Source organism: Podarcis pityusensis (assembly GCF_964106645.2).
Source record: "Podarcis pityusensis genome assembly, chromosome: 3".
Classification (NCBI taxonomy): domain Eukaryota; kingdom Metazoa; phylum Chordata; class Lepidosauria; order Squamata; family Lacertidae; genus Podarcis; species Podarcis pityusensis.
The window spans coordinates 39,392,679-39,464,767 of NC_138026.1; the positions used below are offsets into that span (position 1 = coordinate 39,392,679).

The 72,089-nt window shown below is 42.2% G+C and overlaps 2 long non-coding RNA genes across 2 annotated transcripts; one reads left to right on the forward strand and one right to left on the reverse strand.

Annotated features, from left to right (window-relative positions):
* The first annotated feature begins 671 nt into the window (after positions 1-671).
* On the forward strand, positions 672-49,033 carry LOC308473411. Its single transcript, XR_013984077.1, has 3 exons — positions 672-795; positions 1,505-1,559; positions 49,010-49,033. It is a non-coding gene; the product is annotated as an uncharacterized lncRNA (long non-coding RNA).
* Positions 36,447-60,243, reverse strand: LOC308473409. The gene is made up of 5 exons (XR_013984075.1): positions 60,090-60,243; positions 48,424-48,617; positions 45,253-45,311; positions 43,271-43,377; positions 36,447-36,617 (listed from the first exon to the last, which is right to left on the reverse strand). It is a non-coding gene; the product is annotated as an uncharacterized lncRNA (long non-coding RNA).
* Between the last annotated feature and the right edge of the window lie 11,846 nt (positions 60,244-72,089).

Here is a 72,089-nt window from a genome sequence, read left to right on the forward strand (position 1 = left end):
TACAGTAAATGGACAAAAGTACAAAGATTCACAAAATGTTTAGGGGTATGCATACCCCTGCGTACCCCCAGATAAAAAAAGCACTGCATACACAACCATATACTGTTGAAAGCTGTTATGATGGGACTGCAATGGACAAGCATTGTAGCAGGAGACTCATGCTTTGCTTGCTTTCACAGACTGCTGTTGTTGCTGTGCTCTTACAGCTGTGCTAGGAAGATGGGAGTGTCAAATGTAAATAGGCTGGCTCAAGTGGGTTTTGGGTTGAGAGCCGAAAGCCCCATTTATTGTAGACTGCCTCTTTCTGACCCATTAACGGCAATGACTTGTGCAGCGTTGTGTTAACAAATGGATACTGTGTGCACACATCTCAACTACCTAAAGTGGTGACTTTCCATTTGGAATTAACAGACCTCAGCCACACAATTATTTCTCTGTGTACAAAGAGGTACAGTTGCAATGTCAAGGCGGTTCATGTTTATGCTGGAGGGAATCTGAAGAAGGTTGAGAGAGAGAGAAAGGTGTGATGGTTAATCATTTTCACCCTTCATCCCAGGCACATTGGATTTTGTTTGCATGGATCGACCCCTGGTCTTTGAACTTTGGACTTAACATACAGTACTGACTTGCTGCCAGGTTCAGGCTATATAAGCAGCACCTCTCTAGTTTAGAAATCAAGGTGGCTAACATTCTAAGCTAATAAAAATATGCAAGGATATAAAGAAAGCAAGATCCCAGGATACATCACTGAGATGGAACCAAAAAGCAGATCAGTAAAGGAAAGCCTAATCAAAGGTAAGAAATGAAAGCAGGCATATTTCATTCAGAAGCACCAGCAACTGAGAAAGCCAGCAAAAGGACCAAGTGGACCTCTCTTGGGGACTATTCCAAATTCTGAGCACACCAGTAAAAAATATGTGGTTTGTGACATACAACTAATGGGAATGGCAGAGGACAGGGGCCAAGCCTCACGGGTAAATCATAACTCCTGTGCAATTTCATACGGGGGTGGAAAGCAAATCTTAATTACTCTGGCCTCTGTGTATGTAAACTTTAGAGCTTTAAAGCTTGATGCCAGTACCATGAAGTGGGTCAACAAACAAATTACATAACATGCAATATCAACATTATAAGCCTTATGATTGGATTAATTAAGAGAACAGTGGGCTCTGTGTATAACACAACAAAGCACTGCATATGTTAAATAATGCCCAAGTGCGCTCAATTTTTCAGCGATCAACAAAATGTAATACATTTAGATGAAATAAATGGCAAAACCACAAAGGCAGGAAAACAGCCTCCATCAGTAACTAATGCACACTCTGCATACCAAAGCGGTTCCTTCCCATAACTCTTAAATATCATGGTCAGCCTTGTTGACCTTTTTCAGCTCGTTCCTGTAATTGTGTGAATCCGGCACCAGGCCTAAGAGGATGACATTAATAGTGGAGCCACTCTTGTTGTTATAAGGACCCTGGAAATCACACCTTTCAATATGTTTCAGTTTCAGGTATTCTGTGCCTGGAAGAAATGCAGCCATTTTCACAGCAGCTGTACTGGTAAGAAATGATCAATAAGCAGCATGCAATGTTTATTTATTTATAGCATTTATTTCCTGCTATTTGCCCAAGGAGCTCCAGGTAGGACAAGGGCTTCCCCTTCTATTTTCACAACAGCCCTGTGAGGTAGGTTAGGCTGAGAGACAATGACAACTGGCCCAAGGTCACCCAGTGAATTGAGTGAGGACTTGAACCCCAGTTTCCCAGGCCCTAGTCTGGCACTCTAACCACTACACCACCACTGACTCCAATAATGCCCACCCACCTTTGCAACATAAATCCACCATTGCAATGGGACTTCTAGTTTCTCTTCTCCTTCCTTTAGAGGAGATTTGTGGTTGGTGGGGAGAGAAGCCCTGTTGCATAAGCAAATAGCTGCTTGGGCTACCTTGGATATTGGCCAAAGTGTTTGCTTCCTCTCCCCTGATGCTAACAACGCTTATTTGGATATAAGCACCATCTTTTTGCAGCAACAGTTATTATGGAAGTCATAAAATGAGCATCTGCTGCTGTATATATGCAGCCTGCCACTCCATGACTATAAAATAAGAAGGAAAAGATGCTGCAACAGCCAGTGACCTTTTCAGTGGGCCATGGCCCAGCCAGGCTGACCTAGGTGTGTGTTGTCACTGCCCCCATCACCTCCATCATTCTGGGAGATGCATTGGACTTCAGTCCAACTGCACCACTGAGCGGATTGAAATAATTGTTACACTACTGGGATGCAGAAGGAATTCTAAAAGTTTAAAATAATGTTATGCTGAACTGTAATTGGCATTTTAAATCATTTTGGCATTTTAGATCACTTTAAATTAAAGACAAATAATTAAAGTTCTGAAAAACCTCAGCTTAAAGGTATAGTGGGAAAAATAAACAGGGACTGATAGGTTGAGCATAACCGAGACATCTGGAAACACTGTGGGCACAATAAACAATTGAAGTCACATTGATGTCAATGAGGCTGTTAAACACACACTTAGTTTTGACTGGATTGTGTTTTTTCTCCACTGGAACTACAATGTGAATATTTTTGGACAGGCAGAAAATGGAGTCCATTTCACACAGCAAAAGAATACTTTTAAATCTCTGTGCTTTAGTCAGTGGGAGGAAAATTGTGCATATATTTTTGTGCATTTATTTCCAAGTATGCTGCCGGTAGAATCCTGCACAAGCAAAACCAAAACCAAGCAGAAGCAGCAGGATTGTTAAATATTAATAAGTCAGCATAATAAAAAAGTATATTGCACAAGGAGCTAATTAACTCCATTGCTTATTGATCTGCCTGCAAGTCATTCAGCAGGTCATATGCGGTGTTTACATTTTCTGTAAAGTGCATATGACTTAATATCAATCAAAGCTGTTTGCCAAAGCTGATGTCTCACGGTACCATATCAAGTAAATTATAAGGCAGCTGCTAACTGCAGCAAGGTAAATTTTACAATTTTGCAAGTCATACCCTGTATAGACGTGCAGAGTGTACTGTTCTTTAATTACACTAACAGCCTGATTCTGTACTCTGAAATAAAAGTTGGAAATGTTTGGGTGCAAAGGCTAGAGCAGTTGTTCAGCAATGTAAGTCCAACAACTTCTAGAAGCCAAACAGCTCTCCAATACATTTAGTGGTAATGTTGCATTGTGTACGAAATAGGCAGTATATAAACATGATCTCCACCATCAGGTGCCCATCACAAAGGGAAAGGAACAATAAAAGGACAGTGGGCCAAATATACAGTGAACAAAGGAATTCATACAATAATGAAGGTTTTTTGTGCAGATAAGCTATATTCAGTTTGCATAAGCGTAGACAGTACAATATTTTGTGATGCCTCTTTTTAGGGATGGAACAACATGCAATTCCTTGGTTTTGAAATTATTGTTTGAAATAAGAACATAATTTCCAGTAATGAGATCAATTAGCATGAAGCATGTGTGTATATAGCCCATAGTTTTGCAAATTTATGCTACTGAGTGTCTTAATTACAACCGGGAAGTGAAGCTGGTGGGGCAGGGGTTTCATTTCTGGAGTTGGAAGTTGCATGATAGATAGAGTCATTGCTGCTCATGGTGTGCACAAACTCATTTGTCTGGCCAAACAGTTTTTAAGTTGCTGTTTTTGTACTCCTCCATTCAGGCCTGCCAGCTTAGCCCAAGGACCGTGGGTCACACGTGAACGTCAGTGGGTGTGCTGACATAAGCCGTGCATGCCGACGGAAGCTCCTGTCGTGTGTGCAGCCCTGGTGCAAAAAAATGTGGGTCCTTGGCCCCTTCATAGGGAGCACCCAGGCCCCCCCCCTACCCAGAGCCTATGCCTCCTCTATTTTCTTTTCATCTTCCCCCTACCTATCTGCAGAGCTTGTCCTCTTCACATGTGAGGACTGTTTCCTCAGTCAAACATGGCTATCACTTTCCTCCCCAGAATTAGACTGTTTGCAAATGTTGTTATTCACAGTGCAACCCTACAAATGCCTAATCAGAAACAAGTCCTACTTTAGAGTTGGAGGCAAAACACATAGTCATGTGCAAATGTATTCATTCACCCGCATTCATTTGCACGCACACACACGTGCACACACACTTTCTCTGCTGAAGCATAGGTAGCTCAATTGGTAGAGCACATGATTCTTAATCTCAGGGTTGTGGGTTTGAGTCCCTCATTGGGCAAAAGTTTCCTGCATTGCAGGGGGTTGGACTATTCTGTCCTTCAGAGGGGAAATAAAAACAGAATAAAAGTTCTTTTGAATGAAAGAAACATTGAAGTATGGGTGATATCCGACATTAGTTATATGCAGAGCTGTCTCGTTGAAATCATTGGATCTCCTCTTAATGTGACTTGGCTAAAGTTCACCAAAGCATTTGTAGCAATCAAGTTCAAGAGCAGTGTAGCCATTATGGACATTTAATGTGGAAGATGTGTTGAGAACAGTGTTGGATTACCAAATAGACAGAGTAAGCACCGGCCTATAGGCCCAACGCCTCCTAGGGGCCCCGCAACAACAGATCAAAATAATATTGATTTCATCTTGAAAGAAAATTAAAAAGGGATCAGGAAATAATGTGGGGGGAGGGAAGATTTCAACTGCCTAGTGGCCTCCACAGGTTTAGAACCCATCAAAGGTTTGAAAAGGACAGTAGAGAATGTTACACAAAGAGACAACAGATCAAGGAGCCATGTTCAAACTCATCTATAGGGGCGGGGAAATAACACTACATATTAAGTAATTTATCTCTGAATGGTTTTAATGACTCTAATGTATTGCACTTTAGACAATAAGGCCACTGAGATGGACTGGCTGAGCTGAGGCAATGAATCAAGAAGTTTTGGTGAATCTCTCTTTAAAAACAGAAATATTGCATTTGCTTCTCCTGAAGTGAAGCTGTGCAGGGTAGGAAACCACTGGCCCTGCATGGGTCCAGATTTGCCCCACAAACTATGCCCACCCACTCCGCACATAGAGCAAATAGGCAAATATTCCTTTCTTCACCAGCTTCAGCTGAAATGGGTGATGAAAGGATGTTTCTCTGCAAGCATGATTCAAGCCACACCCACAAAGGCAGGTGTCAGCTGATGTCATTGTGACACCAGGCCAATAGGCAGTCCTGCCTGGCAGTCAAAATGGCCCATGTGGTGGAGGAAGCCAGGAGTTGGCCCACCAGTCAAATCCTTCCCCCCACTTCCATGCTACAGGCTCATAAATGTACTTGCTGCATTAAGGCTGAAATCCAATGTAGACTTGATGTACATAAAGATAGTGGGAATTCTGAGCAGAGATATATGAACTCAACCTGTATGTCTTTGTATATCTTTATGCCTTGCATTTGCATTCTTTTCCAGTCAGAAGCAAAATAATACTAATAATAACTCAAGGAAGCCCAGCATTACCAGACATACTGCTGCGCTGACCTTTTTGCACTATGCAGAATATGAGCCATGTCAGCTAAACTTTGTTAAGAGGAAATTGGCAAGATCTGCAGTGTGTGCATCTAGGTGGCTTATCAGTAGTTTAACAGAGATGCTGGTATCTAATTGTGTGGAATAATGGAGATTATTGTTTCAAACTCCTAAACTGCTCATTATACAAAATGATTTTCTTGGTTCCTTTGAATTCGTCTTTTATGTTCCTCGCTAAGTGAATGCAAGTAAAACTGTAGCCTTGAAATGTGACATAGCTCTTGCATCCTTGAAAGAGCAAAATGGAATGGTCCCTTAGGGTCCAATGAGCCATCAGATCAAATAATAACTGGATATGATTGTCAGAGCCTCATGCAAGTAAATGAGTATTAATAGCCAACAGAAAAGAGAAGTGTCGTTTTTTGAGGCAGATGTGCAGGAGGAGTCCAGTAGCTGTTAACAATTAGTATCCTGTCTCGTTTCTGACACATGTTATGTTTCTGAAGGGTTCTGGGGAAATGTCTGGACAGCAAAATAATTTTACTGTGAGCTCTGCTCATTCTTTGGAATTTAAAAAATGGAATAATTGACTTGGGGCTGTTTCCAGTGAGACCTTTGCACTAGAGCAAGAATGGGGAACCTGGGGCCTTCCAGATGTTGCTGGGATGCAGCTCCCTTCACTCCTAGCCAGCATGGTCAATAGCCAGGGAAAATGTGAACTGCAGTACCAGCACCTGAACGGCAATATTTTTCCAGTCTCTGAAGTTGGTTAGAGTGTGGTGCAGGTTCAATCCCTGTATGGGACAGCTACATATTCCTGCATTGCAGCAGGTTGGATTAGATGATACTTAGGGTTCCTACTGACTCTACAATTCTATGATCTACGCTTTCACAAGGTGGAAAGCCACCCACATACCATGGCAGCTGCCCCAAGACTTTGGGGGACAGTTGTGATATATGGCATGAAGTCCCGCAGTTGTCAGGGGAAACTGGTGCAAGACTGGGAGCTTCTGAATGCAGGCATGCTTTCTGCTACTATAAAGCAACAATTGGGGTGTGGGTGGGTGGGTGGGTGGGAACAAACCCTAATTCCTATAATGTGGGCTTTAAGTGGTTTGCAGAAAGTCTGGTCTGGTGTGCTGTACTATTGCTAAACATCTGGTACTACAAGCTTGGAAAGCTGGGTCCTCATCATAGACTCTTGACTAGAAGTGGATCTTACTTTTTTGTCAGCTATAGCTTTATATTGCTGTTTGTGATCTTCCCTGTTTAGGGAACTTTTTTAATGACTGATGTTTTAATGTATTTCAAATCTCCTGTTGGAAGCTGCCCAGAGTGGCTGGGGAGACGCAGCCAGATGGGTGGGGTATAAGTAATAAATTATTATTATTATTATTATTATTATTATTATTATTATTATTATCTCAACCACAGATTCCAGGGACTGAATTAGGTACGCATTCCCTTTTACAGTACCTCCACTATTGGAGTGAACCTGGGAAGTGGCGTACACATGACTTAAGCTACAATCCATATGCATCCTGTATCCATCCTGCTGTTTCTCATGAAATGCAGTGTTTTGATAGTTTTCTCCACAAACCAGCTCCGATCCAATCTGAGAAAAAGAATTACGTAGCTGCATTTCAAGCTGGTAATGTATACACAGCCCTACTTAAAGATGCAAAGTTTCAACTATCTGTTACATTCAAGCCTGGTATCTCTTGTAAAATTGGGTTGTTTTTGTTTGTTTGGAACAGTTTCTAAAGACCGCATTCCTCCTGGCCTTCGGCACCAAAGGTTAACAGAATTGCTTATGCAGTCTATTGAAACAAGTTAATAACATTTGCAGTTCATAGTGTGTCACAAGCAGTAGCTACGGTGTGATTGAAATCTCTCTCTCTCTCTCTCTCTCTCTCTCTCTCTCTCTCTTTTATCAGATTCTGTTTTCTGGCATTTATAGCTTTTTCTTCCAGAATATGCTACTTCATATATACACCATTTTCTCATTTATCATCTGCCCAGTTAAGAACGTTTTTGTGGGAGTGAGTGGAAATAAAATCTGCTCAGCTGTGAACATATATAAATACAGGTGTGGAAAGGATGTTTTTAACCAGCTAAAATATGTTTCATGTACGTTCTCTAAAAGCAAAATCCCATGTGCTTTATCTTGACATAGAACTGGTTCCTCTGGTTGTTTGCCTTTGTCTCATTTTAATAAATGTGATTTCTGTGTGAATATAAAAATTGGGGGTGGGGTAGCAGCGTTTGCCTTGTATTGCAGATATTCCCTAACAAAGTGTGAACCTGGTAAAATGTGGTGTAAGCTCCACAGCTCTCTTCTCCACATTAATAGTCTGTGGAGAAAGAGCAATTTACCAGAACTTGGGTAAATCAAGGTTCTAAAACAAGCAGCCTAGACAAGTAGAGCAACTCTGTGCTGCAGATGGCCCTGCCCCAACGCCTGGAAGATAATGGAGAGGAATGTGGGGAACAGGAAGAGAGCCTGAGCACAAACCCTTCTCTCTTTCATGCAGTGTTAATCACGTGGGGAAAGGAACATCTGAATAGGGCTCCCTCTGGCTGTACTCAGACAAGCCAGCATGGTGTAGTGGTTAAGAGCGGTAGACTCGTAATCTGGTGAACCGGGTTCGCATCTCCGCTCCTCCACATGCAGCTGCTGGGTGACCTTGTGCTAGTCACACTTCTCTGAAGTCTCTCAGCCCCACTCACCTCACAGAGTGTTTGTTGTGGGGGAGGAAGGGAAAGGAGAATGTTAGCCGCTTTGAGACTCCTTCGGGTAGTGATAAAGCAGGATATCAAATCCAAACTCTTCTTCTTCTTCTTCTTTGTGCAGGAAAAGCACACACATATTTTAATGCTGTGCACATCTAGACATTTGAAGTTCCTACAGCATGCACTTCAGGAACATAGATGGCTAATTTTCAGCAGCCCTCAGAGCTGCAGCGTGCATTTCTTGGAAGATGCAATTCATCCTGTAGGAAGTGCTGTTGTCACAGCCATCTATTGCCTGTTGAGTGCAATGTGAGCAATGGCTAGTGCAATGTTGAGTGCAATGTGAGCAATCTCTCTCTCTCTCTCTCTCTCTCTCTCTCTCTCTCTGTGTGTGTGTGTGTGTGTGTGTGTTGAAAGAGTACTCACTGTTTATAGCCCTGCGTACCACTGTCTGTATTGTAAGCTGCTGTTGTGTAGTTTCCATTAGTTGGGTGCTTTTCCTCTTCTGTATTGCGGCACACAACCCTACATACATCACTATTCTCACTCAGAAAACTTATTTATTATCTTCTGCCATAACATATAATAATTATTTATTTATTTATTTATTTATTTATTATATCCCGCCCATCTGTCCAGGCCTCCCCAGCCACTCTGGGAGGCTCCCAACAGAACATTAAAAACACGATCAAACATCAAACTTGCCTTCAGAGGTCTTCTAAAAGTCAGATAGTTGCTTATTTTCTTGACATCCGATGGGAGGGCATTCCACAGGGCGGGCACCACTACCGAGAAGGCCCTCTGCCTGGTTCCCTGTAGCCTCACTTCTTGCAGTGAGGGAACTGCCAGAAGGATCTTGCAGCTGGACTTCAGTGTCCGGGCTGAACAATGGGGATGGAGACGCTCCTTCAGGTATACAGGACTGAGGCCATCTATAGAATCATAGAATCATAGAATCATAGAGTTGGAAGAGACCACAAGGGCCATCGAGTCCAACCCCCTGCCAAGCAGGAAACACCATCAGAGCACTCCTGACATATGGTTGTCAAGCCTCTGCTTAAAGACCTCCAAAGAAGGAGACTCCACCACACTCCTTGGCAGCAAATTCCACTGTCGAACAGCTCTTACTGTCAGGAAGTTCTTCCTAATGTTTAGGTGGAATCTTCTTTCTTGTAGTTTGGATCCATTGCTCCGTGTCCGCTTCTCTGGAGCAGCAGAAAACAACCTTTCTCCCTCCTCTATGTGACATCCTTTTATATATTTGAACATGGCTATCATATCACCCCTTAACCTCCTCTTCTCCAGGCTAAACATGCCCAGCTCCCTTAGCCGTTCCTCATAAGGCATCGTTTCCAGGCCTTTGACCATTTTGGTTGCCCTCCTCTGGACACGTTCCAGTTTGTCAGTGTCCTTCTTCAACTGTGGTGCCCAGAACTGGACACAGTACTCCAGGTGAGGTCTGACCAGAGCAGAATACAGTGGCACTATTACTTCCCTTGATCTAGATGCTATACTCCTATTGATGCAGCCCAGAATTGCATTGGCTTTTCTAGCTGCCGCGTCACACTGTTGGCTCATGTCAAGTTTGTGGTCAACCAAGACTCCTAGATCCTTTTCACATGTACTGCTCTCAAGCCAGGTGTCACCCATCTTGTATTTGTGCCTCTCATTTTTTTTGCCCAAGTGCAATACTTTACATTTCTCCCTGTTAAAATTCACCTTGTTTGTTTTGGCCCAGTTCTCTAATCTGTCAAGGTCATTTTGAAGTGTGATCCTGTCCTCTGGGGTGTTAGCCACCCCTCCCAGTTTGGTGTCATCTGCAAATTTGATCAGGATGCCCTTGAGTCCATCATCCAAGTCGTTGATAAAGATGTTGAATAAGACCGGGCCCAAGACAGAACCCTGTGGCACCCCACTAGTCACTCTTCTCCAGGATGAAGAGGAACTATTGATGAGCACCCTTTGGGTTCGGTCAGTCAGCCAGTTACAAATGCACTGAGTGGTAGCATAGTCAAGACCGCATTTTACCAGCTTCTTTACAAGAATATCATGGGGCACCTTGTCAAATGCCTTGCTGAAATCAAGGTAGGCTACATCCACTGCATTCCCTTCATCTACCAGGCTTGTAATTCTGTCAAAAAACGAGATCAGGTTAGTCTGACATGACTTATTTTTCAGAAATCCATGCTGACTATTGGTGATCACAGCATTCCTTTCTAGGTGCTCACAGACTGTTTGCTTAATGATCTGCTCCAGAATCTTCCCTGGTATTGATGTCAGACTGACTGGGTGGTAATTATTTGGGTCCTCTCTTTTCCCCTTTTTGAAAATAGGGACAACATTTGCCCTCCTCCAGTCTGCCGGGACTTCGCCTGTTCTCCAGGAATTCTCAAAGATGACTGCCAGTGGTTCTGAGATCACATCTGCCAGTTCTTTTAATACTCTTGGATGCAGTTCATCTGGCCCTAGAGACTTGAATACATCTAAACTAGCCAAGTATTCTTGTACTATCTCCTTAGTTATTCTGGGCTGTGTTTCCTTTGCTGAATCATTTGCTCCAAATTCTTCAGGTCGGGCATTGTTTTCTTTATCGGAGAAGACTGAGGCAAAGAAGGCATTGAGGAGTTCAGCCCTTTCTGTGTCCCCTGTTTGCATTTCACCATCTTCTCCTCTGAGTGACCCCACTGTTTCTTTGTTCTTCATTTATATGTAAAACACACACACACACAGAGAGAGAGAGAGAGAGAGAGAGAGAGAGAGAGAGAGCAGAAGACTTGCCACGCACTAACTGATCTCTGGCTTATAGTGTAATTGAATTGTATTACTGTTTATAAATATTTTAAGACTGCAACCCAATGTACAAATACTGAGGAGTAAGCTTCCTTGAATACAGTGGGACTTACTTTCAAGTAGAGTGGCATAAGATTATACTGATGCCATCTGGGCAGAGAGGCAACTTCTATAAATGAATACCACTTCCATATATGGAAGTGGTATTCATTTATAGAAGTTGCCTCTCTGCCCAGATGGCATCAGCATAATCTTATGCCACTCTACTTGAAAGTATGTGTGTGTGTGTGTGTGTGTGTGTGTGTGTGTATATGAGAGAAAATTATTTTTTTCAAATCTGGCTGAGTGCTTTGCTCTTAGATTAGTGGCAAGTGCTATGTCCCATATTCTCTCAGACATTTTAACTAGAATTCAACTGAGTGGAAAGCTGTAGCCTTATCTGGATAGTCTCTGAAAAGTTGCCAGAGAAACATTTCATTATTCCATGAGCATTCTAGTTCAACACATCCATTTAGAATTGCAAATTGAGATCAAAGGGGCTCGCGTGTATTTCAACTGTATTTCTGTCATCGTAATTATCAACATAACAAGGCACAGACAGTTACAAATTCATTATAATCTACTACGCAGTATGTACTGAAGAACAATTAATCAAAATGTTTATCTTTCATTAAAAAGAGAGCAGTAATTTCAGCAAGCAAAATAATATATTGGGTGAGATGGCAGCAATTCTCTCATATAAGCAGTTGTCAAGAGTTCTTTTTACATACAATCCCAGAGTAAGAGGAATGAGGAAACTTTGGCTGTCCAACTGTTGTTGGACTCCAGCTCCCATCAACCCCAGCCAGCATGGTCTATAGTCAGGGATGATGGGAGTCAGAGTTCAACAGCATCTGAAAGTCTACATGTTCACCATCCCTGATGTATAACATGCACAGAATATACCGATCACTTTTCCAGAAATACCAGCTCTTTTCTTTATTCTGCTCCAACATCACTAGGCAAATAAATAGTGCTCCCTCAGAGCATCGCTTGCCGCTAACCATGAGCGATTTTGTCGTCTCTTCTCTCAGCCAACGAATGAGAGTCCACAATCTCCCAAGAGAGACCATTCCAATGTTCAACAGCTCTCACCATTAGAAAGGTCTTCCTGATGTTTAGTCGGAATCTCCTTTTTCATAATTAGAATCCATTGGTTCAAGGCCTACAGCCAGTGTGGTGTAGTGGTTAAGAGCGGTAGACTCGTAACCTGGGGAACCGGGTTCGCGTCTCCGCTCCTCCACATGCAGCTGCTGGGTGACCTTGGGCTAGTCACACTTCTTTGAAGTCTCTCAGCCTCACTCACCTCACAGAGTGTTTGTTGTGGGGGAGGAAGGGAAAGGAGAATGTTAGCAGCTTTGAGACTCCTTCGGGTGATAAAGTGATAAAGCGGGATATCAAATCCAAACTCTTCTTCTTCAGGAGAAAACAAGCTTGTACCATCTTCCATGTGACAGCCCTTAAGATATTTGAAGACTCCAAAGCATGCTAAAATAATCAGCTATAGCAAAGACAACCAGTGACGGGAATGAAAACAACAGCTGGTGGGTTTTGGGGGAGGTGAGGGGGGAGAAGAGGAATAAACAGGGTGAAAAAAGCTCAAACTGATATACTAACATGATGTTGCTTTACCTACTTTAATAGGAATCAAGTTGGTTTGAGTATTTAGGTGGATTCTTTTATCTGTGTAAGTCCCTGGTAGTAATGATGCTTTTCTTGTTATTACTAGTTTAAAAGCTGCTGCTATTAGCAAGAGGTACTGTTGCTGTTCACTGATTCCAGATTCTTTTTAAGTTAAATATCCTTACGAGACAATGATGGAGAGACTGACTTTTCTGGTTGGCAAATGAGGACGAGGGAGGATTGGTTTAATTATTCTCAATCCCTAGTCGCATAAAACACCTCAGGTTTATGGCCTTGTTAATTACAGCCTTGTAATTGCTGAACTACAGAATAAATGTTCTTGTTTATTTCTTGCTTTGGTTACCCTTCCCTCTTTGCTTAGCCCCCACCCTCCAAATGTCTGGGACCACTGCTGCTTGCACCCTATAAAGCGAGAAAGTCCCTGGTTCCAAGGAAGCAACTCCAGTGAACTAGCTGCCTTCACTTATCTTCCTCCCCTGCAGCTGAAGCACAAAGTTCCTGCCACTATTTCTCAGGGACTTAGTAACTGAACAGAGCAGTAGTGGCTGCGACCCATTCAAAAAGGCAACAATAGCAATATATTGATATGGCAGTCCTTGCACAGCAAGGCAGCACTCATCCCCTGAGCTGCTGTGATCCTCCCTCCTGTAGACATAAAGGCCTGCAGCACCATAAAATAAATTTATTTATGGGGGTGGGGGCAAAGAAAGACAGAAGAGTGTATTTCAGGGTGTGTGTGAGAGAGAATTTTATCCCAGACACTGGATTTCAGAAAAAAGAAATAACAGTATATTTCACATTAAGACTCCCATCCTAAATGTATTTTCTCTGAAATAAGTCCTATGGATTTTTTATTATTTAAGAGCTAACTTTTAAGTAATCGTGTTTAGGATTGAAGCTTTATTTTATTTTCCCCCTTTCTGATTCAGTTATAATTGCCAGGTGTTGGCAGACGCGTATATTCTCTGAATAGGATTTGCCCATTTCCCCCTTCCCACCCTACGCTACTACTGATCATGCATGGAGCCCTGAGAACATGCTTGGAGGCCCTCTTACACTACAAATCCCGTTATATCCCAACAGATTCTCAGGGCCGAAATTCCCACTGCATAACACACATTTGCATAACACACATATTTTCTCACCCAAAATTTCTTAAAACAGCTCACAAAAATCTATAATAATAATAATATCAACACCTCCACATCCAACAGATCATTTCTTCATTTAAAAAACCCAACAACCCACAATGCAGTTTAAAACCAAATAATAATAATAATAATAAAAATAATAATAATAATAATTTATTTTATTATTTATACCCCGCCCATCTGGCTGGGTTGCCCCAGCCACCCTATCAAAAAATGCCCCCTCCTCCCCCCTGTTTTCCTGCATGCCTCAAGCACTCCACCCCTCCCGTTGCGTGGGTTCGAACCGCCAACCTTCCGATCGGCAAGCCCAAGAGGCTCAGCGGTTTCGACCACAGTGCCGTCCACATCCTCGGTTGCTGCAAGACCATGCTGAAAAGCTTTCTATCTGTGCAGAAAAGCTTTTCCCTGAGAAAACTGAGAGGAGAAGGAAAGCCAAATATGGGAAGGGGAAATGCTACAGATCCCACCCCCCTCTAAAGGAAACAATGGGGAAGAGCTGAGTGTCAGTGGAGCTTGTCATTTGATTTCCAGTTCTGAAGTTCTCTTCCCTGCCCCACTTTTCTCCCTATCAGGCACCTGTAGAGAAAGGTGCCATCTATTATATGTCTATTTATAATAAAAACCTTTGGGGTATATGGAAAGAGCCAGAGAGGTGCAACAGTGGGAAGACTGGTGGGGAGGAAGGTAATTTTGTGTTGGGGCCACTTGCCTGCCTCCTGACACCACCTTATACTAGTAGCCTTTGGAAGTGAAAAGGTGTCACCATGGCACATAGCTGTCAACTTACAGATTTGAAAATAAGGGACCAGCAGCCTTGAAAATAAGGGATCAGCAGCCAAAATAAGGGACCTGCAGCCTCACCTGTTCCAGGCACTCCAGTCTTCCTGTCCTCCTGCAGTCTGGTCAAACTCATGCGGGTAGCTTCGAGAACACTGTCCAACCAACTTTGTAACCAGAGGTTCAACTGAATAGAATCTGAATCACATGCACCACAAGGCCTATGCAGCCTCAACTATGCAGCCCCTGGCCTGGCTTTGCACTGCAGAGTTTGCAGCAGCACGTGCAACAAAATGGTGTCCAGCATTCAAAAAACCCCTCAGGTTGCATTAACTAGCCTCCCCCCCTCGCCACACACACAGCCTCCCCCCCTCGCCACGAGATCGCCAGTCACCCACCATTTTAGTCAACCAGCTCCTTTCTTTCCCCCCATAAGTCAGTCGAAGGAGCCTCCAAAACAAATTCAAAAGCCCCCCCTCCCATGAGATCTCCTTTCCTTTTCCCCCACCATGTGCCCCCACTCCAGACAGACCTTTTCACCGGCAAGGGTGAGTGGGCCGTCGATGACGTATCCATCCGATTCCGATCCGAGCACTCAGCACAGGTATGTTCAACTTCTGAGCCCCTCTGAGCCAAAGGCAGAAAGCCCAGTCAGCAGCCAAACGAAGCCTCAAGGAAAACCACCGTCACCTCTCCGCTGGGAAGCACTGAGCAAAGGCGAGTCCCCAGGCAACGCAGCTGATTTGATCACACAAGGCATGCAAGCTCTACCCCCCAGTCGTTCTTAGACTTCTTATTGGGTGAGCAACACAGCCAAGCAACACAGTTGGAGCCTCCCTCCTTCCTGGCCAGCAGGGAGAGGAGCTACATCCATTGAAATTTAAGGGACATCATTTAAGGGACATCCATCAATAAGGGACAGCAGCGGGACATGGTGCTGGAATAAGGGACTGTCCCTTCAAATAAGGGACGCTTGACAGCTATGCCATGGCACTGTGTACATTGTCATTTGCTGCAGTTACCACTCCATTCATATAGGCCTGTGGCAAATATTCAGTTTAATGTGGTGGTGTGCTCCATATCTGAAACATTTCCCGCTGCTCTGTACCAGCTCCTGCCAACCTAGCAGTTTGAAAGCATGCTAGTACAAGTAAATAAATAGGTACCTCTGTGGCAGGAAGGTAAACTGCATTTCCGTGCGCTCTGGTTTCCGTCACAGTGTTCCGTTGCACCAGAAGCGGTTTAGTCATGCTGGCCACATGACCTAGAAAGCTGTCTGTGGACAAACCAGCTCCCTTGGCCTGAAGCGAGATGAGTGCCACAACCCCATAGTCACCTTTGACTGGACTTAACCATCCAGGGGTCCTTTACCTTTTACCTAATGGAATATCTTAGCTGCTATTTTCATTGTGAGCTCTATGTTGAACTTTGATGTGGTATCATAATTGTTCCTGGTAAAATTCCTGGAAGCGCGTTTGCATAAAAAGAGGTATTAGCCAGGCAGCATTTATGCTTGTGTCTTAAATCACTGAAACAGATGTAGCGGGTAATCTGTTCATTGTAAATACATCTGTGGGGTGTAATTTGTTTCTGGGAAAAGAGGCTCTTGAATTTTCTTGGTTCTTAGATGATGCTGTGTGGTAGGAGGTGCTTAATTGGCAATGCTGGTCAGACTTTAATCCATCCTGATTGTAGAGCTGCCCCACTGATGCTGTTATTTATTATGGAGAAAAATAGTGTTGTGTTACATGCCCCAATTAAACCAATTTTATTGGAATTCTTTTTGCATTATTCTAATTGCGTCGCTCTACAGTCCCATTTGAAAAATGTGCCTATTACTGCTGCATACTGCATGCCACTTTAATTATAAATGATGGGTCAATTTCTTGGTAACTGTTGTGCAGGACAGCAAGAGAGCACAACCTGTAAGCAATTTGTCATCTTCCTGTGCTACTTTAATTGACAAGACAGTTAGGACAGAAATCATTTCACGGCTGTATCTGGAATGTTATTGGTCAAATTTTCCATTATTTGCACCGCGGGGGCGCTTCAAGTTTTCATTTGTATCCACAGAAAACGAAGGCTGAACAATGAACTAACTAAATAATCGTTATCACTTTGGCTGAAGCTAGATGATATTGGGACAGTTTGGACACTGAACTAAGTGGCATTTATGCGTCAAGTACTAAAACAACTGATGTGTTGTCACATTGGGAGCGTCTTGGCTCCTTCAAGCGGCAGCCAATGAGGATGACGAAACTCACCATCAATTCTGCTACACCACAACTTTTAGTTTACTAGCAACTACCAGAGAGAGATAGGAGCAGCTAGTTTCAGCCTCATTGTACACCACTGGTTTTAGAAGGGAAGGCATCAGTTTGTAAGGCTTGACCCACAAAAGCAACTAATAAATAACTTTGATGAATGAATGAATAAAATTATCTGTATAATCTCATCCTGATTGTTGATTTGCAGTCATAGTCTTCTGAACAGGATTTAAAAGCTTCCATTTGATTTCCCTATTTAAAGGTTAATTATTTGAGAAGGCTTTGGAATGAAATAAAAAACAAAGAGGTCTTTTATTAGAACGCTTTAAAAACCACCTGTGTTTATTCTATTTAAATGGTGCTATCCAGCTTTTTAATTCTAACCATGTATACCTAGAATTAAATCCTGCAGAATTCAGTGTATCAAGATGAAGATAATAATAATAATAATAATAATAATAATAATAATAATAATAACAACAATTAATTATAACCTGCCCTCCCCGGCCAGGACCGGTCTCAGGGCGGCTAACATCAAAATATACGATACATTAAAGTCATAAACAATTAAAATACAGCTTAAAATCAAATCTGGAGCAGAATAATGTTTGCTGTCCCAGGATATAAACCTGGGCTTCCCAAATGTCTGAGTTCATTGCCACCCTCCCATGAGCTTATAAATACGTCACTGACCCCAACCCAAATAATTAGGAATATATATGAAAAATGTCAAGAAATATCAGTATATAATTAATATTTATTAATCATCAATCACCATTACTAGGCAACACAAAGCATAAAAAAGAAATAAAAAGAAGTGAAAATAATAATGATGCTATAACAAATACATAGGTTCTTCATTGGCAAGGGAGGTGCACTCTGTATATGCCCATGTACTTAATTTCTGAGGCTCATAGTTCCTGATTATTGTACCTTGCAAACTTCTAGGCCCATTTTTGTCCTCTTTTGACAAGGTTTTTATTTACCCTCTGGCACAGTCCCATTGACCCCAGGGATTCAAAATCAATGTCTCTAGGAATCTCTGGTGTAGTCTGATGATGCAGCAAACTTGCTAAAAGTAAGTGGGGGCTGGTCAGTCCCTGGATGAGAACACTCTTGGGAACTATGTATCTACAGATGAATGGAAATTGAGACATAAATATTATTAATACCTAACCAAACAACTCCTCCAAACAATACATTGGCAAAGTAAAATGTATCTGCTTGCAGCAAGAAATCTCTAGCATTTAGGTCAGCATAGGCAAACTCGGTCCTCCATATGTTTTGGGACTACAACTCCCATCATCCCTGACCACTGGTTCTGTTAGCCAGGGATGATAGTAGTCCCAAAGCACCTGGAGGGCAAAGTTTGCCTATGCCTGATTTAGGTTGTATTCCTGTACACGCTTACCTGGGAATAAGGCTCATGGAACTCAGTGAAACCTGCTGCTGAGTAGATAAAGAATAAGAGAAATGTGCTCCAAGAAATAAACAGGCCTACCAGGAAAGGGGTGGTCAAGTCATGCAGAAATAACAGATTGATTCCCCCCACCACTGCCTCCCATGGCCAATTGAAATGAAAACTGAAAAGTCTGATTTTCACTTGCATCAGAAGTACAAAAGGGCTTTTCATACATAAGGGTTCTGAAAGGCTATGGGAATAGGAGAAAAAGTGACCTGGAAATGCACCAGTAGATCGGGAGGGAGAAAAAATCTGCCTTTGCGTGCTGCAGTGATGGCCAAACTTGGCCCTCCAGCTGTTTTTGGACTACAACTCCCATCATCCCTAGCTAACAGGACCAGTGGTCAGGAATGATGGGAATTGTAGTCCCAAAACAGCTGGAGGGCCAAGTTTGGCCATCACTGGCTTACTGCTACACAACACTTTCCATCCATTTGACTGAATGCTGGCCAATGGTGGCGCTGCCTGCCATTGGGAAAAGGAATTGTTGTTCCCCGTTCCACCTTAAAACCCAGCAAGAAGTTCATATTGCAAAGTTAGATAAAGTAATTAGAGGCAGTTAAAAGGGGAAGAATTCTGGAAAGGGGAGGAGTGGGAGGAAGTCCTGGGGTTAAGAGAACCCCATAAAGTTATTGATATGAAAATGGCTTTGTGAAAATAAGTGTAAATGTGTGTGTGTGTGTGTGTTTAAAAAAATGTTTTCTTTTTGAAAATTTGAAAAAATAAATAAAAGCAAAGTAACTTCTCTATTACACTTGCATGCACATGCACACGAATATACATTTGTAACAACATCTAAACATATAAGTAAATTAAATGAGCTAAAAAGAGTGGTATATTTTTCCTGGGTTGAGTTGCAACTACTCCAGGTGATCCCTGAAATGGCAAAAGCACACATGAATGCTGATAGCCATCTACAGGTACCATAGCAGGGAGCTGTGTTTAACTCAGGGTGGCAATACGGCTAGTCTGAATGCGTGTCTGTCTCTTTCTTTCCTAGCACTGGAGAGATGACAGATTTTAACTGGGGAGGGATGGGGGGAGAGTGCAGACAAGCACAATCCCTGTGTAATTCAGTTATTGCTTTCTGTTTAGCCCAGAATCTGGTTACTGGGGCTGTATGTGGTTTATTGAATAGTTAAAAGGCATTTAATAGCCGGGCTGGGGAAAGTGTGTCCCTTCAGCTCAACAACTTGAGTGATCTTTTCCTTCTCCGTTAGTATAGCCTGTAGCTAAGCTCAACAGTACAGAGGAGAGAAGAAGGGCAAGCAAGATGAACACCCATGATCATCTCTGTTGATTTGCCTTTGAGGTAAAGGCAGCGTTGAGCCCTGGGGACTCCACATGTATCTTGCTCAGTAAAGATCCAAAGTAAACCTTAATAATAGAAGAAAGCTGGTTATCTGGGCAGGGTTTGAGATGGGGAGCAGGGATCAAAGCCAGGAAGGAAAGTTGAGAAGGCAGAGAGTGGTGAATTGAATGGAGCAGGGGTGATGATTCCCACTAAAGGAGGAGCAATTCTTTTATGTGGCTGAACTAAAAAATATGTTTTTTGTTGCCTTGGGTAGCTCATGTGCCAGAGTTAGTCATTTGGGCTGATTAACTGCATAGCACATTTTGTCATCTCAGCACTAGAAACAAGAGGAAATGTTGAGGAAATGGGAACTCGGGAGTAATTATTACAAAGCAGCGAAAGCACTACCCCTGCCCGCGATTCTTCTTTAAATTCAGCAAGAATCAATCTGTGGGATGTGATTGAATCTGCATTTCAAATCCTAACCTTAGATGTCACCCCATTTTTCTTCAGCTTCAGAAACTCTGTCATAATACCTAGCACTGGAAGGGTTTGAGAAGTTTCCCCCCTAAGATGTGTTAATTTGAAATCTCTGAAAGTGCCTTGCATCACAAAAGCTGAGGTGGATAGTTTGAGAATTGTTCTCCTATATTTTGAAGCCGGAGCATAAGAAATGATCATCTCCTAGAAGATGCACCTTTTATGAATATATGCAGGAGGGTGCAAGTTGGAAAGATGTGTCATTCAGCTGTCATTAGGCCTGTCAAGTTTCTTGTGCTTCATTCAGTGGCCCTGTAGATTCCTCACAGCTGTTCCCGCAGCGGTAACACTGTAATGTCACCAACTTTCACAGTTAAGAGACATTGTCTGCCAGCCGAATGGCATGTACAGTGGAATCCTACATTGTTAATTTGTCTGCTCCTGAGCTCAGTGGGAGTTACTCCCACTGTGTATAGGATTGCAGCTGCCAGTCATTGCATGACTTAACATATAGTTCAGGTAATATGTAATTTTAAAAGATATATTTCTGCGCATAGTTTAATGGACAGGGCTATTCATTTTTATTTTTTATATAGTGCTATTAGTGTCCGTTGTGTTTTAAAGAGTGCTGGTCCTGAAGAGTTTTGAATCTGAAATTCAACACTGGAAATGGCAGAAGAGGAGAGCAATGTGGAGGCAGCGAGAAAGAGACTATGCAAAATTTTCCATTTCCTGTACTTAGTTAGGCTGCTTCCACACTGAGCATTTATTGTGGAATAGTTATGCTTTGTTCACTTACATTTTATGGGAGAACAGCCGAGTGTTGTGAACTAAATTTCTTCCTCTCCTATTTTCCCTGTTCTTCCTCTCCTATTTTCCCTGTTCAGCTTTAGTTTTTTTTCACAGCTCATTAAAAAAATCCAATTTCTTTTTAATAGCAGTGCAGCTTCCCCACTTGCAGATGGCCCATCATTCAGCTGTTCTGGCTAGTTATGGTCCATATTGTGTATTCTAGCCATTTCCTTCTCTAGGGTCTATCTCTCTTGTCTAGGACTCATCTTCCCTTTCTAAACAGCATTGCCCTTAATGCCATTTTTAAAAAATCCATCCCCTAAAGTGCAGGAAGGATGGGGGATCATGAATGTGAACGTTGAAATTCCTCAGGACCACATTCTGGGAGTTTCCCACTTCCACCTTCATGATCATATCCATAAGTAAGCTCAAGGAGGGAGAAATTTGGGCAGTGGGATGGGCAGAACCCCAGCAGAATCCTCACGCTGTCTCTTTGGCCCACTGCCAGGTGCAAAACCCTTGTTCCTAGTCCCTAGCCCAACTAGCAAGGAAAGTGGAATTCCTGGAAGGCTAGGAGTTGGGTGGTTAGTTGGAGTGGGAGTGAAGTGGGCTAGAGTTTGTGGGTAGGTTGAGTTAGTGTAGCGAAATAAGCTGAGTCAGGAACAGTTAGGGGCTAGGAAGACAAGTAAATGTCTGAGAGGTGGTTTAGTGAGTGAGAGCAGGTAGCGGAAGTTATAGGTCTGGATAAGCACCCCATAAATGTAATTGACAGATACCGCTTATGAAACCATACGCTTGTTAAACTGCAATAAATAAACAGAAGTTTATGTTTCAATTTAACCCTGACTGGACTCAGTATTGTCTCAGGAAGGGCCTGGGTGGTGGCAGCGAGAAATAAAGTGGTGGCACAGGGATCAATAGACAGTGAAACGTCCGGGGACCCTGCGTGATCGCCACAGAAAAGTGCTGAGAAGCCTGAAGGACAGAGGTGAGTAAACCCACCCAGCTTATCTACTGAACTCATTGTGGATTATTATGTGGACCAACAACACCATCAGATACCACTGATTCATCGAGTTCAGTGCTGTGAGTTGTGATTGGCAGCAGCTCTCCAAGACTCAGAAAAAGGCTTTTCCAGGAGCTACATGAGATCCTTATACTGAAGATGTCTGAGATGAATCCTGGGCGGGCTTTTCTTCATGCAGAGTATGTTGTCTGCCATAGACTATTTAGAACAAAATGTACTGGTATTTATTTTTTTACAATTGCATATTCCTAATTTGCTTTCAAAGCCATTTGCTTTATAAAAAGCACTTTTGTACTTTTAAAGAAAAAGCTGAGCTGATGTCCCTTTTAGCTGTCACCTGCAAACTGTCCATGAGCGGAAAATGACAATGGGGAGGGGCAATCATAGCTTTGTATGGAAACTGGGCATTCCCCATTAAATGTTACAGGGGCCTGTGCAATTAATTGTTCTAGTGTTGCAACTGAGAGCAAATACTGAAGTCCGTGTTATAGACAGCTCACTTGTCATTCATATTTTCATCTGGTTGAAGCAAATACCTCTTCTGAGATGCTTTGCTCCTTGAAATGCTATGCTTCCTGAGTTTGTTGATTTCATAAAGAAATGTCAGTGACTCTGAACTGGTGCTCCAATTTCTCTTGCTAACAAATGTTAGCAGTGGAGCTGTATATTATTTCTTTTCTCTGTATCGAATAAGCTTCCTTGGACAAACTGCATGTCATGCTTGAATCAGTTATGTGATGCTTGTGCAATATAGCCTTCCCTCCCCCCAATTCATGTGCAAGAAGGGTTTCAAGTAATTTATTTAAGTGTATTTAAGTGTATTTAAAGGAAGTGGGTGTTGTGGAGTACCATAAGGCTTTACGTTCAGCTCTGCAAGCTGTAGAGCAGTGACTTTTATCAATAAATGGCAGTACAGTCCTGAGCACTGGGATAACTCCTGAGAATATGCTTCGAATTGCAACTTTAATTGAAATTATCTAAACATGATTACACAAAAGTAAAAGCCACTAGACGGAATTCAGTGTTTCGCTATGACAAATCTGCCACCTGTGTAAGCATTTCACCTTGCCAAGCAGAACAACCCCCCTCCTCTCTCCCCCACCCCATTCTGGGGGTTCTCCTGACCCACCTCACAGCCGATTTCAGGAGGTGGGGGAGAAAGAGGGGGGAAACCCCACTGCGCAAGCAGAAGTCCTTCTGCTGGCCAGGCTCGTTAGGTGAATCCCACCAATTGACTTCAATGCAAATTTTACTCCCACAAAGGTTTCCATAAGATTGCTGCTAAAGTGTATTACTGCTGCAGTGGCATCCTTGGAACCATTTTTTAAAAAAGAGGTTCTTTGATAGGGGGCAGGGAAGCTTCTCTATTCTTTTACTATGTTTTATTTGTTTTGAGGCATGAAAGTGTTTCTGTACGAACATCTTTTGCCTGTTTTTCCTGGGGTGACGTTACGGAGCATCTCTGCTTTTCTCTTTGTATGAAATGGGTATTTTGTTGTGCCCGTAGTGGTTTCTTAAATGTTCAGTTGTGCACACAGGCCCCAGAAGGTTGGGAACCCCTATTCTAAAATATGGAGAAATAGTTTATTAAAAACAGTTTGCTGTCGCTCCACCATCATACTGTACCCATTCATTTTCTTTTCATCATTTCAGTTTACCACTATCAAAGCCTGCATAGTGTGTTCTCACTAACAGAGAGCATGTGTAGCGGTGGAGTCTAGCAGGCCACCCCACTGTTGCTGGGCTGATCTGTTGGATGGCCACAGGCTGTGATTGGGTACTTGTGTTTCTGGGGAGATTTTGATGTTGCCAATTTATGGGTTGGGCTCAAAGGTTTTAAATACTGGGCACACAGCTTTGGGCGTCCTCTTTTGCGTCACCCGCCCACCCTCCCTGAAATGGGGATTTTGCGCTTGACCTTGCTATGCCTGTCATGGGGTCGCCTGCTTTGGGGGCAGGGGCCTGGTAGGAATTTTGTCCATTTGGCTGATTGGCTGGAGCCATTTGGTTTTTGCCTACTGCGTAGCAAATCGTCACAACTTGTAAGGTTTGCGGTTAGGCATTGGTTAGAAAATTGGTTGGTGGAGGGGTAAGTGCCTACCCCTCCAATACTGGTGCTGCAAGGGAATTCTGTTAAAGGGATCTGGGGGATTGCCATGCTTTCGCCCTAGTCCCTGGCATCGGGCTTGGGCCGCGCAAGGCCTCTGGGAGCATGCGGGGAGAGGTGAGTCTGGTGCCCATCTTCATTTCTCCCCAATATTGTTTTCCCTGACTGGCTTCCGCTGTAATCTGGAAGTCAGTTCTGTTCCTGGGCAGGGGGACAGATAGTCGGAACCAATGCCTAAGCAACCACTCACAGTTATGTATTTAAATAAAGTTGTGGCAAAAATTATGCCAAAAACCTTAAACAAAAATTTTGTGTGATGTGTGAGTTGTTGGGGTGGCTTGGGGACCTCAACACGCAACTCTTATCCCCTACTCCCAGACAGTTCTCCTCTGTCAGCATGTGGTGTTAATCAAAGCCACCTCCAATATTTGCCACTGAAGTTGTGTTGTGTGAGACTTTTCAAATGATTGCCCTTTAGTGTAGCAAATGTGCAATGAGAATCAGATTCTTAAATTGTTCCAAAGGGTGAGAGGGTATTGACCAGGCAGAGCTAAAATCTGTTTGTAAATACATATTTGTAATGCATTCACTGGTCTTCTGCTGGTGTATCTCAGCTTAATTGAAGAGGATACCATGACTACCAAAGCAGATTGAACTCTAGTAACATGCATCTAAGACCACAGGACTCTGATTCCTGGAATTTCACTCTGGACTGGGAGCTAGCTCTTCTCTTAAATTAAAAGGCTATGTAGTAGCGACAGCTGGGAAGAGGATACAGAAATCCAAAAACAAAATTAGACTAGGTAAAAAATAAAGAATAAATCCCCCCCCCCCCCGTTTATTTAACTCTCTGCTGCTATGTGTAGATGTGGAGTCTCTAGCTGAAATGAAATTTTATTTTTTTATTGATATGTTAACAAGTAAAAACAGAAGAAAGTGGTCTTTAACATACAAATCCATATTTACATATATATTACTGATACTATCAACAAAAATGATAACAATATTAAAAGTTAGAGAAAAAGAAAATGTGTTCAATATATTGTGCGCACACACACACGCAAAACACACACAGCCAAGCAGGTAAGAGCGGTAAGTTTGGTTATTCTACAAATAGCTAAATTTCTTTTTTAATAATCCTAACCACAGTCCTCCTTCCCAGATGCTAGACTGGTGCTAGATGCTAGACTTCCCAGATTCCTAGACTGGATGTCACATATTTCAAGGAGGACTTGCAAAAATGCAGGTGCGGCTGTGTTTTCTGATTCTTTAGGAGCTCTGCCGGCAAAGCTCAAAAGTCCCATGCAAAGACTTGGCAAACTGCCCTGCAGTAAAGGACCTTGAGCCTGGGAATATGTGAGCAATTTTGATGCAAGGTCCCTATGCCAGATAGGCACTGGAAGATTTCGCCCTTAACTGCTTGACTGGTGCAACAATAGACTGAAATATATTGCAGGAAAGCAGTAAATGAAAACTGACAACTACTTCCATTTCCCTTCTAAAATGAATGGTAGGTGAAACGAAATATTGAACAGAAGACGACATGAATAAATCTCTTCTTGGAAAATGTAGCCTGTTTATCAATGCGTAGCACTGGATAGATCATGCTGCTCTTCGTGATAGTATTTTTAAGGGAAACAAAGCAAAAGTACAGCAGTTGATTTCCTGGACTGCAGAATTGGTGGTTTCCAAACTTTTTGTTACCATAACCCACAAGTGTAGATATAATTTTGTATTGATCCAAAGTCACTGTCTTGAGCTGTATTATGATTAGTGCCTTTGATGAGCTGGGACTTTGACTAAACTCTTTAGCCCCCTACACAACTAGTAAGTAATGCAACTCTTTGCATGCCTTGTCCCATTGAGTGGAATGGTGCTAACTCTGAGATAAGTAGACAGAAGGTTGGAGCTTTAGGATCTTCATGTACACATCTTAGTTCCCTTTTAACCCACCTTTCCATTCTATTCCTCCTCTCCCTCTTGCTTGATAGACGAAAATTGTGGGCTACCAGAGAAGCCAAGTTCTGCCCAACATTGGCAGCCTATGTGTGCTACTTATTCAGTGACCAGCCTCCCTCCCCCACTTTTCACTCTCAAACTTAATTGATGCATAAAGAGGTGATGTCCACAAGATAACTGAGACTCCAACCAGACATTCTGGGAATTGCCCTGTGAAAATGCAATTGGTGTGCATTGGAGGGGAGCAGGAACATTGGGATGTTGATGTCATGCATCATGCGACGGTTGGCACCCCTCTCCATTCTTCCTCAGACGTTGACGCCTCTGAGCACATTCTTACCACCATACATATTTCTAGTGTCACAATCCATGGACTCAGACACAACCTCAGAACTCTCTAACAACACATCCATTTAATTCAATGGATGGTATTCAACTGAGTTTTACTTATAAATTAACAAACATGACTAAGTTAGATCCATTGATTTCAAAGACTCTGTTCTGTTTAAGCTCTACTTTGTTTAAGTAAAACAAACTTACTCTTTTTTATGAACTTATAAACTTTTATTATTTTATTATTTTTAAAATAGCATCTATAGCTTCACCAAAGCAAGGCTTCCACCTGCTAGCAAATATTTATTATCCTGTGATACACACAATTGCTTTCAAACTGTCAGACTACATTTTATTTTTGACACTGTATTGATGCTACTTGTAAATGTTTCATTCCTCTTGCTGCTGGAGATTGCACTCATTGATTGATCTAAGCCTTGCCCGGGCTAGGAAAACTGATCTGCTTCTGGATTATTTCCTTTAAATGAATAAAACACAGGAAATAACTTTTTTATTAGGGTGAAGCACCCTAATATGGCTTTGCTTTTGTTGTTGTTATTACAGAAATAAAAGATAAAGATGTGATGCGGTACTTGAAAACCTCACAGTTGGTGCTGGCTTTAGAGATTATTCACTCAAAGCCAGCAGATAAAAGCAGCAGAGAATAATATGCAGAGCGCATGTCCAAAATAGCATCTGGACGGGATTCCAAGCAGAAGTCAAGAGTTGAAGCTGTAGAAGCTGAAGGAGGTATTCATTTGAGGCAGCAGCTCTTCTTAAGCAAACTTTTTTCCCCTGGATGCTCTTTGGAAAATAGTTAATTGGTAATTTCCATTTTGAATGAACTCCTGACATCAGGTCTTGCTTAACTGAATAATTTTCAAGCATAAAACATATTTTATGTTTTCATTTTCATTTTTCACCTGCAAATTTTCTCTTAAAAGAGGGATAGGTAGCTAGAGGGGTATGTTTGTGTGTGCACGTAATTGGCATTTAATGCCACTGGATGTGATACCCGAGTCCTCTTGGTACGGACATCTCTGATCTATTAAGTCAACTATAGCCTGTTTTCCCATGCTAAGCCACTAAGTAAAGGATGGAACAGCAGTCTCTCTTGCCAGGAAATTCATGGAAGATAAGCTGCTACTAATAGCTTCCCATACCTCCATATGGGAAGCAGCATGCCTCTGAATACCAGGTGCTGGGGATCACAAGGCTATTCCTTTCAAGCTTCTCATTTACTTGCACTAATCAGGACAATTTCTTCCTCAGGTGCCAAACCTTTGCCCTTCCCCCATTGCATCAAAGTGCCTACAATGTGTACGGAAGTGTCAGTGTTTAACACATTATATTCCCAGAGAACCTCTATTTTTATGCAGTTGCAATGGTTAGTGAGTTGCTTCTGAAACCACACTGTCACCGAGGCATAGCCTTGTTTGAAGTGCAATCCGGTTTTCAAAGCGTTTTTGCCACTTTTGCGTTTCATCCATTGTGCTGCATTTCTTGAGTATTCCTTTTACTTCAGAACACCTTTTAAGTTATTAATTCAGTCAGATCAAAGTGAAAAGAGAGGGACCTTTTCTTGCATGTTTGCCTTCATTACTTCTACTGCTAAGAATTGTAGCAAGCCTAATTTCTTGAAACTTTCAGCTTTTATATTGAAGTTATTTTAAATAATAATAATAATAATAATAATAATAATAATAATAATAATATGTTGCATCCTCTGTTTACCAAGTGGCAACTTCCTTCACTGTGCACATAACTTGCCAGCAATGGATTGCTTTTGCTTCCTGCCTTTTGCCTCCCAGGATCATATGTTCTTGCAAACACATGTGTTGCATGTCGAGGTCCCCAGGCCACCCCAAAACTCACACATCACACAGAATTTTTGTTTAAGGTTTTTGGCATAATTTTGGCCACAACTTTCTTAAAATACAAAAAATGTGAGTGGTTCCTTAGGCATTGGTTGCAGCTATCTGCCCCCCAGTGGGGGGCAGACTGACATTTCGCTTTTTTGTTTGGTTTGTTACTTTATTTGCATTGTTACCCTTCCTTTCCTCTAACATAGGGAGGAAAGTGTAACCCCATCAAGAGCAGGCAATCTCCCACCCATCTGGTGTAGGGAACCACCCACTAACAGTGCCTTAGTCTTATCTGGATTGAGCTTCATTTTGTTGGCTGTCATCCAGTCTGAGTATAGGGTGGTATATAAATTCAATAAATAAAAATAATTATATATATTTTTGCAAAATCTCAAAATCAGCTATTTTAAATGAAATTCACCAAAATCTACACTTCTGACATGGGCTGCCATCTGTCTGGATTTCCCTGGACATTCCAGCGAATTCCGCTCAGATGCTGTTTAAGAGGACCAAATGCCGGTTATGTCCAGGAAATTCCAGACGTATGGCAACCCTAACTCCAACTCCCATCAACCCCAGTGAGCATGGTCAAAGATCAGAGAAGAAGGCAGTTGTTTCCCAGAAACATCTCAAGGCCCACAGATTCACCACCAGGAGCCATTCTAAGGAGCTCAAAGTTGCATACAGTATATGGATTGTATTCGTCACATCAATGGCTATTTGAGCATCATAACAGCCAAAAGAGATATCCTGGGCTGAGAAAGTAACTAGCTCAATGCTCAAAGTCACCCAAATGAGCTCCATGGCTAGGCAGAGATTTGAACCTGGGTATCACCATTCTACCTTCACTGTTGGAGGCAGTATGTCTCTGTATATCAGCTGCTGGAGGTCACCAGTGGGGTGGGTGCTCTTTCACTCAGCTCCTGCTTTCAGGATTTCCATAGGCATCTGGTCAGCCATGGTGAGAACAGGAGAATGAACTGGATGGGCCTTTGGCTTGATCCAGCAGGAATCTTCTTGAGGTTTTATGTTCATTTGCAAGACTGACTCTGCTCCTACTGCAACACAGTGACTCACTGTGTTTGTGTTTCAGGGATTCCAACTTCCATAGATGATGCTCTGCTACCTACTCATATGGAGCTGTGCTTAGGCCATTTTGATGATTCTGGATACAATACCTCAAATAGGTATATAGCTGATACACTAGAAACCTTACCTACCTTCGGCAGTGGCTATGTTTCTGCATGGCCAATATTGACCTGCCATAACAAGCAAGTCCTTGGTTTCTCATGTGCAGTTCCCACAACCTTTCCTTGAACTGGCATAGGCTGGAGGTCTGAGAACAGACTTGGAAAAAAATGTGGAAGGAATTACTCCATGATATCTGACTCTATCTCTAAATTGCTCAGTGACCTGGTTGCTTCATATAGTTCTTCCAGAACTCAACTTTTCACATCTTATGACTCAGGCAGTTTGAGTCATAACAAAGTGATTAAGTGACGCAGATGTAGTTGGACAGATTTTGGGACAGTGTCTCAAGAATCTGGAAGTCTCTCTGGAAAGACTTGTAGCCACTGTTTTGAACAGCAACCATCTCAACAAAGTGAGTAAAATGCCCCCCCTTACATATTCATGGCATTACTGTTTGCGGCAAAGCAAGCATTTGGAGTGGCTGAGAACTGGGAACAAGGCATGGTGTGGTGCTTGTGTTGCAGCCCTTTGGTGAGAGAGGACTGCTAATTTGCCAGGCTGCATTCCAGGGTAGATTTTGGTTGACTGCACAAGGGACTCTAGGGCAGGTTTGGTCTTCTATCCCTTTCCCCACCTTCTCTTTCTAGCCCCAGACCCTTCAGGGAGCTCCATTAATGAGTGACCCTGTAATGGAGCTCCTGCAGGGGCAAAATGCATACCATACTGGGGATTGCCAGCAGTCATGGGGCATCATAGTGCTGTGTGACAGGAATGAAGCCAGCGTGCAGGTTTTGATCTTGTGGAGGTTAACTTGCATAATCGAGAAGTGCTAATGACATGCCTCAGAGTTCCTGGTGTGCTCATTGGTAGCTGTCTGTGAAAATTACAAGCCATCTAATGAGCACGCTGACAATCTGGGTGCTCAACAAGACTATTAGCATCAGTTATGGCATGATCTGAAAATTGCTCAAAGAGGATATTATGCATGAGTTGTAAGATTAGCTCATGCCAGATATTTTACCCCATAGGAGAGTTGAGCTTTTCCACACCAGCTCAAGGGTTAGAAATATAAATGCAGGTAGCTTCAGCTTTTGAGTTACATATGCTGAGAGTTTTAAGGAACTTCAGCATTTGAAAATACTTTTGCCCTTTTGAAATACTGTAGTGGCAGGCTATGAAACACTGTAAGAGGCTTCTTCAGGCTTTCATTATAGCGTAACAAGGAAAATTCTTTCAGAAGTCTTCATTACCCCTTTAAATTTGCGTGTGTTTCCACTGAACACCTGTTAAAAAAGATTTAAGAGTCATGGCTTAGGTAGTAGTTGCATTTTTATTTTATTAAATGGATGTCACTAAGACTGTTTTGAAACTTTGAAAGAGAATGTTGTAGTACCAAATGAGTTATACTTTGAGAATAACTGTGGGTGTCGGTTAATGTAGTAATTCTAAGTCTAGTTTCATCTTCATTTTACTGAGGCAAACAGGTGCTCTGTTCAGAGATACTGAAGATGCACAACTGGAGAGGCAACAGGAGTTGAAAAGAGATTCATCTATTTTGGTTCACTCCTGTGGCAATTTTCCATTCCTCAGGAAAATGTCCCAGTCACTTTTTTATTATTGTTTCTTTCCTTAAATCTTTGCTTGTAAAAGTATATCTCTGTTTTGTTTATCTATGTCTGGAGTGGTGATATTTAGCAGACGCATATGAGAGGTTCACCATATCGTGCCGTTGGATTAAAAGTCTGTGACAAAAAATATCTCAACCTTTTCTAGACAGTAAGTCACAGTAATAGGACAATTGCTATCTAAAGCTAGGCATATGCATTGATTTTTATTTTTATAAGGAGACACCTGATAGAACCACTCTTTCCTTCTGTTGGAAAACAATGGCGAGAGTATTCCCGGTTCACATTAAACCTCAGCATTGCTGTGATATAAGGCCTCTTAACAAAGACTTGTGGCTGCTGGTAAGACACTAATTGGAGACAATATTCTCCATGGGTTCCTGGGCTCAATTCTTCCTTTTCACTTAACCAGAGAGGCTGTCTGTCAGTTCAGCTGTTCCTACACAAAGTATAGACCTGCCTCTGACCCTCAGTGCACTTGGGTTCTGTGACTTTTGGCACTTCCCGGGGCCACCATTTTCAGGTGGAATTTATTTATTTATTTATTTATTTATTTATTTATTTATTGCATTTAGAGCCCACCTTTTTCTCCACAGAGCTTAAGGTGGCTTACATGGTTCCCCCTGCTCCTCACAACAACCCTGTGAGGTAGGGTAGGCTGAGAGTGACTGACTGGCCCAAGGTCAACCAGTGAGCTTCATGGCCAAGTGCGGATTTGAACCCTGTTCTCCTAGGTCCTAGTTCAACACACTATCCACTGCACCACATACCATCATCAATAAGTTTATTGTGCTAGCCCACACCAGTCACATAGCTGGGGGCACTGTCATACAGTGGTTCCGCTCCTTCCTCCTGGGCCGTGTTCAGAAAGTGGTGGGGGGGGGATGAGTGTTCAGACCCCTGGGTTCTCACTTGTGGGATGCCTCAGGGTTCTGTCCTCTCCCCCATGCTTTTCAACATCTACATGCAGCCGCTGGGAGAGATCATCAGGGGGTTTGGGCTGGGTGTTCATCAGTATGCGAATGATACCCAGCTCTACTTCTCTTTTAAATCAGAACCAGTGAAGGCGGTGAAGGTCCTCTGTGAGTGTCTGGAGGCAGTTGGAGGATGGATGGCGGCTAACAGATTGAGGTTGAATCCTGACAAGACAGGTGCTCGCTTCGGCAGCACATATACTGAATCCTGACAAGACAGAAGTACTGTTTTGGGGGGACAGGAGACGGGCGGGTGTGGAAGACTCCCTGGTCCTGAATGGGGTAACTGTGCCCCTGAAGGACCAGGTGCGCAGCCTGGGAGTCATTCTGGACTCACAGCTGTCCATGGAGGCACAGGTCAATTCTGTATCCAGGGCAGCTGTTTATCAGCTCCATCTGGTACGCAGGCTGAGACCCTACCTGCCCGCGGGCTGTCTTGCCAGAGTGGTGCATGCTCTGGTTATCTCTTGCTTGGACTACTGCAATGCGCTCTATGTGGGGCTACCTTTGAAGGTGACCCGGAAGCTACAACTAATCCAGAATGCGGCAGCTAGACTGGTGACTGGGAGCGGCCGCCAAGACCATATAACACAGGTCTTGAAAGACCTATACTGGCTCCCAGTACATTTCCGAGCAGAATTCAAAGTGTTGGTGCTGACCTTTAAAGCCCTAAACGGCCTCGGTCCAGTATACCTGAAGGAGCGTCTTCACCTCCATCGTTCTGCCCGGACACTGAGGTCCAGCGCTGAGGACCTTCTGGCGGTTCCCTCGCTGAAAGAAACCAAGTTACAGGGAACCAGGCTGAGGGCCTTCTTGGTAGTGACACCCGCCCTGTGGAACGCCCTCCCACCAGATGTCAAAGAGAAAAATAACTACCAAACTTTTAGAAGACATCTAAAGGCAGCCCTGTTTAGGGAAGCTTTTAATGTTTAATAGGTTAATAGGTTGTATTTTAGTGTTTTGTTGGAAGCCGCCCAGAGTGGCTGGGGAAACCCAGCCAGATGGGCGGGGTATAAATTATTATTATTATTATTATTATTATTATTATTATTATTATTAATTCTGGTTGCGCAGTTATAGTTGATTAGAAGGTCTTGCTCAACAAACCCACTTCTCCAAAAGATTGGATTTTTTATGATGAGAAATGTAACAGGGAAATGTGCTAGAAAGTATGGGATAACACTTGCTTTGACACAACCTTGTCTAATGTCACCTGCCAATCACGATGAATTTGCCGTATAAAAATTAGGTTAAACTTTAAAAGAATTGCAAAAGAAACTATTTTTGAGAGAGCAATTGGACCAACAAAAGAAACAACATGCCAACAATGCTCCCTCCCATCTTCAATTATTACTGCAAATGGCTGGAAAGTGAGAATACTGTATATAATATGTCATCTCTGCGGGGAGTCAAATGGGTTCTTTTTTGGAAAATCAGCTTTTCAAACATTAAAACGTCTAATAGGGCCATTTGTTATAACAGCAATTACGAGAGACACAACGCTAGTAGTATCCCTAAAGCTAATCATGTAAATTTCCTTTGCTGTGTCAGCATCACCACCTGTTAAACTTCAGCACCACAGCCTTCTTAGTTGTGTCTGCCACAAGACACAGCCAGGCATAGTACCTGGCCCCTGGCTAAGAATGGCCAGTGTGAAATAAGGAACCTGTGGTATACAGGGGTGCAATAAACCTTGGGGCAGTGTTTAGGCTGGACACACTTCTATGCTGCCTCAAAGGAAGGTGATCTCTTGGAGGTGTGTGTTTTGGGGCGGCCCAGAGATTATTGTGCAGGTACACACTCCCAGTTTTTCTTCTCTGAAATGGTTATTTGGTGGTGCCTGTTGCAGCTGAAATTAGCCTTAGCTGAACACTGAGTGAAATCCAAAAGTGAATCCTTAATCTTCTGCCTCCCACATGCCTCTCCCCACAAAAAAAACCCAGGCAAAACACCTTTATACACCTTAAAACAAACATTACCACACAGACAAATCCATTTGCCAAGTTTGTGACTGCATAGAGATCACACTCGTGCAGCCGAATCCAATTCACATTTACTCTGAAATTAATCCCACTGAGTTTAAATGAGATTGGAACAAAAGCAACTGTGCATAGGAATGCTACCTTTTCATGTTCCTACACCTTCCTCACTCAAACTCTTCAATATGTCTTAAGGCTAACATTATTTCATGGCTAAAAGAAGTATTCATATATTTTAAAAAATAATAGGATTTTTTTAATTACTGGATTATTTTTCAAAAATGAAACCGCTACCCACAATATAAATCACTTGGGAGTGAGTGGTGAACTGGCAATTAGTCTTCTTTCATGTATTATGCATAACTTTTATCAGATATATTAAAAACAGCACCTTGCTGACAACTGAGAATCTTTATAGTACTCTAATCTTGAATCTGTGCCTTGGATAAGCGAGAGGATCTTCCCAGGTGTTGGGCAGGTGTCATTTCAAAGGGGGTGGCATAAGCTCCGTGTTCAGTAAGTTTTCATGCTGGTTTGTTTGTTTGCCCAGCACTAATAATAAGCTGGTTTGCAGATGTGGAATCGCTCCATACAAATATAATGAATTGCCTTAGGTTGTGAATAGTCTCGGTGACTTTAGCTGCCTCTCTTGCCACTCTGCGAGCTACCCAGCACAAGGATGGATAATATTTAAAAATAGATTAATGTGTCTCTCCAGTGCCTTTTAAGTTGAAAGCCACTGAGCTTCCATTGCTTTAAATTAATTGAGTCTCAAGAGGATTTATGGGTATGACTGAGAAAGTCAAGCATATTCTGATCAGCCTTTAAGAATATCCTGTAAGATGACAGAACAGTGGCACCAACTAAAAAACATTCAAAATTTATTGGACTATTATTTGGAAACACACAGGGAGAGCTGGAAAGGGATCACAAATGCCTACAGCCTGCTAATTGTATTAAACTTAAATGAGTTTCCTACCCATCTGCCTTTTTATTAGAGACAACAGTACAATCCAAATAGCGATCATTACCTTGAAGAGCACTAGATCTAAAAACAGTCTCTGGAGTTATCGTATAATAACGAGAGAGCACATAATGGGCCTTGAGAGACCAGCAGAGTTTATTTTAATTTTTGACTTCATTTCTGTTCAAATGGTTTTCTCCATACCTGTCACTGGAATTAATAAGCCAGTTTCCCAAAGCAATGAGACCCAAGGCACACAATGTGGCTGCCTTGCTGAAGCTTCGCAGGACTGTTCAATGTCTGGAAGGAATTAGCCTGAAAACCCTTTGTATGCCATCTTGAGGTTTAAAGATGGAAGAAACGCAGGCTACAAATAAAATATATACAGCGGCAGGGCTTCAGTAGCAAAGCTGTAGGTTCAGAGACATGACATTAATTGCACAAATGTAAATTAACACCTGGGCATCAGGAGGGAAGAAAATATAACTCTCCATTCCATGGTCAGACAAAATCATCTCTTGGAAGTTGCTATTTGAGAGAGTATGTGTTAAGCTCTGCCTTCCCCATCAGGCTTCCTCGCGGCTGCTATTTGCATAACGAAAACAAAACAAAACCCCAAACCCACCTTAAATATATTCATGTAAGCAATGCCACATCTGGTTTGGCTATCAGACTAGCATAGAATGCATATGTCCCCAGGTGGAACAGTTACTTGGGGAGAGCTTTGGGGGTGTTTCTATATTTAGTGTTGACTTGTGTTAATGGGGTAAGTAGGATATATTCTCTATAGTGACATGAATTAAATGCTAGTGTTTCCCAAGGCAACTGGAACGCACATTTTAGCCATGGTTCTATTAAAAACTGAGGCACAAGAATCTTTAAATAACTGTAAAGAATTAACCTGGGGCAGGGGGAGGAATCTCCCAGTGCACCTATACGGGAAAACTTTGTGTTCATAGCTACCTCTCAAGTGATAAAGACTGTGAGTCAATGTGCAGTAAGTAATGGCATCAATAACCCAGCCTTGCTATACAGTCATACCTTGGGTTATGAACGCTGTGGGTTGCGTGTTTTCGGGTTGCGGACCGCGCCGAACCCGGAAGTACTGGAATGGGTTACTTCCGGGTTTTGGCCCTCGCGCATGTGCAGAAGCACAAAATGACATCACGCGCATGTGCTGAAGCGCCGAATTGTGTCACACACATGCGCAGATGCGGTGCTGTGGGTTGCAAACGCTGCGGGTTGCGAACGTGCCTCCCACACGGATTACGTTTGCAACCTGAGGTATGACTGTACTCACAATCACCAGCATTGAGAAGCCTTTCGCGTGCACCATTAATGTGCACACTTCTGAAAGGTAAAAATACATGTGTCATTTGAAAAACACGCAAATGGAAAAGTTGCAAACTTTCTTGCACAAGCATCATAGCCCCCAAAAGCATCATTTCAAACACAACAGCGGCATTTTAAGAATAACATCATGCAAGACGAAAACAGTCCAATGTTATATTCTTTGTTTTTTAATGTCGCTGTTTTCAGGTGGAATTCAAGGCGCACACTGGCAAATTCAGGAAGTGCAATTAAAGCTGATTTGGTGCTCTTGTGCCACAACCCTGCTTCCCCTGCTCCGCAAAGCAGGCTTTTTGCTGTGACAGTGAAATGAGCACCAAAGTGGGAGGGGGTAACAACTGCTTGATGCAACATCATATCACCTCCCTGCAAACAAAGCAGAATGAACGCTCAATGAATAGTTGATGTCGTCATACCTCCTCACAAACCTTCTGCAAATAAACTGGGGTGAATGCTCAATAAACAGGTCATCTGGAAGCCCCCGAGGTCTTTGACACTGTATGCAAGTTAGCCTGCCTTTTCAACTGCTTCATGGCAAAAGTTTCCTGAAGAAACCTGCTTGCTGTCTTTACAGGCCAAAACTTGGAATGCCTTAATCTTTGAAACTGCCAAGCCAAAGAACTAGCTTGCGAATTAATTTTCTGTTACTGGAGCGGCTAATGGTTACCTGAAAGAGATGTGACAAGCCCAGAGTTGTTAAAACTCTTTTGAGGACCAGAAAGCTGTAATTGACAATAACAAGGAGGTGCTGTGAATTGACTTGCTATTTCTAATTTTAAATTTCTTAATACATGAGAGCTGGCTCATTAGAGAGCCCTTTTTTATGAGGATCTTTCTCTACAGTCTTTCTTTCTTTTTTTCCCGAAACTGGGATTTTAAAGCTTTTAATTGTGGGTAGGTCCCAAAGGCTCAGTGTGTGTAACAATTAGTTAAAAATGCATTTCTAAAGCAGCCAATTAAAACCTGATTAAAACAGATAATGTGTGGAAAATGCTTAAAAAGCCTTCCTTTCTGACTAGCACAAAAAGCCAGACTGAAGACATGAATGAGGATGGCTAGAGACCCAGGGAGTGTGGAAACTGAGTGTTTGGGGACAGAGGAAGACCAGCAGATTCAGAGAGGAGAACAAATGCCAAAAGAGCAAACAATGTGAAAAGAAAAGTCAGACTGTGCTGTGGTGTGCAGGGAGGAAAAGGATCTTAATGCTGAATGAGTTTTAAATGTGACAAACATGGATCCCACCGCCCCCGAGGTTAAGGTACTAGTGTGGCCCCATAATCATTGACCTCAGAGGCCATCTAGTACAGGATGCTGCTAAATAAACACAGGGACTACAATGCAGGATCCAAGCATAACATTCTTGATAGATTGTGGCTGCCACATAAATATTAAAGTGTAAGTGGGTTCCCACGAGGCAAGACAAAGTGAGAACCTTTATTGAACTAACAGAACTGGACAACAGGGGAAAAGCAACTGCTTATATACATTTCTGAAGGCCTGGGCCACTCCCACTGCCAACGTGATTGGCTGTCTAAACTTTCAAGCTGTGAATCATAACTTAGAGTTTAAGGCAGAGGCCCAAATGCTGAAATGTTCTGTGATTGGGTATCATGTATCGAATCAGAACACAGGGGCTCTGAATCCTTGGTCCAGACTCAAGCTCAGGCAAACAGACCACTGAATATATAACAAATACCTCCAGCAAAGGAGAACCCTCCCATTCTTTTTCTCTCTTGCAGGGGGTGTGGGGTGTGGCCTGTTTTGGGGAAGTGAGAAAGGAAGGAAAATTCTGGGCATTGCCTGTCTGGGGCTATTAAATGGTTTCCTAATGGATCTACTTCCACAGGAACTGCAGCACCATAATTTTACTGCCCATTATCGGTTCTTAGATTTCTAAGTTTTGCCCAGAGGCCCCCAAAGGTTGGGGGACTCTATGGATGCACTTTGGATACTAGTGTTGATGCAGTTTCTGAAGTCCTTCCTTTTTTCTTTGGCTTGTTGCCTTTTCTTTTCTTTTCTTTTTTTGACACTAGTGTCACTTGATTAGTTAATATGTTAATATTTATAATTGTTATTCAAGCTTGTGGTCCCTTTTTCAGATAAAAGAAAACAACTCAATTTGCATAGCTACGAATAACATAAAGACCTGTGAACAGTAGAAACAGGATCACTATTGGCATTCATATGCCCCTGTCTTTAAAAATACTTGCTGCTTGAGTATTTTTTCAATTTCAGATCACCCTTATCAAGAGAGGCTGCTTAATGCATTGAGGGAAAGCTAATTTTTAGATGAATTATTCATAAATATCACTCTTTTCCAGTGGCAAATACAACCTGAAATATAGTAATTTGTCCTAGTAGTAGTGTTTAAAACTAAAACAAAAAACCCAACTCCCTTGAAAATAGATTTATTAAATAAGCACCATTGAATTCACCTTCATTTCCAATATGTTCTCTTTGTCCTTTTTCTACTTGAGATGATTATGTTGTGAATATTTGATATGTATTTACAATAGTGCTCTCCCCTCCTTACAACTGGGATGTGAAGCTTGCTCATTATCAAGTACTGGACAAACATCTTCAGTGTGCTGTACAGCTCATTGAATTTGTATATTATTATTATTATTTTGCAAATTATTGCCATATTTTAACCAAAAATGCACAAATAGGGACACCCACATACTTTGTACTGCATCAGACTATTCCCTGTAAAATGCTATCTTTTTATCATTCCTAGCCATCTGCCTTTCTTTCTCCAAAGCGCTAACATAAAATTCCTCCTTTGATTGTTCTCTTTCTCTGAAGTAGCCATATTTAGATTAGTAGTTGACTGATTGGAATGAAACATTGGAAATACCCTTTAGGTTTTTTCCACATGCTTTAATTTCAGCAATTTTCAACTATTTTCTTGCAAATGTGCTGTTAAAGAGGGAAGGTAATTGGAAGCTACATCACTCCAATTTTGTACCGCTTCTGCTAAGGAGATCAGTGCAGTTGGTGTTTGTTTGCCTGCTTGCATCCCTGGCAAGGGATGCCCATCAGGGACTTCCGGGTTGGCGCCTCCAGGCAATGGCGGAGTTCCTCCGATCGGGAGGAATTTGCTCCGCGGAAATTAGGGTCTGACCGCCACGGCGAAGGCGGAGACCCATTGAAATCACAGGCGGGAGAAGCCTGTGAACTTGGGATTCAGCTGGCACCCTTTGCGCCTCCCCTACTCGCGGGGAAACCCTGATTTGGGGATCCGGAGCGAAGTGGGGTGAGCGGCGCGGTGCTTCGAATTGACTGCTTCTTTCACGGAGTGAAGCCGCATCGCTGTTGCCGGAGAGCGCTGACTTTTTCCTGTGGACAATTGGATTTTAAACAACTACCTGTGAGTAGAACGGAAAATTAGATCCTTAAATTCATTAATTTGGCATCGAAACGGGAAGGTTCTAAACAGGAAGTCCACCTTCCTTTTTTGTAAACAGATTGAAGCAAAGAAGTTGCAAGTTAAAGCCTTGGAAAGTTTATTTTTGTAAAGGATTAAATCTCCATCGGTTAAAACTATTAAACCCCCCTTGGAAGCAGGAGAAGAGGGGGGAAATTTTGGACCTAGTGAGCCTGCAGGAGAGAGAGTGAAAAACCAAATTACCACTGCTCCGAACCTGGAAACGAGCTGCCAGAAAGAGTGGCGTTTTTTGACAGCTAGCTAAATAAGAGAAATATATTGTTTCCATTGTCCTCATCTGCTTTTAAAAAGTAGGGAAAGTAACTGAAAACTGAAACTAACTTTATAGTTTAAATTGTGTTTGAAAGGATTGATACAAGTGGAGACTGTTTCCCTCTAGAGGGAGCTTTTGAAACTGTTACAAGAGTGGAGCTGGGGTTTTTCCAGTTGCAAGATAAGAACTGTGTGAAATAGAGATTGACCTTGGACTTTAAGAATGTTGACAGAAGGAGCCTTAGTGACTGTATTATGTAAGATAAGCTATTCGTTGGAACAGCTCCACAAGAAGACGGACGCTATGAATACCAAACTTGAGAACTTGGGACACAAAGTGATTAATTTGGAACAAAAAGTGACCATTAATACAGAAATTGTTCAGGATTTGACACAGGAACCTACCTTGACAGGACAAACTGGGGAGAAGATGAATGAGAATGTTGGTGTTGTTGAACCTAAAATAATACAAGTGGAAGCCCCAGTCTTACAGAGGCAAACTGAGGACTATAAGTGGAGGCCTTTTATGAATGAATATAGAAAAAGTCAGAATTTGAAGATTGGAGCCCTGTTTGGATTGAAGAAGGAAGGTTGGATAGACTCTTTCATGCAAAGATTTACTGACCTTTGGGTCCTGAATTTGGGTCAGGAGGTGACTGGAGTTGTGGGGGCCTTTGGATCTGGAGGAGCCTTGAAACATGATTTGAGATATTGTATGGACACTGGTTTTAGCTGTGGAGAGTTGGTTGGTCTGTCGAGAGGGAATGGGGGCATGGTTGGGTCAGGGCCCCCCCAAGACCTGCGCTTCAGCATCTTCAGCATCAAAGAATATGAAGAAAAACTGCAGAAGGGACTTGGAAAAGATTTAAGAGCCTCGGACAGAAGATCTCCAGGTTGATGAACTATATGGAATGGACGGAAATGACTGGCAGAATCCAAGACCAGGGAGAAGAGATGGTGGTAGAAGATTGGGAAAGTTTAAAGTTTATATATAGAAATATTGTAAATTTAATGAGTGTTAGAAAATTGTTGGAATGAAACTTTACGGCTTTAGCAGAAATGTTATAAGGAGTTAGGTATAAATAAGTATTTCAGTATTAATGGAAAATAAGGTACAAAATATGTTAAGATATTCATAATGATAAAAATAGAGAAAGATGGAAAGGAATTGCTGAAACAAGTAATAGAAGTGGAACACAAAAAGGGAGGTGAGAGGAGGTCGATGAAATAAGGGAATAAAAGATAGAGTAATGAAATGGTATGGTATATGTTTTTAAATTGTTGTTGTTTTGCTTTGTTTAGTTTAGTGTGTTAAGGTTGTGTTTTGTATTGTTTATTGTATTGTTTTTTCTTTTCTCTCTCTTTTTTTTCTTGTCTACTCTATTTTGTCTTTCTCTCTCGCCTATTTTCTTCTTTTTTCTTTTTTCTTTTCTTGTAAGTTTTAAAAGCAATAAAGATTATTTTTTTTAAAAAAGGGGGATGCCCATCAGACACAGAACCTTTAAATATTTTGGCCATTTTATTAACTATTTTATTGTGGGAGCTGAAGCCCCCACTGCCCCAAGGAGTTGGCTCCTATGACCTTTACATTGTGTGAACACTTTGAGAGCTCCACTCTGTGTTTACCGTAGAGTCTGGAAATTGGGAAGAGTCACCTTGGTCTTGTCATTTAGCTACGCCCACAGGCCCATTTTAGCTAGAATCCATGAACAATATTTTCCTTTAAACCTAGGGATGATCTCTCTCTCCTCATGTTATTAGATCAGAAGGCAAATTGCCCAATTAAGAAGCCACTCATATTTTAAATATGTGGACTAGTATGGATGGCTTAATCTGGTTTGTAATGAGTTCCCACATAATTTCAATGGGTGTAACAGAATTTGTTGGTCATTGGCAGATGATGGGCAAATACTATCTCACCGGATGAGACTTCCAGGCAGTCAGCCACCTAGATAGCAGTCCTGAAATTAGTAGTCCTAAATATTAATAGTCCTAAATTAATAAATTAAATAGTCCTAAATAGTCCTAAAGGTTCAGTGCAGGTGGTGCTGTGGGTTAAACCACAGAGCCTAGGGCTTGCCGATCAGACGGTCGGCGGTTCGAATCCCCGCAACAGAGTAAGCTCCTGTTGCTCAGTTCCTGCTCCTGCCAACCCAGCAGTTCAAAAGCACGAAGTGCAAGTAGATAAATAGGTACCGCTCTGGCGGGAAGGTAAACAGCATTTCCGTGCACTGCTCTGGTTTGCCAGAAGCGGCTTAGTCATGCTGGCCACATGACCCAGAAGCTGTACGCCGGCTCCCTCGGCCAATAAAGCGAGATGAGCGCTGCAACCCCAGAGTCGGCCACGACTGGACCTAACGGTCAGGGGTCCCTTTACCTTTAAAGGTTCAGAATTGTGACTTGGTTCGCTGAAATAATGACTGAAACTTGGTAACATCACAGCGCCAGCGCTATGAGCAGGGGCGGAGGAAGAAGGTGTGGTGGGGCGGTCTGCCCCGGGTGTCACCACTGAGGGGGGTGACAAAATGCCGGACAGCACTCACCGTGGGGCCTGCAGCACACCTAAGCCACGTGTCTTTCCTGGGAGAGACGCAGTGGCTTATGCACACAGGCTCCGTGCTGCCCCAAATGGTCCACCCACCGCCTTCCCCTCAGCTGTAGGGCGGCTGAATGGGAGGAGGCAGGCAGACTCCTTGGAGGCCCCGCGGAGCGTCCCGCCCTGGCTGGAGTGTCCTGCCCCCAGGCGCCCAATCAACTTGCTCCACCACTGGCTATGAGATTTAGAAGCGTTACATATATGACACTTGTTATTCTTCTTATTATAGTTACTGTGTCACTGAATACAAAGTGGCCTGATTGACACTTAGCACTTAAGTCAAACCATCACTAAGCATAAACACACAAGCGTGCAGATCCTTGCAATAAAAACTGCAGCCTCTTCACTCCTCTCCTCTCCTGGTCCTCCTGCTGCTGTGCTGCCTGGAGCCGAGCTATGGTTTGGCTTGGCGTGATATTCAAACCCAGGATTGTGGCTTGTCTCCCTTATAGAAACTACAAGCTGTAGCCAAGGTTGGGTCTTGACTTAAGGGTCATGGTTTGTTTTCCCCATCACTTTTCAAACTGCCCAAAGTCCATATGTTGTGCTAGGATGACAGTGCATTTTAATCCGCTTCAGATACACAAACATACAATTCTAGTATGTGTTTGAATCCGTCCTGCAAAATGCTTGGTGCATCATTTGTTTAATGAAAATTGTGATCCTTGAGGTTTAAGTACAAAGAGGGTTAGGGACTGCATGTCTGATTTATTTATTGTTAACCTTGGCTCTGTCTTCTTTTTTTCCTGCACCGTGGTGCTCCTTGTCTGTCGTCTTGATCTTGTCTAGCCCATAACAATTAAAAATTTGTCTGCAGTTCATTTTCTTCTCTGTGTGAAAATAGAAGGGGAGTTAAAGCTCTTCTCATTTGATTTCATTTGACTGATAACCTTCTTCATTAATTCCGTAAGATCGTGTTTTAATATCTGTCTCAATGGAACTTTTCTGGGTAATGATGAGTGACAGCCTAAAGAACCACATTTCTGAGAAACAAAAAATGTATTCAGTGGAATGAACAGAGAATCCCATTTGTGTATAGACCCTCTAGGAAAAACATGTAAAGAGAATGGGGATTTTCTTGCTATATATTTTGAGTTTTGAAGGAATAAAACAAGTAGCTATTTTCACTGGTGACACTCTAGTTCACTCTCCCCCAACATAGTGTCCACCAGTGATTTTGAAATACAGCTACCCTCATTCCTGACCCTTGGCTGTGATGGCTAGGACTGATGGTAATTGTGTTCTACAACATCTGGAGGACAACGGGTTGGGGAAGACTGCCTAGCTTGACCTATGAACCTAAATAAGAAGGCCTGACTGTTTTTGAAATGAACCTTCTGTTCTTATATTCATTGTTCTGACAGGCTATTGCACTCCATTTGGTTAATCATATCAAATCAATCTATGTAGACCATGTGTTTTGGGAGCCAAAACTGGAAATATGATGCAAATTAGTAGACTTCATCATGCTTGAGAGCCACTGTAGTGTAGAAAAGCCAGTGTGGTTTGTATGTAGACTATCTGTATGGGGAAACCTGGATCCACATGTTTGCTCATCATGGAGCTAACGGGATGACCTTGAGCAGTCACACAATCTCATCCCCATATTGTTACTGAGATACTAAAATGGATAATTCTGCGTACACCGCATGAGCTCATTGGAAGAAAGGTGGGATAGAAATGTCATAAGCAACTATTAGAAGTTTGGATCAGCATTTGTTGTGCTTAGTGGGCCTTTATAAGAAGATGTGAGCTAATCCCAGTGTTTCTTTAGAGTAGAGCTAAGGAACCTTTGGCCCTTCAGGTGTTGCTAAATCTGCCATCACCCCTAATTTCTGGTCATGCTGTCTCAGGCTGATGGGAATGAAAGCCCAACAACATCTGGAAGGTGAAAGGTTTTCCAGCCCTGCTTTAGAGAAGAGAACATGGGCCTACCACTCCACCTCCAGTCTCTCTCAGAAGGATCACCTTGATAAGCAAGATGGAAAGGGGAATGGGAGGGTCTTGTCTCTTACACATGACGTGTACACCTGAGGTCCAGCATAACTGTGAAGCTAATGCTTCATTCCTCCTTTGCACTTCCAAGCTTGGGGAGCAATCCTGTTGCTTTCATGCTAGCTTCACAGGGGTTTAGTCTTCATAAACAATGTCTGGCTGTCCCTCCATTCATGGTGGACTTGCAGTGGCTGTAATAACTCCTTCAAAGTAGTAGTGTTCATTAGACATTTCTAAAGTAGTCTTTATGCAAGTTTATTTAAGGAAGTGACAATAAAAGTGAATATTAGAGGTATTCTGTGATTTTAAGTCAAGCAAAACTGTTGGCATGGCCTTCTCCTGCTCAAGAGACTGAGCTGGCGTTTTTCCCACCAAAGGGCATATTCTCATGACCCGTTCCATGTGTGACAGCTGCGGTTTTCAGTCAGTCAGCAGTGACTTCCAGCTGGAGTTGCTATACACTCAGTTGCTTGTAGGAATGCCAGTGGCATGTGCCAGACTTGGTGCCTTTTGACATCCCAGCAGGAGAACAGCTTTTCAACAGATTATGGTGCCATGTAAATGCTATTTTGTGTGCTTTGTCAAGCTGTCAGCATTTGCACAGCCACCCACTGAAAGCTAGTGTGGCAGGAAGTCAGCAAGCTGACCAGGGCGGCTGAAAACTCAGACCTCTTTACCACTTGTGGCCAACCAAGTGGAAAGCAACTCACCAGTCATGAATTCTGGCCTTCCAGGTCCTTGACAATATCCTGGTCCTCTTTTTAACTGCCTAGGAATGCAAAAATGGGGGAGACAAAACCTGGATGTAAGTGTTTCGGTTTTCAAACATTTTTCAGAAGCCGAACATCTGACGCGGCTTCCGCTTGAGTGCAGGATGCTCCTGCAGCCAATTGGAAGCCGCACCTTGGTTTTTGAACTTTTCAGAAGTCGAACGGACTCCTGGAACTGACTCCGTTCAAGAACCAAGATATCACTGTATTTGGTTTCAGTTGCTGTCTCTCACATTGCATGTAACATAATTTTTTGCTCTATAAGACTCACTTTTTCCCTCCTAAAAAGTAAGGGGAAATGTGTGTGCATCTTATGGAGTGAATGCAGGCTGCGCAGCTATCCCAGAAGCCAGAACAGAAAGAGGGATTGCTGCTTTCGCTGCGCAGCGATCTCTCTTGCTGTTCTGGCTTCTGAGATTCATAATATTTTTTTTCTTGCTTTCCTCCTCCGAAAACTAGGTGCATCTTATGGTCTGGTGCATCTTATAGAGTGAAACATACGGTAGTTTTGTTCTGAGCACAGTAACTCCTTTAACCTCCCATGCACTTTTAAGAACCTAATCTGACCATATAGGCATTGTAATGTGAGTGATCTGCCATCCTGGATGGAAGAATTGATGCCATTCTCTATTAATCTGCTGGTTAACTTCCAGATATGAAAGAAATCATGTGGTTTTTTTAACTGGGAGCTTTCTTTTCTCCTCCTCCTCCCCCCGGCCCCATTTCTGTTTTTTGACTCCATCCCTCAAATTCTATTCATGCTTTATTTCATCCTTTGGCTATTAACTTTGATATTTTTCCTCCCACCCTACATCCCTCCTCCTTGCACTCTTCCCATCAGCGATCTTTTTCATCTGTTTTAAGTACAAGTCAAAACATTTGCTTGTGGTAATGTTGGCTTGACTTACCATTACAACATTTAGCTTCTGCTTCTAGGCATGTAATCAAACACTAGCGTTAGTGGGAACTCTGTAATTGTATCATTAAAAAACAAAAATCTATAAATGTCCCCATATAAAAGTTAGCTTTCCTTTCATGCTGAAATGTTCTATTTCTGCATAGATAAAAACATAAAGCTATATTTAAATACATCAATCAAATATTTGTGGGCACATTTTCAGTCCGATAATCTGTGTTGGGCTACAGTAGCAGAAGGCTTGTGGCTGAACAGCAGGAACACACTAACATTGAGAAAAAGGTCCTAACCCTGTGATGATGCAGGATGGATTAAGGTCAGAGCTAGGATTTCTTTTTTAACAAGATGGGATGAGGTGAACTATGAGGGGAGCTTTGTAGTTGCCTCAGCCCTTTTCTTGCTCCCTTTGAACATTTGTGAACACTTGTAAGAGCTGCTGAATTTGTTGAAATTCCATCCATGTTTCCGTGCCTCAACCATGGCTTCTTGGAAGTAACACTATTTATGCCACCAATCTTTCTATCCAAATTAAATAAATAGTAGAGCCTGCTTGGTTGTAGGTGTGGTTGGCTGATTGTAACCTTGCCACAATTAAGTAATATCCAGTCAAGACTTTGGGAACATCAGCTGGTTCAAAACATGGCAGCCATGTTGTTGACAGGGTCTAGTCACTGTGAGGTCATTGGAGAAAGGGGCTTTTGTTTCTGTGCACAATTCGAAGTGCTGGTTTTAACCTTTCTAAAGCCTTAAATGATGGATGGTGAACCTGTGACCTTCTAAAGCTTTGTACACACTGTAACCCTGAAGGTATTGAAATTGAAAAAGTGAAACTAAAAGCTATCCTTCATTTTGGCTAGTTTGGCATTTTCACATAAACTGCTTGTTTGCTTGCTTCCGCTAGTCTAAAACTTGATGAATGGCCAGTAAGGTGTTTGTTTGTTTGTTTGTTTGTTTGTTTGTTTGTTTGTTTGTTTTTAAAAACTGGTTCATGTTTTTTGTCTTACAATTAAAATAGATGAATCAGGAGGAGGTGAATGGTAAGATATTTTTTCTGTGAAAGGTATTCTTTCAGTTACTTTATTTGTAACAATGTACCTCTTTCAACAGATGCTGCATTTTCAAAGCTCTAGGAATTATGTGAATAGACCCCAGGCATCATCACAGAATATTTTAGCACAAAATCCTTTTAATCTTTCAAATGTGATTTCCTTTTTAAAAAATTCTTTGACTATAAAATCATAATTCAAAGCAGGAAAGTTTCAAGTTAGTCTGCAACAGGATTCTAATATATATGTATTTAATATGAAAAAGTCTCCCATGTGATATTGTGAACTGTACCACATATTTGACACTTTGTATTATTGTGAACCGTACTCCTTGACAGACTTAATTGCTTTAGCAGTGAAATGTCAAGTATTGACAGTCGGTTACGTAGGTAAAATCTAATCAGTTTGTGCAGGCACGATGCAGGGTGGACCAACTCACTTAACTTTTGTACCTTTGATAGAAACCATGCTCATTAAAATAATTCCTGAATCACCACACACACACACACACACACACACACTATTGTCCGTTCCAGCAGTGCTATTGCTGCACATCACACCAGCCATATAGCTAATGGCTTATTCACTCTCACATTCTCTCACCTATGAAAAGTGTTGTTCCTTCAACCATTGGCAAGGCAGAACAATCCCAGTGTAAAAGATGAGACACAACTCTGACATGGGCAGTGGGAACAGACAGAAGCAGCCTTTCATTTTAAAAAAATGAAAACTGGAAGCTGATGGAGCAAGAAGCTGCCGATCTGGGACATGTCCAAGGTTTAAACAAGAATTATGGATGATACTGTTGCTATAAAACAGTGGTCACACTCCAGAGAGGTCATTAGGTATGCCTCAGGGCTTGTACATGTCCAGCTGAACCTCTGAACTTATCTTTGAAACCCAGCTCCCCAAGCTGAAATGTAATTGACTTTTGAAGTTTTCAGAAGGGGCTTTCTCACAGGACAAAGGCATAGAGAGAGAGGAACGTCTAATGCCCTAATGGGCAGTAGTATGACTCGTGAGGTATTAATTTGGAACTGCCTAGAATTCTTATATTCATGCTTTAATATCTACCAAAGGCAGATTATGTACTGAATCCATGCCTCACACTCTTGTAATTAGGATTAGGGCTAAAATGAAAGTACCTACTTTTTTCCAGGAGGTGGCCAAAAGTAACTTCTCACTGCACCCTTTGACAATTTTTCTGCAGTTGCTTCAAAAGTTACCACGTGTTCTTCTGTGTCACTCTCTTTGTTTGCCCCTTGGCTTTGCCAAACCCAGTTGACTACATAGGATGGTGATTCTTCAACACATTCACTCAGGGATCACCAATGTGAATAATCCTAGAAGGGGAGGGAAGAGCACTGATACTGAATTTTTATAATGATTTTCCTGCACTATCAGCTAGGGAAAATGATGGTACGAAACAGGACTGAAAAAGACAAATATTCAAAATTAAACTCTACTTTGGGAAATGCTTCTCCTTCCCCTCTTAGCCCAGATAGTTGTTTCCTGCTTAAAAACCAAGTCAGGAGAATATTTGGAGCAATCCTAACTTGTATTTCTTATTACTCTTACCTTTATTTCTCTCGCTCTGAGAATGTCATCATTTTTGAGTGTTTCATAAATGTTCTGAGGGTACCAGTGCATTTTCTTATTTAACTTAACGGCTACTTTTTCCTGGTTAAACGTTAATGATGTGAAGCCTATTGATATTTTTTTTACTTCGTTTCAGATGCAGGAATCTCTACCCCATGCCCTTGTTCTGACTGGATGATGCAGCGTATCAAGAAACTCAGAATATCCCTGCTCTTTGGAGAAGTCAGTCGATTTGCTGGTGAGTTGCAGCATGCCAATGAGGTACTGTGGTGCTTGAGATTTTATGCTGTCATAAAGATTTAGCTGTTATAGATTTCACCTTGACACTGGAGAGCTATTGTACTTGAAGTTTAAAGGTGCCCCAAAGAGAGCCTTCCATGCCGCCTTTCAGCTGCGCTTAAATCACCAGATTTGTAAATATATTTCAGGATTGTCTATAGGCAGGAGATTCCATAGAGAGAGAAGAGTGGTTTCCCATTCCCCCACTGCCTTCCTCCCTTTGCAGTAGTCTTTGAGGGAACCATAGGCACCAACTCCTGGCGACCAAGGCAGTTTTGTCCCCCATGTAGTTTTTGAGGGAGTAAGGCCCCCTCAGTTTTCAGAGGGTGTTCAGCTCTGCCCCCTGGCTTCTCACGACATCAGGAAGTCATGTGTCGTTGCCTCCTTAATACTCTGGAGAAGCTGGCGCCTCTGGAGGGAACTATGTAACTTATGAGCCAACACACACACTGCTAATCTGTGCAGTGTCAGAGAAAGGGAGGGAGGGAATTTCTTTGCTGCTCACACCACCACACCTTACAGCTTTTAAAAAAGTAAAGGGGAATGTGCTTCAGCATTGTGGGGCTTCTGCGCAATGGGGTGTGGAGGTGGGATCAGAAAAATAATCTCTTCTTGTTTGGGGGGGGGAGGGAGGGGATTGGCTAACTAGTCAGTCCAAGCCAAATTTTGGAGAGCTCACTTGTTCCTGTGGTTCAATACCTTACCACTTCCTTTTCTTTTTTTTTTTAAATAATGTTTATTAAAATTTTCAAAAATACAGAAAGTAAAAAGTTAAGATACATTCAGAACCTTATTTTCATATATCCACTTTCTGGGACTCCCCCCTTCCCCCACCCCTATCATATTCCTGTTTCATATTGTTGGCTCCACAAGCTCTCAATTCTGATTAAAAACTTAATTTGTTTAAACCATTGTTCGAATTTAAAATTTCTACACTCCTCATCAATACCCTTAATAAAAAGCCAAAAATTTCTTTCCCAGGGCCCACCCCATTTTTATTCCACAATTTCCCTTTCTTTTTAAATAATAAAAACACCCCACATAATAGAAATATCAGAAATAAGAAATAAAAGATATAATAGATGAAACAAAACCAGTTCAAAAAAAGAAATTGACAAGCCTTTGGATTTTAGTTCTCCCCCTCTGTCCCCAGTTTAATTTCCCCCTGACCACCAAACCATATTATCCGCCTGGAACTCTTACAGTCCATAAATCGCCTATTTTCCCCCAACTCCTTGCTGGTTTTTTTTTTTGTTTGTTTGTTTTTTTCCTTTCATAGTTATTTTTTAAAACACTTAGCTTCAGATCTTTAATAAAGCTCCCCCCATTGTTCTTTCCAAATTGTAGTCCAGTTTCCTCTTGTTCCGCTGCTGAAACGTTCTAATTCAGAAGCTTAGTAAGTCTGCAGGGATTATTGTTATTCAGGAACAAAAACTTGCGTTCAGTCCCTTCCTTTCTTCAATAGAAAATTCTATTGTCTCCTTTAGCTGTACACCCTGTAGACAAAATATTATTTCCGTTTTGCAGCTTTCCCAGAAGATAACCAGTTCTATAAAATTCCAATGGTATTTTTCCACTTACGACCATCTTTGTAATGTCCCGAAACTCCTCTAGGGGGATTGTTGTAACTTTGTTTTCTCTAGTCCAAAAGTCCGATTGTTATCCATGTTTTCGCCATTTTGTATCCAAGTTTTAAAAAGTTGTAGCAAATTGTAACAAATTTAGCCAGCAAAGTTCTCATAATAAAATCCTCTCTGCTTTCCGACTTTGACAGCTACTTTGACAGCTGTCAAAATCTCCGACTCTTTTCACCAGGCTCTCTCTTCAATCACCCCGGTTCCCAGGGGGGGGGGGTTACGTTTCTTCTCCCTCAATTCGTCCTCCAGCACAGTTCTTATAATTTCCCATCGTGGAATTCTTAGTTTTTATCAACAATACAAATCTTTTTGGACCTTGGTTTCCCCGTCCTTGTCTTAGAAGGTTTACAATAGGGGGGGGGACTGACTTCCTTTTTGGATCCCCCCCCCGCTCGTGTCCAAATCGAAAGGAAATTCTTTTTTTTCCTCCTTTTAAACCCAGTTTCCAAATTACTCACGGGTTGTTGTTAAGAAGTCCGAATTTTCAATGGAAGAAGTCAGCGCTCTCCGCCGGATGGCATGCGGCTGCGCTCGGCAGGGATAGCAGAGGACTCAAAGCACCACGCTTCTCCCTTACCACTTCCTTTTCTGCCTCTTCTACATGCATTGTCGATGCATAGATTCCTATACTACCAGACACCTAGCTCATCACTTTGGGCCTTTGTCCCATGTGTGGAGAGTTGTGTTCATGAAACAGCTGCATGCGTGTATTGTCATGCACAAGGCATGATCAGGAGCCAGCACTGTTTAAAATGGCATGTGTATAAATGAAAAATTCAAGGGACTGAAATTATTTGCATTGAATTTTAATATGTCAGATTCACCAGACATTGGGGGGGGGGGGATAGTATTGTGTCAGTGTAAGCATATTTAATTTAGGTTTAGCAACTTGTAGAATTGTTCGTGGATGTTTAAAGGTGCTTGCTATATCTATCATTTAATTTTAATTTTTGGCGTGTATTCTTAGTGAACCTTTGAATGACAGGATTTTGCATGAAGGTTTTTGTGTGTGTGTTGCTATTTGTTTTATTATTCAACTAAGTTTTATATCAAATTAGCCTCTGACTGAACTTATATTAATTTCAATGGGACCACTCTGAATAAAACATAGTTGACTACCACCCTCAGCACTTATACAGCATAATTCAAATCTAATATTTTGTATACATTATCTCAGTAATCTTTACAACAGGCATATAAGGTAGACTTGTATAAGGTGCCACTGATTTCTGTCGGGAGCTAAAAATGCAATCTTGGGAGTAAGCCCTATTAAACACACACGTCTGAGTACACATATACAGAATCAGACTGTAAGATTGAGCAAATAGCAGCTCACCTAAGGTCACTTATTTTGAATTCATGGTTGCTTTGAACCTTTAATTTGCTGACTCGCAGCTCACTTTTGTGGTTGCTCTGCTATACCAGCTCTCATTGTTCCAGCATCCACATAAAGCAGCTTGGCTTTCAGGATTATGGCAGCCTTCAGGTAAACCTCCCAGACTGGATTCAACCAACAAGTCCTGCTAGTGGAAGCCCATGCAAAGACTTCCACTAGCACATTGGGGATCTCTCCTCTCTCCTCTCCTAGGCTTGTGCAGGAAGGAGAGGGATATTGTTTCATCTGGCAAGCTGAAATACTTGCAATGACAAAACAATGGCCAAAATATATTAAAAAATAAATAACTTGTCCAATAGCACCTTAGAGACTAAGTTTGTTCTTGGTATGAGCTTTCGTGTGCATGCACACTTCTTCAGATACATATATTTTGACTGCGTCAGACCAACACGGCTACCTACCTGAATCTGGTACAATGGCCTTAGCACTTCATTGAGTTCCTCTCTGTGTGTTTCAGTGATGATAAACAGTGGATCATATCATAGTCACATAATAGGTGGAAGCAACTGAGGCAGGTATCCAGAAAGTGAACCCATGCAGAGAGTGCTTAATCTTCAAGTTAGTAGAGGAGTCCTGCTCTAGACTGGTCTCTAAGAAATTGTAGTGGGAAAGTATCTGCCAGCTTCCTAAATGTCAAGTGGTATAAAGTACTCATTGAGAACCCAGCTGCTGAAGATAGAGATTTAAGAACTGATGTTTCAAATGGAAGCATCATAGGGGAAAGGAATCAATGGGGAAGCATCTCAGTCTTGTCAGATTTTATATCTGTGACCTTAACAGCATGATTTAAAATAGAACAATTCCTAAGAGTTGCTGCAGCAGGAGAACTGGAATGGACTGACCCAGACCCTGTGGCCATCATCTGTGGTCCTAGTCTGTATGCATCCTCCATGAGAGGTCCATAGGCGGGCAGCACAAGAATGGGCCTTTTCTGCAGTGGCCCCACATTTGTGGAATGCTCTTCCCAAGGAGGCATGCCTGACACTTGCATTACATATCTTTAGGTGCCAGCTGAAAATGTTTCTCTATAGCCAGGCCTTTGGCTGATTAAGCAATTTATAGCCTTTCAAATGTGTTTGTGGGAAGGGGGTTATTGGCTTGTTTTTGTTTTATTATGTATTTCATGTTCTCATTTTGTATTTTTATGTTGTGAACTGCCTTGTGATCACCGGATGAAGGGTGGTATACAAACTGAATAAATAAATAAATATTAATAATATAATCAAATCTGGCCATTATGCTTATCAGAGCATGGGTATGAGTACTGAAATGGATAGCTCTTAAACTGGAGGGGGGGTTGGTTTCTCACCGTTTAAAAAATATATTTTGCTACAGTTTGTATTATAATCTGAGATATTTATTCCCCACCTTGTTAATTTGGTTTATTAGTAGTAGCAGCAGCAGCAGTATACTACATTTCATAAAAAGATCACAGAAGGAGTTTCTTCAATAATATTGTCTGTTGTTGGTCCCAGCCTGGTTTGGCTGCCAATGACTTCTGTTGATTAAAGGAAAAATATACGAAGTAATGCATCATGGCAGCCAGCACAGGAGGATGATAAATGGTTCTTACATCTTCACTCTTCATACGAAGAAATAGTTTTATGGCATTCTAGGAAAGAAAGCAGGATTAGAAACAGTTATATGCAACCAAGGAGTGGGTGCTCGCTGCTCTGCTTTCATGTATGGTGAAATTGAGGATGACACCTTAATAAGAAAACTCAGGTGTTTTCTATTCAACAGAAGAAGCAATGAAATGGATTTCATGAAGAGAAGGGATCGCTTTATCAACGGTCTGTGAGAATGTAGCTTTCCATTCAGGAGAGCATGTGTGTTAGGGCTTTGTCCACTGAGATGTTCCATTGAGATGTTCCATTGAGAGACAACTCGTCTGCAAGATACAGCTGCATCAATGGCATGATATCTATTGGCAATGTAACAGGAGAGGCAACTGGGCTGCACATTGATTCTCTTTGCATTCCAGAGGGAGAATTTGAAGAGCTTCCCAGAACTTTGGAAAGTGGGAACCATCAATTAATGAGGGTTGCCACAGCGAAGGGAAGACATATGATTAATGGGTTAGTTTTCTTTTGGAAGTATCTGTCTCTGAAGCCTTGATTCTACCATCTTTAAGGGGAAACATTTCTTTAAACCTGCTGACAGTACAAAAGTATTTTGCTGCCACTTTTGTAGCAAATTGTATTTAAGAATTGCACAAGTCTATTTGGTAGTTTCTTTCGTCTTGTTGCTTGTTAATAAAAATGCAATTTATAAATAATTAAAATTAGAGGGTTTTCATCTGTGAGTCTGACACACACCACACCAAAATAGCACTACCACGCCAGGGTTATAGTGGGAAATGAAGTCTGCAGTCTGACTTCTGGTGAGCCATAGAAAACTTTATGTACTTCGGAGAAGGTCAAAACGAACATTTCAAGCCAAAATGGAAGTTGGCCAGCGTGTGCAAGAGAGCCAGTGTGGTGTAGAGGTTAAGAGCGGTAGACTCGTAATCTGGTGAACCGGGTTCGCTTTCCCGCTCCTCCACATGCAGCTGCTGGGTGACCTTGGGCTAGTCACACTTCTTTGAAGTCTCTCAGCCTCACTCACCTCACAGAGTGTTTGTTGTGGGGGAGGAAGGGAAAGGAGAATGTTAGCCGCTTTGAGACTCCTTCAGGTAATGATAAAGCGGGATATCAAATCCAAACTTCTTCTTCTTACACTTCCTTAAAAAGATCTATGACTCCACCTAGCTCCTAGCTGTGAAATACGGGGCATGACCAAATCGTATTTCCTTTTCTTCAATCCGTCTCCCATTAAGCAAAGGAAGGCTTTAAGCTTTCCAACCAGGCCTATAGTGATGCACGCGCACACGTTTGCACGAGGGCCTTTCCATGCAGCCCTAGCCATCTGCCTGAATATAAGAGAATGAGAGGTGGGGAATGAGAGGTGCCCCGCTACTTACTGTAACAACTTCGTGGTGAGGTCCAGCACTTATTTTTCTTGAAGAAAATCACTGACTTGGATTGAAAAAACGGCCAGGGGAAAAACATTGCTATCCAGGGTTGTAAAGACTGCAGAGAGAATAATTGGGTGCACTCTTCCCACCTTAGATCAAATCTATGCTGCCAGGTGACATAAGAAAGTGGCAGAGATAGTGCAGGATAGTATGCACCCCGGAAATGATCTCTTTCAGCTTCTGCCTTCTGGAAGAAGGTATAGGGTTATAAAGACCAGGACTAGCCGCCTGAGAAACAGTTTCTATGCAAATGCAATTCTGGTTCTAAATGCAGCATAAGGGGTCTCTATAGTATAGTAGATTTTTTAGTATAGTGTATTTTATAGTATAGTATATATTTTTAAATGGGGTTTCAGAGTTTTTAGGGGGTTTTGAATGTTTTATGTAGTTTTTCAATTTCATTGTTCTGTATGGGACAATGACAATAAAGAGATCATATATCGTATATATCATATATCGAAGGCCCTCATAAGGAAGCAGCCCTGGCAGATGTATACATCTGCCCCAAATAAGCTAGTAAGGCTGTATGCTAAATTCCCGACTCTGGCGATTCCCTCCCTCTCTCCCTCCACATTTCTCTCTTTCTTAAAATGATTAGATTCAGTTTGGTGCTTGTTTCCCTTCAGTTGTCATTAAGAAATGACAGCTGTGTCTCGTGCAAATAAGCACAGCCTATTTCATACAGGCATCAGGCATGGGGATCATTTGCTTGTTGCTTAATCTTCGTTGGTTATGGATAATTAAGATGCACCTGTTAAAAGTCCCTGCCTTGTTCACTGACATCCCTGCTTAATTATACCACATACCTGCTTCTTTGCAAAAACAAATTATTCCAGAGAAATGTGGTTTCATCTCTTTTTCATGCTCATTCATTTTATAGCCCTAAATGGATCTGCTGCAAATACCATAGTAGAAGCAAATTAAAGTGCCCTCCATTTATAATGTATGGCCACAGTGGACAGCGGCTTACACCAGAGAAAAGCAAGTATTAATTTCACATGGCTAACAATGGCCAAAGCAGTTACTTTCACTGTTCACTTATTCAGGGTAAAATATACCGTATTTTTTGCTCTATAAGACTCACTTTTTCCCTCCTAAAAAGTAAGGGGAAATGTGTGTGCGACTTATGGAGCGAATGCAGGCTGCGCAGCTATCCCAGAAGCCAGACCAGCAAGAGGGATTGCTGCTTTCACTGCGCAGCGATCCCTCTTGCTGTTCTGGCTTCTGAGATTCAGAATTTTTTCTTTTCTTGTTTTCCTCCTCCAAAAACTAGGTGCGTCTTGTGGTCTGGTGCATCTTACAGAGCGAAAAATACGGTATATTTTTATTGGTGTACTAGTTTAAATGGAAGGAGAGGGGATCCCTTGCCATTCCTAAGCCGATAAGGTCGAACAATTATAACCCTGGGCCCTAAACATATTGTCCATTTTTAAAATAGCAAAAAATAAAAGGATAACATCTTGGGCATAGAAAGTTCTTTACTTATTATAAGAATATGTGTGCAATCTGCCGGCATTTGCTGTTCGTTAATTTAACCTTAATCGAATTTAAAATGAAAGGGAATATATCCTTCATCATTATGGAAGCTGTCATATGTAGAAATTGATCCCAGTTGGCTTTCGGCATACACCTGGTCGTCCAGGAAAAAACAGGCAAGAATTTTAAAACACAATCCTATTGATTTTGCATTCCTAAAATGGTAGCCATCATTGCACCCAAACCGTTGTTATATCCCTGATGGACCTTTGTCTGGATTGTATCAATTTAGACTGCAGGCAGTAATTCATATGATAGATTGTCTCCTTATTCCACCAGCCCCTCATATAGAAAACTAGGCTAAGGGAACCTTTTCCCCTGTATGCTAGCTTTCCATCAAGTAACACCCCCACAAACACCCACCCACGCCTGCAGTATGAAAGACTACAGGCAAGTCACTGGTTTTCCATCTATGTGAAAACTAGTCCCAAGTTACCAACTCCTGTTTGTCTCTTGGAGCCCATTCACCAGAACTTTCAGATAACTTATCGCTATATTGGTAGTCTGTCTTGCATGAACAGCTTTCATTTGTTTCCTAAATAACAATCACTACAATTGTTCCATAGATTAAGCCTGTTGCACTGCAATTCTCCTGGTGCATTTTGCTCCTGGAAATTATTTGCAAAGAGCCTTGTCTCAAAAATTATTGTTTGAAATCATCATTACATCCAAACGTTCTAAGAGTTTAGATGCCTTTGAGATGGGAGGTAATTTCCAGGCTGAGATTGTCCCTTGGGGAATTTTCTTCTGCCAGTCAACCAGGGAATGATTACAATTCCAGAGTTTCGTGCATATAGAACCATAGTCAGAATTATTCATCTAAGAATTGCAGAAGAAACAACTCTCCCTGCAATAATGCAAGTGATACTGGCAAACAAGGGGGAATATATAAACAGTCAGCTGCTGAAAAGTGATCGTTTTCTCCGTTCCCCAAAGAAGAAGCTGCAGAACCAACACCCAAAGTTCCCCCTCGCTTTCTGGCCTTTGTTTCATTTTAAATCATAAAAGCGATTGTCAAAAATGCTGCAGAAAAGACTTTCACACAGAATTGCATATCAAAGTCTCAACAGAACATTTCCTTTGCTTCAGATAAATGGACTGTGATTCAGAGGCACAGATGTGTGTTGATTTGCAGGAAACAAAGCAAGGTTACATGTGGCAGCCGTGCCATCAGCAACTGGTTCACCTTGCCTGCTTGGAAAGCAAAAGAGATTGACAAGGTTCAACTGTAGAACGTAGTGCAACTTTTTTATATTATATATGAAAGCAAGGTTCGTTTGAAGACTTTGAGAATGTTCAAGTCAGCCCTGGAGGAATGTTAGGCTTCAGAGTGTTTACCTCTGGCTCTTGTTCCACATTCTACTGTTTTAAAGTGGCCATGAGGCATTGTGGAAGAGAAAAGCGTAAAACAGGTAAGGGATAAGAAAATCTAATTCCGTATAAGGGCAAGTGAAAACTAGCAGGTTTTTGTGATGTGTAAGGGGCAGTAGGATATGTTTGTATGTATGTTTGTGTGTGTGTGTGTGTGTGTGTGTGTGTACTGTACAGTGGTACCTTGGGTTAAGAACTTAATTCGTTCTGGAGGTCTGTTCTTAACCTGAAACTGTTCTTAACCTGAGGTACCACTTTAGTTAATGGGGCCTCCCACCACCACCGCACCACTGCCGCGCAATTTTTGTTCACATCCTGAAGCAAAGTTCTTAACCTGAGGTACTATTTCTGGGTTAGCGGAATCTGTAACCTGAAGCATCTGTAACCTGAAGTGTCTGTAACCCGAGGTAGCACTGTATTTGTTCTTAGCCCTGAGAATATTGCCCCTTTCCTTTCCTGTTTTCCAATGCAGACACACAGCATTCAACCAGAGCCTAACACCCTCTGAACACTGAGGGGGCCTGCAGGGGTGGAGCAATGGGGGTGCTGTGGGGGCAGGTCACACCAGGTGTCATCCTGAAGGGGGGTGACATTCAGCACACACCTCCGCCCATGACTCCCAAGCCTACGGCAAGCGGCGGCCCTGATGGGCCGTCAGGACCACCAACAAAGCAGCAAAGCTCCAGCCTTCGGCCGTGGCTCACTGTAGGCTTGGGAGTCACGGGTGGGGGGCTTGCCCCGCTGCCCACGCTCCCTGCTGGAGGAAGCAGGCAAACAGGCAGGCAGGGGAGAGGACAGGTGTCTTCCCACCCGTGACTCCCAAGCCTGCAGCGAGCTGGGGGGAAAGGGGGCTACTTGGCCAGCAGCCAAGGAGTCACAGGCGGAGGGGTGACAAAAAATTTCCACACCAGGTACCACCTGACCTTGCTATACCTCTGGGGGCATGGCCCCCTAAAAACACACGCATACATTGGGGTCCCCAAAAGTGCTTTGGCCCCTAGGAGCTGGTGCCTATGGACTAACAGAAAGATGGAAGAAGCAGTGGTAACTGAATAGAACAGGTGCAATCCACTTCTGTACAAAAGAATGACAGGAAAAAAAGTTCTAAACACTGGCTGTGGCTAGGATTTTAATACAGCTTTAGGACAGTGGTGATAAATAACACAAATTCTTTTTTATTAGCTGCTTCTACATAAATTGGAAATTCTGAACCACAATTAACTTTGTCAGATACTTTTCAGAGGTTATTTAAAGTAAACTCCCATTGGTGAGCCGAGGTATTGGATTTCCTAGCAATTATTTGTGCAGTCCCAAAATGCAAGATTAGTTCTTTTAATTAATAACCTTATGGAGACTTTTACTGCTGCAATAGATTAATCATTCTAAAATATTCTACAGTTGCGTTATAGGACTCCCTGCCGATGTTGCGACTGCTGTAGTTTTCCACACAGAATAAAAAGATAGAAAGTCTTGATTGTACATTAATGAGTATAAGATTTTATGGCTTTTAGCTGGATGAGTTTGCTTTAGATCTGGAGTATAGAATTTTAATTGGGGATAAATGAGAAAAATTATCCTGAAATCCTCTGCTTCAACAATACAGTATTGTACCTCAAGCGTACCTTTATTGCAGTGCCGTTTTTAGTGGAAATACTTGAGGCAAGGGTTACTTGAACTTGTAATAACTATTCATAATTTAAAAATATGGCAAACAATATCTAGATCAGCTGTATTTCAACTTGATTGTTTGATATAGAAACAAATGATAATGGCAATAAAATGAACCAGCTGCCAAAAACATAAAGCAATTAGTAGAAGAAATGAAAAGTGTATTGAAACAGAAGAACAGAAGAACATATAGTGCCTGTTTCAGATCTGGAATAAGTTCAATGTCCTTTTCTATTTGATTTTATGGCAGTGATATTGGATAACGAACATAGAAAAACTTTAAATAAGAAGTGAATAAACAATCTTCACTTACTGTTTTCTAGCACTGCTGTGGCCATTGCTCACCAGGAAAATCTCAAGCACAATTTCCAGGGCAGCAAGTGGAAATTTGACACTTCATACCTCACTTCCTCTGTTCAAAAAGCCTCACAGTGCAAAAATGTGAGATGCACTATTATTGTTAAGAAGTTTCTGCTATTTACCACTGAGTAACGAATATATTCATTGTCATCTAGTCTTTTTATCCATAATAAAAAAAAATTGGGGGCGTTCTTTTTTTCCCTGTCAAATTTTCCCTGTTAACACTAAGTTGGCCAGCGATCTCCCTTGCCTAGCAGACTTCACGCTAGGCCAGAGCACATTCTCCAATTGACAAATAAAGGATCACTCTTTGCCACAACTTGGGTCATTTTGGGACATCTGTCATGCAGGCCAGGGTGAAGCAAAGCATCAGCCTAGGACATCCTGCAGCCCAGCTGCTGGGTTGGTGAACTAAGTTTGTGTGACAGTGTGCGAGTCAGTGAGGAATAACTGGAGGTTTCAAGTGATATTTTCAAGTATGGCATGCAGGATTATTGAGGGCGGCGTGGGGATGAATTGAAAAGAGCATTTGTTTCTCTCCTGAAAAACGACACACAGTTTCGGGGAGGGGGTTGTTTTATTCTTTATCTCATAGCTCTACAAATATGGAAAAGTCAAAGGATGCGTTGTTCCTTGGAGCAAGGGCATGCCAGCCACTGACATACCCTCCAAGTGTCCTGATTTTCCAGGGACAGCCCCAGAATTACAAAAGCTATCCCAGCTTCTGATTTGATCCCAGAATGTCCCTATTCCCCCCACCAGTGCCGCTGCTGGGAGGAGAATGAGCCAGTGCTTGTCCCAAGTGGCGGTGGCAAGAGAGCATCCTGTTGCCTCTCTGTGACCTCTCTATCACCACTGCTGCTGGCTTCATCACTTGGACAGCTCCTAACAGCTGCTGGAGAGCAGGCTAGAAAGAGGAGAGGTTTCTGCCCCATGGCTGTGGAAGAGGAGAGGTTTCTGCCCCATGGCATTGGCTGTGAGATGCAGGCCAAGGGCAGGGCTGCCCTGGGCATGAAGAAAGGGGGAACGGAGCGCAAGGAGTCTTCTTCTTGTTTTTTAAATGCTTTGTGCATCTGCATCTAATCTTGCCCTTTTCTAAAATTTATTTGTTGGTGTGTGTCTTTCTTTTTGTAAACCTACCAAAGAATAGAATAGAATAGAATAGAATAGAAGAGAAGAGAAGAGAATAGAACAGAATAGAATAAAGGGGATTTTCTCAGAATGGTGGAGGGTATGTGTGCTGTGTCCCATTGGTGATAAGAAATCTGATAAGAGATTGGGTGGTCAAGGAGGGTCAGTTGTGGGGGGGAGGGAATGAGAAATGTCCCTATTTTCATCTGAGGAATGTTGGAGGGCATGCAGTGATATTGTATAGTCTCCTTAGAATCTGCACCACCCTCCCCCAACTTCATGCCTCCTGAATGTTTTGGACTACAGTGGTATCTCAGGTTACAGAAGCTTCAGGTTACAGACTCCACTAACCCAGAAATAGTACCTCACATTAAGAACTTTGCTTCAGGATGAGAACAGAAATCGTGCAGCGGCAGCGGGAGGCCCCATTAGCTAAAGTGGTACCTCAGGTTAAGAACAGTTTCAGGTTAAGAACAGACCTCCAGAACGAATTAAGTTCTTAACCTGAGGTACCACTGTACAGCAATCAGCCCCAACTAGCATAGCGAATGGTCAGGGATGATGGGAGTTGTATTTCTGCAACATCAGGAGGGCACCAGGTTGGCAACGTCTAACCTACACTCGTATTTCCTGTGATGAATCCCTCCCATATTTCCTCTGCTATGTTTCAACATGTTAGGATAATACCTTATGGCAATCATAACCCATGGTTAGTACCTTGTGTCTTTGCTCGTTATCTTTAAAAAATATGCCATAAGGAGGATTACTTCCATGTATTTTTTAAAGTCACTCCTGTGCAGAGGTAGCATCTCAAATTATTTCCTTATAATTGGCAGCTCACCTGCCTCCATACAAGGGTTTCTTGACATCCAAGCTGCCCAGCTGGGGAGAATCCAGCTCCCAAGCTGAAGAAGGTAATTGCTTTAAGAGGCAAAAAATGTCAATCATCTGCATGTGGAATTGGCAGGTTAGTTTTCAAATAGATAATGCTTCTGATATATGCAGACTCCAAAGTTTTCTTCACTATATTTGAATGAAATGGGATTACTTTTGTAAGGGAGAACAGACTCTCTGGTCCCAAAAGGATGTAGAGCTTGGTCACATATTGTGTGTACAGCACTTGTTCATCTACACAAGGCCTAGGCAAACTTGGCCCTCCAGATGTTTTGAGACTACAATTCCCATCATCCCTGACCACTGGTCCTGTTAGCTAGGGATGATGGGAGTTGTAGTCCCAAAACATCTGGAGGGCCGAGTTTGCCTATGCCTGATCTACACACATTCAGCAGTAGACATGGAGGTGTGCTGCACTGACTTCTTTTTAATGGTACTAATATAGAGTTCATGCACTATACATACTTGGTCCTTCAAGCTGCAGTGTCAAAAGACATTTTAATTATGCTCCACAAATGGAAGAATCTTGTTGAGTAGCATGAGCTGCATTTCCCTTTGCAATGTTTGATATAAAATAGCAAATTATAGCAAATGAACAATGACTGGCAAAGTCAATGTGTAATTATGAGAGAGAGCTTCACTATTTGCATATTTCATCATTTAAGTATTTTTTGTTGTTTTATAATTTCCATGCTTAATTACTTGGAGCAAGTAAGGAATGCTAGCAAAAGGAGGTGCAGAGATTTCTTTGCTTAAACATCTGTGAGAGAGCCTGATTCTCCTCTTCCAAAGTTTAGTTAACACTTTCTTCCTTCATATATTCTGGAAGATGTTTGCCAACTTTGCCCCTGGGCTGGTTCCAGCCCATTGAAGCCCTTTGTACGCGAGAAGGAGGAAAGCTTGTCCACTCCACCACAGATGCAGAACATGTGAAGCAAGGACTTTGAAGGTTTAATTGCAGGTGTAGTTCTTACCCTCTTGCAAAATAGTATGTACACCGGTACACACTAAATTATTTTATCACAGAGTGTGTGGTCTGTGTATCTGTGGGTACCTGTGCCGGTTCCACCACCGCAAAGAGATTCAACAGCCAAGATGCTGTATACTGTAAATGCTACACTGATGAGCTTTTCAAGATAGATACCCAAGTACAGTGGCACCTTGGTTCTCGAACTTAATCCGTTCCAGGAGTCTGTACGACTCCCGAAACCATTTGAAAACCAAGGTGCGGCTTCCGATTGACTGCAGAAGCTTCCTGCACTCAAGCAGAAGCCGTGTCGGACGTTCGGCTTCCGAAAAACGTTCAGAAACTGGAACACTTACTTCCTGGTTTGCGGCGTTCGGGAGCCAAAACGTACGAGTACGAAGGCGTTCAAGAACCAAGGTATGACTGTGTATATGTCCACTGTAGCTAGGAGTATTTAATGAAAGGCAAGCAACGCAAGGGAACTATTGAGCTGTTGTTTTTCTTGTACTGCCTAGAACTCCCTTCTGAGTTATTACATTCTGAAATTTACTGCTTTCGATGCCACATTAACGTAATTAACTCCAGTTCTCAAAATATAATTGGACCAGAGCAGCACCACAGTTTTGCACAACATTATAGGTTATGTTGTTTTGAACATTGTTCTCCCAGATTAGCCAGTAAACGAGAGAAATGTTAAGCCACTTATCCTTCAAGAAAGGCAAGGGGAATGTTATTCTAATCCCTAAACTACATACCCTGTAGTTAGAACTACCAAGGTCGGTGAAATATTTCCACGTATAAGACTGCAAGGTTTTAATGAGGCTGACCCTTGATGCACCTTGAATTTGTACTTTTAAGGTAGGCTAATATGAAAGAATTAAAAGTATGCAGGTCTTTCTTATATATATTTGAGAGCTGCAGGATCAGCAAATGAACCAATTAATAGAGAAATAGAAGAAGGAAAGGTTCTCCACTCCTAGCCCCCATCACCAACCAAATCAATTCAGGTTTGAAATTAGATTAGGAAAATCTATTTGAGTTTTTCTCAATGTCCTTTTGAAGTAAAAGAAGTAATTGCTTGCATATTTTATTTGGCAAAATATTTCTCAGCTACTCTGAACTATACGGTTTGGTATAGCTTCCTGGACTGCTGCACCTCTGAGGAATTTCAATCCATTTATTCACCCCCACCCACCCCACATATATCTCAGATGCCTGTCATTTCACTTAGAATCTTAATATTCTGTTCAGAATTTGATTTTCCATGCTCACAAGGTTTGTTCCCCGGAGACTTCTGCAGTATCTAACGTCTGCATGAACGAAACAAGAAAGCAGCACAGCTTGATTTAATTGACATCAAGTTAATTTTTTCCCCACTTTCCCATTTGGGGCTCTGCTTGTAAGGATTTGACTGGATTCGATTGATTTATATTTTTTTGCAAATTTATTTTTAGTAGCATTTGAATTAGCAGTTGGTTCCTGTGAGGAATGGGTTTGCTGTCTATGGCAAGGATGAAGATCAGGGCTGAGGAACCCTTTTTAGCTCAGGGGTAGTGGGTGGGCCAAGGGACGCGGGTGGCGCTGTGGGTTAAACCACACAGCCTAGGACTTGCTGATCAGAAGGTCGGCGGTTCGAATCCCCGCAACGGGGTGAGCTCCCATTGTTCGGTCCCTGCCAACCTAGCAGTTCAAAAGCACATCAAAGTGCAAGTAGATAAATAGGTACCGCTCCGGCGGGAAGGTAAACGGCGTTTCCATGTGCTGCTCTGGTTTGCCAGAAGCGGCTTAGTCATGCTGGTCACATGACCCGGAAGCTGTACGCCGGCTCCCTCGGCCAATAAAGCGAGATGAGCGCCGCAACCCCAGAGTCGGTCACGACTAGACCTAATGGTCATGGGTCCCTTTACCTTTTAGTGGGTGGGCCAATGGATAAGGCTCCTATATTTGTATAGTAGGCTACATTCCAGCAAAACAAAAGGTTTTTGCTCATGTACACATATGATCTCTACCTTCCATCAGGGCATGCACATGACACTATCACAGGTGCAAAAGCACTTTAGGAAGGCTTTGAGCCGGTCTGGTGTGCCCAGTGGAGATGGGACAATGCTTGGGGGAGAGCAAGACCTAGGAGGAATCCTGAGGACCAGACAGGGAGCCCCAGAGAACTGCTATTGGCGCCCACCTCGATGTAGAAAAAGCAAACATTTCCCTCCCACTGCCTCAAAATCTAACCCCAAAGTCAAAGAAAAGGCTGAACAAACATGAAATTTATTCTGTGTTCTACTCTGTTTTCCCCAGGGCAAGGATGAAAAACTTGTTTTGATTACACTGGCTTTCTGTTATTTTTCTTTCCTGCATTAAGTGAATAAGATGCTTGCCGCAAATCGTGCCTCTTTTTAGAGAGACGCCAAATGCCCTTGGTTTTCTGATTTTCAAAACATAAACATCTGTACAAAGAGGTTACAAAGAGATGATTCTGAATATTTAGGCGAGAAATGACGAAGAAGCGGGCAGCACATTGAATCAAGAATAGTGCATGCTTTATGGTGGGATGTGCATTAAATACCTTAGTTTAAAATGCCTAATCATGGGCAGCTTGTTAGGCAGAGTTTCACTGGAGCACTGGGAGGGGCAGGGTTCCAGTCTGGTCCACTGGTGAGGAGAACACCAGACTGCAGTACCCAAATAAGGCTCTGCACAGGTACAGAACTCATATGGTTGCACAGAGACCATTAAGAAGCCTCAGCAATTCTTTTAAAAGGGTTCACGCTGTACATACAGTCATGCATCCTATGACTAGATTTCTTTTGATTTTGGAAACACTTTCTTTTTATTTTGCATTGTGAAAGAATTTCCCTCAGTGATTTTAGTTCAGTACATTGGGAGAAGGAATGGTTTTAAATAAAGGTGATCACTAGCAAAAACATTCCTCAGAAGGAAGAAGTGGGAAAGTTGGCAGAAACTATTTCCCCTCTCCTTCTGTTCCTTCATTCTGTGGACCATTCTATGATATGGCCCTGTCTGAAATAATCATCATTTTTAAAAAAATAAATTCCTCTGTGGTTCATTCTGAGGTGCAATTTGTGCAGCAAACTGTTTTATAGCTCAGTTTTCTGACATAAAATATGTATTTCATACATCGTTTTTGAAGATATACATCAAATCCCTTTAAAAATAATAAACTGTCAGACCTGACAGTCCATTATATTTATTTTAAGGTGATTCAATATGTCTTCAGAACTGACGTGTGAAATACATATTTCATCCATCGCCCTCAAATATCAGCTATCATAAAATGTAGAATGATTGGTTCATAAATTTCTAGTCTGGTGATGATGAAAATATAAACATGACTTCTTTTTCCTACTTAGCTATGCCTTTGTAAATGAGATTTCACCAGGTTGTCGTTTAAAGAGATCTTAATAATCTGAATTAATGAAACGGATGACTATTATCTCCTGCTCATATTGCACAGTGTTTGCAACAGAGACCGAAAATAAGTTATTGCTTTTATGCATTCATCTGCATACACAGCGGGTGGGACAGGGAAAGCACATTTGCTGGTCTGGATATCTTTTTTATGTAAGAGTTGCTTGACAGTGGAACAGTCTCTCTCAGATGGTTGTGGACTCTCCTTCACTGGAGGTTTTTAAGCAGAGGTTGGATGGCCATCTGTCATGTATGACCTAGTTGGGATTCCTGCATGGCAGGGGGTTGGACTAGAAGTCCCTTGGGGTCACTTCCAACTCTATGATTCTATTTTTGTGGTGAGAATTATCCCAACATTTCATATTCATTTGCGGGCCCATGAATCAGGAAGCACCAAAAACAACATGGCAACATCTTGGGATTCAAATGGCCACAACTTTATTGATTACAGATGTCAGTAGGCATTGGCAGAGGTACTGGATATGTATCCTGAATTGACCAGCTCAATTACTGACTGATTATGTCATCAGGATTGATCCTGGGTTAAGGATTCCTCATGGCACACATCAAATAGGGTGATTCCTCAAGGACCCACTTCGGGGAGTAAAATAACAACAACAACAACAACAACAACAACAACAACAACAACAACAACAACAACAGCAATTTTTTATTTATACCCTGCCCATCTGGCTAGGTTTCCCCAGCCACTCTGGGCGCCTCCCAACAGAATATTAAAAACACGATAAAACATCAACCATTAAAAACTTCCCTAAACAGGGCTGCCTTCAGATGTCTTCTAAAAGTCAGATAGTTGTTTATTTCCTTGACATCTGATGGGAGGGCGTTCCACAGGGCGGGCACCACTACTAAGAAGGTCCTCTGCCTGGTTCCCTGTAACCTCACTTCTTGCAGGGAGGGAACCGCCAGAAGTCTGTTAGCCCCCATATGGGCATTTGGTCAGAATCTTCCCCTTGGACCCCTTTACTAGGGTACCCAGATACTTAGTTTATGAAGAGGGGAGGTAGTGCTTCTTCCCACCCCCTTTTGTTTAGACTAAAGATCCAACCCAATGTCTTGCTCTGCCAGCAAGTTCTGATGGTTCCTATAACATAGGCAAAAAGCCCAGACCAGCAAATTCCCCCCTGGCCCCTAATATGGTGACTGATTAATTCCATAGCAAGGACATGCACATTAGTTGCTTGCTTGCCTTCAGGTAAGGTCAAACTATACAGGGTAGGTGGGACGTCCATAGCCGATGGAGCTGACTCCAAGTGCAGTTGGCTTATGTAAGTTGGAGGCAGACCTGAGTGAAGCCAAGCACCATCCAGGTCCACTCCCAAGTCCCGCCTTCTTAGGCTGTGATTGGTCCATTAAAATTAAAATTGTGGGAAATCCCTGACACTCCCGCTGACTGGCTAAGGCTGATGATGTTGTCAGCTGGTCACGCGGGAAGGAATTTCGCTGCCCTCAGCCTCGCCAGGCCAGGCTGCAACTGCCACTGCAGCAAAATAGTAAATAGTCTTTTTTTTTTTATGCCAGCCTTTACAGTTGACAACAAACTATTATCAGTGTAGTCATGAAAGTTGAGTGCCCTGCAACAGGTGTGTGATCATATCTGGGCCATGCCGTAGCACAATACAGTGATGCTGTCACCATAAAAGAAATGTTTGGTTGGATGCAACTGTTAAGTATGTTTGTTTGTTTGTTTGTTTGTTTGTATGTATGCCGCCCTGTACCCGCAGGTCTTTCCCCTGTTCTTATGTCTCCTGCCTGACTGCATCCCTTCCCACATAGTTCGCCATTATCAAACAGATTACCACTGTCGCCCAGAGCGATAAATCTGAGAGAACACATCTGAATGCATTATTTGGGCAAAGGATGAACCCATACCTGGAGGGCACCACGTTGGTTACCCCTGCAATATGGCCTGCAAATAGAGACTGCTTTAAATGTCCTCATTTCAAGCTGACACCAAGCAAAAAGCCAGTACAGTAGTACCTTGGGTTACATATGCTTCAAGTTACATACGCTTCAGGTTACAGACGCCGCTAACCCAGAAATAGTGCTTCAGGTTAAGAACTTTGCTTCAGGATGAGAACAGAAATCATGCTCCGGCAGCAGCAGGAGGCTCCATTAGCTAAAGTGGTGCTTCAGGTTAAGAACAGTTTCAGGTTAAGAATGGACCTCTGGAACGAATTAAGTACATAACCAGAGGTACCATTATATAGCATTTTCAGCTTACATGGGAAGAATTTGCCATGCTGCATGGAAAAATGGAAAGCCATCTCCCTGTGGCAGCCATACCATGTGCAGCAGCTGCTAAGTAAAAAATGGGAAATGCTTGAAAGATGGCCACTGTAACTGCACTGGCATGGTTCCATTCTTTATTCATTTACACTTTCATTTTTGTTGACAATTAGTTTGGCTGCCTCAGCCAATGTTATTTTGCAATATGTGCCATGACAAACAGTTTTTGAAGTGTGACTGAGAAGCTGTGTGGGAGATTTACCAGATACTTTCCCTTATTTAATCTTTTCTCTGTATCATATAGAGAATCTGTCTAAACCTGTTCTTTTGCGAGGGATCAGATCAAGCAACTTCAAATGTAGAAATGAAGTGTTCATAATCAATGAGTAAACAGAACAAGCAAGAATCACTCAATTTATTTGCCAGTCTTCCTACTTGGTGGTTTAACACGGAGGCAGGGGGTGGGGGTGGAGGAATACACTAAAAGCAATTCCCCCAGGGTGATACAACCCCGCTCCCCCAGATTAAAGAAATATGCTCCTTTCAGGCCTGAAATGCCCCTTTTGCTCCAAAATATGATAGATATTTGCACTTGGTCACGTTTGACAATGAAGCCTCCTTCAAACTGTTTATCATCTTAGAAAGTTAAGACTGTCTGGTTGTTTCAGGAGACGATGTTCTCTCACAGCAAAATGAAATTGCTGCTCCCTGTTTTAGTTTTGCAACACTTTGGGTCCTCGATGCTGGATAACTCCTACAGCATGCCATAGCAGGCATGTGGGGGGAGGAGGCGGGACTTCAGGTTGGAAGTCTTTTGTCAATGCCATACCAGCCCCATCTATTTCAGATTGCCAATTTTCACTCATACACTTATTGTTTTGCACCCAGAGCAGCTGTACTTCTAGGAAACGAAGGAGAGGCAAAAACCATTACTGGGGAAGGGAGCGTTTGAACCACATCACTCTAAAACCTTAATAAACTGTGACTGACAGCTGAGAGAGCAAATGGGGTCATGGGAAATACTTTGGAAGAATATCCACTAAAGCAGGCATAGGCAAACTCATCCCTCCAGATGTTTTGGGACTACAACTCCCATCATCCCTGACCACTGGTCCTGTTAGCTACGGATGATGGGAGTTGTAGTCCCAAAACATCTGGAGGGATGAGTTTGCCTATGCCTGCGACTAAACCCTTAGTACCCTTGGAAATCATACAAACATGCAGGACTGCCGGAGGATGATACTTTTCCTAAGATAACTCATACCACAATGAATGGACTAATCCTTTAGGTGCCGCAAGACTCTGTATATCTTTTTCTGCCATAATGCTTATCTTGCTGCAGTAGCCATCTCTTTAGGTAAAGGTAAAGGGACCCCTGACCATTAGGTCCAGTCATGACTGACTCTGGGGTTGCGGCACTCATCTCGCTTTATTGGCTGGGGGAGCCGGCATACAGCTTCCGGGTCATGTGGCCAGCATGACTAAGACGCTTCTGGCGAACCAGAGCAGCGCACGGAAACACTGTTTACCTTCCCGCCAGAGCGGTACCTATTTATCTACTTGCACTTTGACGTGCTTTCGAACTACTAGGTTGGCAGGAACAGGGACCGAGCAACGGGAGCTCACCCCGTCGCGGGGATTCGAACCGCCGACCTTCTGATCGGCAAGTCCTAGGCTCTGTGGTTTAACCCACAGCGCCACCCACGTCCTCAGCCATCTCTTTAGCTAAGGACTAAATCGGAAAATATTCTGTATTTTCTATCATATCTGAGAGCTGTCAGTTCATGGTTTCAAGTCTGGAGCTGATATTCTGAGAAATCCTTCTCCATATGTTCTATTAAGCTCCTCCAAGAACTGGAAAGCAGACACTTTATGCTGCATTTTCCTGTTTCTTGGCAACAAATGGAGGAACTAAATTGTGCTTTTACCCCAAAATTATCTATTAGAATGAAGAGAGACCATTTCCCGTGAAGTAAATCTTAATAGAAAAGCAAACTAGCTGTGATACTTAGTAAGGTCTCAAACACAAAGTGTATAAATGACAAATTAATTAAAAGGCTCTTCTTCATGCTAGTTAAACTGGATGTTTATATTATGTAGACCAAGAATCTAAGATTGACTTTGTTAATAGTGTTTGGGGAAATTAAAAGAAAGTTGATATGATATACTGCTAGAATGAGAGGCTACCACAAGGCAGGATTTTGCAACACCCCCCCCCCCAAATTATTCATTTTTTATAAATACACACCTCTGTGATGAAAGATTCAGGACGCAATCAAAGGAAATGAATAAAACGTTAGTTTCCAGTTAAACTTTGAGTTTAGTTAGCATTGTATTTAAGTACATGAGCTATGAGCTTATCCCTCCATCACAACTCAGTCTTACACTCATTGAATAGTCTCTCTCTCTTGACATACTATATTTCGCCTTAGATTCATGCAGGTTTTCTTTTTCCATTGAGTCCTGATGGGGTTTGCTGCTTCTATTTGTAGAGATTGCATTTCATGCTACTTTAGAACATTTTTCTATGCCTTGGCTGAGCAGCCTGTGATAATGCTCTGGGCAATTTTTATTTAGCTTCTCGTTTGTCTATGGTTGGGCAGGCAGCAAGCCTCCTCCATAACTTTTGTTTTATAATCTATCCCTTGACTTTTGCCTGGGTTGGTAGGCATTGATGTGTTTGGATACAAAAACTTCAAAGATCAGGTCTTGCTCATTTATTTATCTACTTCCATCATGGGCATTTTACACTGTCAAAAGGGGGCATCATGGTGAAAGATAACATTTTACAGCACTTCCCCATTATTTGCTTTGTCTGGTCCTACTGAATTTCCATGGGCTTTGATTGTTCTCCCAAGTTCATATTACTGTTACAGTGTCCTCCTACAAGAATATGTAGCAGGATTAAAAAAGATTATAAGGTACAATTACAAGAATATGAATATGTTTAAAAGGGTATAGATACTGTAATGTGTACTTGACTGATACCGAATCAATTTCTAATTTGTAAATTGTAGTCATCATAAGAAGAAAGTCATCGTGAAGAAGTTTTTAATGATGTTTCGATTGCTGGCCTGGAGGCAGGGTTTTAACATTAATTACATGACCAAAATCTTGTTTTTAGGTGTTTAAGAAATGCTAGTAATTGCACTTGGTTATTATTTAACAAGGAGAAGGTATCAAGGAGGATTGAAACATTCATTTATGGGTCATAATACAAATGAGTATGCACAAACTCGTATAGGATAAACCAAAATCAGGAGCTTCCTATAAGAAAAGTAA